The sequence below is a fragment of the Dermacentor albipictus genome, chromosome 10 (assembly GCF_038994185.2).
Source record: "Dermacentor albipictus isolate Rhodes 1998 colony chromosome 10, USDA_Dalb.pri_finalv2, whole genome shotgun sequence".
NCBI classification, from domain to species: domain Eukaryota; kingdom Metazoa; phylum Arthropoda; class Arachnida; order Ixodida; family Ixodidae; genus Dermacentor; species Dermacentor albipictus.
This window is the reverse complement of record NC_091830.1, coordinates 46897286-46969374: the sequence shown is the minus strand read 5'-3', so window position 1 is coordinate 46969374 and position 72089 is coordinate 46897286. Positions and strand designations below refer to the sequence as shown.

Genomic DNA, 72089 nt, shown 5'->3' with positions numbered 1-72089 from the left:
GTGTCGGAAGGATAGTCCGTTCGGTTCGCCTCTGGCCCCCTTTCTTTTACTCGCATTCAATTCGTTATCAACGATCACTATTCGTACGCCACTACTCCGTTCTCATCGGACGAAACCAACTCGTCAGTTCGAGATGGCAAAGAAGATTTCAGTGTCAAAAATACCCTGTTCTTTATTATTTTGACGGGGCGGGGTGGGGGAGGGGGGCGGGCACTACGTCGACGCAGTATGCAACGAAAATTCACCTGAGTGTTTTATCCGATGTTAAATATATCAATTGGGCACCACACTATATGAAACACTACCCGCCGTGGTTGCTCAGTGGCTATGGTGTTGGGCTGCTGAGCACGAGGTCGCGGGATCGAATCCCGGCCACGGCGGCCGCATTTCAATGGGGGCGAAATGCGAAAACACCCGTGTGCTTAGATTTAGGTGCACGTTAAAGAACCCCAGGTGGTCAAAATTTCCGGAGTCCTCCACTACGGTGTGCCTCATAATCAGAAAGTGGTTTTGGCACGTAAAACCCCAAATATTATTATTATTATATGAAACACTATGAAAAATTTGCCACGAAGACGCCCACAAATTGCTCTTAGCGGGCTGTAGGATAAATTTCGCAATGTATGCTGCAAATGAAATAGCGAGCTCATTTTCCTTGTTTAAGAGCCAGTAGGTGGTTCAAAAAGACATACATAAGCGAAATCGGGTCCAAGCAAGAGCAGTTATTGAACTCGAACGCCTGCGGTAAATTGAAGGCGTGAGCTGGAGGAGCGAAACGTGGTTTTACGTGCCCCACAATAAGATTGTGTTGCACGTAAAACTTCAGAATTTCTTAAACTTGATAATATTTCATGGACATGCATACATATCCATGTGATATGATTAATAAAAATCGGGACCCTCCGTTAAACCCCTTTCTTCCCGTTCATAACGTAACGAGGGGTCTCGAATCCGGCAACATTGATGTCTTCAGGCAGCATGTGTGGGTCTATTGACCAGTTGCCTTCACCCAAAACAATCCTGCACTCGTGACGCCTGTGGCAGAAATGATGTTCCATATCTTCTGCAAAGGTTTGTAAGTGGTGGCGCTGGCTAACAATCCCAGTGTTAGTTCTAGTAGTAACACATAAATACCCCAGAAAGTGGAATGGAAAACGGCGCCGCAGTAGCTCAATTGGCAGAGCATCGCACGCATAATGCGAAGTCGTGGGATGGTTCCCCATCTGAGGCTGTTTTCTCATCCAATTTCAATTCGATTACATTATCATTTCTTTAATTCATTTAGTAAGTGCAAGTAATGTCCCCTGTGATGTCCTTGGTGTTCGTATTTGTTTGTTGCCTTCTTATGATATAAGCGTATGTACAAATATATATAATAGATCATTTAATACTGCGAGCGTGATAACCAAGTGATTTTGTGATACAATCATACCCTTCTTCCTCTGAGTTGCTTCATGTTCCGCTTACGGCCACCTGAGTTAAGCCGAAAACATAATGTGCAATTTGATAAAATCTGTCTTTGCTGCCCGATACCCAGATCAAATGTCACCCCAGATGTACCTAGCGGTCGCGTTCTGACTTACGAAGCTTCACCGTGATCGCAATTATGCAGAGGTGTTTCCGTACGGAATGAAAGAAAAGTAAAGGGTCGAACGTCTTCTGTGACACATGAAAATTGCTGGTTTCACGAACTAGACGACGCGACTTGTAGCAACGATATCCAGCTCCTTAATAATTTACAGCCTATGTCCCAGAACCCATCAATCACGATTTTGAGATCCCCGCCGCCATAGCGCGCATCGCTGAAAGAGCTGCAACAAAAATGTTTGCTGTATCTGCAACTTTAGAGAGATATAGAGTATTCCACTCTGTAGTTGCAGTAGAGGACAGATGCTGTTACCTGGTGGTCCCTTGGATTTGCTGCTTGCTTTTGCCCTGGTATACGCCGAGGTCTTCTTGCTTGGGTGAGCTTTGGCGTGATGTCACCGATGACGGTGAGGACGAATAGTCGGAAGTGATATCTTCATATACTGCAAATATAGCAAGGAATAAAAACAAGATATGGAGTTTTATTGCATATGGTTGAACAAGGATGGCAGTATACAAAGTCTTTCAAAGCACAGTGCTCTTAGAAAAAAATGCAGAGTACGCAGCATGAGTCATGTCTCTTATGCGCCTAAGGCATAACGCTTGTCCTATAGGGGCTTCAAATTTTGGCATATTTCAAGCTCTTACCAGGGAGAAACGAACATCTTAGCAAAAGACAAAGCAGGACAGGACTGACAGGACGGACGAACTGCGCAAACGCAACCAGCGGTATAGGGGCTGAAATAGGCAAGTAAACAGGCTTTCTGCGCCATTTGTGGCACCCGACCTCCCCTTGGAGGCTCAAATGCGACCGTCCAGGCTGTCGCCAGGCGGCACAACGCACGCTCAACGTGAACTAAGCCATCTCCCCCGATGCCCTCTCTCGCGTTTGATCGCGGCTCTCCGGGTCGCGGGTGCCTCGCCCTCTCCACCAGTGGTCAACGACCCGCACGCGCAGGCCGGCTTCTCGCCTCTACCTTCCACTGCTGCAGGCGAAGTAGTGTGAGCCATATATCCTAGATGGCGCCCTCCCACAGCCGAGTGCTTGCTGTGGTAAAGCTAGGGAAACTACGGAGCATGTTTTATTAGAATGTGAAGACGTCTACCCAGCGGTCGATTTAGGCACCACTGGCCTCCTTGAAGCCCTTGGGTTCAGAGGGAGCAGTGGTAAAGCAAACATGTCCGCAACAGACATTAGTAAGAGGCGACTGCAGGATTGGTGGAAGAAAAGTAGGGAAACGACAAAAGACGGAGACGTACAAAAGCACAGTTCGCAATAGGGGATCAGAAAATTTGGGCGTGGTAGTTCATAGCGTTTTTTTGTCTTTTCTCATTGTTTCACCAAGGTAGGATATTCGGCAGTATAGTAGCAAGAGCTTGGTGGCGCAACCCACCGCCCCGTTCCAAAGGGGACGCTCATAACATCCATCCATCCGTCCGTGCGTGTTATTCGGCGAGGACGCATGAGTAGCAGCAGCAGCAGCAGGTGGCAAACAATGTCTGGAAACTAGGCACACGGGGGTTCACAAAGAAAGCTTCGCTTTAGGAAGCGACGCGAGCGGAGCGCATGTTATGAATTTATTGAACTTAGAGGGTTAGCTCCAATACCAGAAAATACACCAAACCTGTACCGAAGCGCTGCCGTCTGCATTTCCATGTGTACCGCGGAATGCCCATCCGCAGGTTCGCGTCGGTTAAGAGATTTCTGGAACCTCTGGCAGAAATACGGACAAGGAGTTGGTAGATGCATGCTGCTTTCCTGAACTTCACAAGATAGGTAAGCCTGATTACTTGCACCATCACTAAGCTCGGCCTTTGCACGTTGGTCTGATCAGCCTTTCCCGCTTTCTGCCATATGTAGTGGGCTAAATTCGAGCGGAAGGTTTGTACAGTGATGAGAATGATTTCCATCTTATATCAAATACAGGCAAGAAACTTTGCTTATCACCATTTTTATATATTTTGTCCTGTACGTGCGTCATACTAATTTCAGCCAAAGACATCAGAATTATGAAATTTCGATGTGTTGGAACTTGACCGTATATAAGTAGCTAGAGTGCTAAGTATACAAGAAAAAAGAAAGCTGGGGAAGGGGGGGGGGCGCCCAAAGGTGGCATATATTGTTGACATGTCTTCCTGCGTTTTCTACATCGAAATTTTTATTATAGGGCTAATAAATTGACGTTTCCCCAGTGGCTTTCGGCATTCTGAAAGTGCACTGAACAGAGGTAGTCTCGCGCTAACCTAAATGAACAACGTGTTTGCACCGGAAAGGGATAACTAGATTTACTTGCAAAGAGAAATAGTGCAAAATACGACTCATGATTGTGAAACATGACGAAGCATTGTGCGGCCAATGCTTGGGATAAACTGTGTCACAGAAATTGAAATTAAAATTTAATACTAAATTTGCATTCACTTACAGTTCTACCTAGTCGACGCGGATTTGTGTATTAGCCCTGCGATCGTGCTTTGTTTCCAAAGCTACGTAGTCTGTCGTTCACTCGCTAGGTGTGTTTTATGGCTGAATCACGAGATCGCGTTTGTAACTGCGACCGCCATGGTTATATTAGTTATTGATGGCTAAATTCTGGGGATTTTCTTACTGAAACCACAATACAACTTTGAGCACGCCTTAGTGGTAGTGCCCCGATTTATTGTGACCACTGGGGGTTCTGTAGCATGCGCGAAAGTAACAAATGTTATTTTTGTTTTTGTTTTTTTGCATTTAAGCCCCATGACTTCCAGTGACCAGCGACTTAGAGCTCAACAGCAGAAAGCCATAGATATATTAGGCTACGAGGTCTGGTGCTTCTACGAAAGATACATTGAATCTACACGGTTTCCTTTCCTGCAAATGCTGGAATTATCAAAGCTCATACTAGAAAAAACAACAAAGCTTATAATTGCAGCGTCACCGTGCTATGCGAGCACGCAATCGGGGCGGGAGCCAGCGAACAAAAATGCAACTATTGCAACTGCAACTATTCCAACTGCAACAACAATGCAACTATTGCAGCCGGTGCGCATTACACGAGAAAAGTGAGTACCCCTGCTGACGTCACCGGTGTGTGTGGTCGCCGATGTGTGGTGTGCCCCCACGTGTCATTTTTTTGCGCAGGAAAACATGCCGTATCAGGGGTCAATGGAATAGTTTCCGCAACCACCGCTTTTCGCAATGTGCGCCTGATTCGAAGCACACGGCGTTTTTATACTTTCCCGACATCGGAATACTACAACCCCGGGCTTGGAACCGAACCCCGTTCCTCGTGCTTAGCAGCCCAACGGCATCAGGAATAAATAACCGCAGTGGCTACACACTAAGTCGTTAGTTAATGTACTCCTGGCATCAGTTCTACGTTCGTTCGTCATTCAGGCGCTACTACATTAGTATGTGGAACAAACTAGCCCACTAATACATGCTCAGTACACTTAAGCCTTCGTGCCCGTTCTGCAAATGACGATCGAAGTCGTGGATGTTACGCACTTGATCTGGATTTTTTCCGAACTCCGTCAAGCCAGTCTTCGCTATTACAGGGCGGCAGCAACATGCGTAGCACGGCCTCAAGTCCAAGACAGCTGGATTCTTGGACCTCATCGTCGCTGCCTGTTTGATTTCCTGCAAGAAAAAAGAAAGTTTCTTTTTTTCATTCCTAAATACACATTTGTAGTGCAGCTAGCAACAGGCCTTCAAATAAATATAACACGAATGAGCTCGCGCTCTTATTATTCTGTTGAGAAATACTAATTTGATTGTTTTCCAATAAAAAGTTATGGCGTTTTCCGTGGCAAAACCACGGTCTGATTAAGAGGCACACCGTAGTGGGGGACTCCGGCATAACTTGGACCAGTTGGGGTCCTTTAACGCGCACTTAAACCTATGCACACGGGGGTTTTTCCCATTTCACCCGCATCGAAATGCGACCGCCATGGCCGTGATTCCATCGCGCGACCTCGTGCTTAACAGCCCAACATCATAGCCACTCAGCAAACCACGGCGGGTCTTGCTTGTGAATGCCTAGCATTTCTGGCTAATCACCTATTTTTATGGAAGACGACGTACGGCGACTTCGCAGCTAAGTACTGCGAATACCGTAACTCCCACATATTCCTTTCTATGCCCGATAGACAAATGTTTATGGGCGTCTGAAACACCCATTCGTCAAACCAACCCGTCAAGCCCGTATTCGACAACTAAGCTCATCAGCACGTATGTGGCCCAACACGCTTACTACAATTAAAGGCGATAAACTCTCTCTTACCACTGGAATCGTCACATCGGTCAGGGCTTGCCCCCAGCCATCGCTCTGTTCCATCTTCCTCGGGATTTTCTGACGGAACGGCCGGCTCCATGTAGATACGGGCCCTAGCAAACGCGGCGTCGAGACTAGGGTACGTGCCAACCCGGATGTTCCTAGAAGCGGTTCCCATCACCGCGCCCACGGCAGCATCGACAACAGGCTCAAACTTATCCCCGGTGACGTGAACGGCCAGGAACGGCATCGCGTTCCAGACGTACAAGCAGGCATAATTGTGGTCTCCCTCTGCGGATTTCGGGTCTTCCACCATAATGCACGAGCAGCAGGTGTTCTTCCTGTCCCGGCCTATGGTCCTCGTGTCGCTACCCAACGCGTACGCCACGCTCTGGAACACTCGTATTGCCGACTGATGCTTGGCAAAGTCTCTGTGGAGGTACAGAGACCATCTCCCCAGCGTGTCGTGCGGAATCAGCAAGCCACTCAGTCGCGCCGCTCGCCGTAGTCGCTCCGTCGGTTCGTCAATGGCTCGAAGAGCGTCCCGGATGGCGGTGGCCGCCTGCCATGACGTGGCGCCTTTCAGCCGCGGAAGCCACTCGGCATGTTTCCACTCGATGGAGCCCAATTCCTTTGGTGGCACTTGAAAAACGTAGGAGCTAATGCTGAGCAAGTCCCTTTCCGTCATATCTTAGAAATTCGGCAAAGACTAGAAAACCTTGCTGCGACTGTCGATTGCAGTCGACGGTTGCGATGGCGGCGCGGCGCTAGGCTTCCCCCTCAGTCGCTGTCGTCTTCCGTCAAAATGGCCGAGTCTCGTATTCACTTGAGCAAGCGTGAAAGCATTCTTGATGACAGCGCATGTGCACGTAGCCCGTGTCCAAGTCGAAAACGCTACTGGTCCGAAGTTTAAAAAACACCCTATATTCTGAATAAAATGTGGCAGCTTGACACTACGTATTGCCTTTGTTCACACTTCTATCGGGATGGTTCGAATGGCAAGAGTGGTGTTTACTTAGAAAATGGACAGTTAATCGTGGCTAAGCGCACGAGGTTCCCGTGCTGGGTACATTACCGCGGCCGCGGAGGTAATTTGTAAACATGCCCAAAGTTCGAAAAAAAAACGTGCTGTATCAGATACCCGTGAGCTTGTATACCCAATCAATGGCTTCTGAGTATGCAAGAACCCACCCTTCACACTTTCTTGCCGTAAAAACTTATTGCCTACAAGCGTGGCCTGGTTTGCGCATGACAGCTACAGTCAGCGAAACTGTGAGAAACGAGCCATCTGGTAATTTGGCACCCTCTCAACCAACTGTAGTCTGTGTCATGCGCAGTGCCACACAAGTTCGTGCCGAGAAAAAAAATATGCAGATCCCACGCACTGTGTGAATCGATGTAAGCGAAGCTTTGTCTGTTTACGTTCATTGACGCTATTTCTCGGTGATATATTGACGGCTTACGACAGTCGTGGTGGGATGCGAGATGTTACCTTGCCTGTTCCGCTCGACGCTTTATGCGATCCCTCGTCTCGTCGGCACTAAGTGCACGCTTCGGCGCCATGCTGGGTCGTAGCGTAGTAGCTCCCAAAACTGCCTGCTCTCTCTCTCTATTTCCTCGCTAATATTCTCCCCAGCTCCTCCATCTGCTGTCGTTGCTGTTGCGGATGGGGAAGGAGACAAGCGCGGCCGCTCCTGCACAGCATTTGTGAGGGGTCACGCCTAGTTACCGCGTCCACAGGGCGTTGTGCAGATGCGACGCGGCGTAAATCTTGAGAAAGCTTCGCTTTAAAAGCAGTGCCTCTCCTGCGCGCCAGGTGGCACTGTCAAGTTAGGGCAAGAAGGAAGAGGAAGCACGTGCTTGCTGTGGTAAAGCTAGGGAAATGACGGAGCATGTTTTATTAGAATGTGAAGACGTCTACCCAGTGGTCGATTTAGGCACCACTGGGCTCCTTGAAGCCCTTGGGTTCAGCGGGAGCAGTGGTAAAGCAAACATGTCCGCAATAGGCATTAGTAAGAGGCGATTGGAGGATTGGCGGGAAGAAAAGTAGGGAAACGACAAAAGACGGAGACGTACAAAAGCACAGTTCGCAATAGGGGATCAGAAAATTTGGGCGTGGTAGTACACAGTGTTTTTTTTTCTTTCTTCATTGTTTAACCTAGGTAGGACATTAGCCAGTATAATAGCAAGAGCTTGGTGGCGCAACCCACCACCCCTTTCCAAAGGGGACGCTCATAACATCCATCCATCCATAGAAATGCAGTGACGAACGAGCTCCTTCATCTGCTACGGCCCGGTTAGGCGTCTTCGAAAAATACACGCAGCGTAAATAGAACGCTTGTCTTTTTTCTTTCTTTCGCATTTTCTTTTCTCCAAAGCATTCTTTGCCTCATTCCAGGCATTTCGCAGTAAATATAGTAGGTTCCGGTGTCGCCTCGTTTGGGGTCTCTCTCATCAAAATAAGTACGTGGCCAAACCAACCAACCCTGTTCTTCTTTGCGCAGAAGCCAGATACGCTTGCCACTAGGCTACGCTCGCACGCATATTGTGAACTTCTTTCTCGTAGACAAAACCGCCGTCATATTCCAGTAGTTATGTCATTGCGCTGCTGAACAAAATGTACGCGCGTTCCATCCCGGTCACGGTGTAAGAGCCAATCTATTTAGGTCAGGAGACTTCCCGGCTAGCTTGCGAGACGCGATCGACCAGATAAAGAAGAAATGGCACTCGTCCATCGGTCCGGTGACGGCAGCGGATACCTATCGGCGGGTCAGTGTTACATGGTGCAAGACGACGTACAGAAGCTACATGGAATTTTCGCCATTTTCGTGTGAGCTGCGCAATGGGAAAGGTGCAGCCGAAGGAATTTGTTCAGAGGAGTTAAGAATGGTGGATTAGGCCTTGGACACCCCCTTTTTTTTTTGCGGCAGATTGTCAGAAGATCTTTGTTCCTTCGAGACGTCAGCGACCCTTTATTGAGCACCGTATGCCAAGTAAGCCAGGGGCGCATGTTGCCAGATTTTGTTTTTTCAACCGAAATACTCTCGGCAGGTATTTTTGGTTATTTTAGAGAAGTTTTCGCGAGTATACGATTCTTCGCAACGAGGTTTGCAAAAGAATATGTATCCACAGCCAAAAAGAAAAGGTTGTACAAGGATTTGTGTGACGTTGTTCTGTCGGATCTCATGTACAGAGCCTTTACAGGGGAGGCCCTGGAAGGGACGTGTTAAATATAGTAGAGAAAATGAAGGTTGTGCCAGGGGGTTAAATCTTTCTTTTGATGTTACGCACTTGAACGTTGGCACGAAAAATGTTTTTTCCAGGAAAAGGGCTTATTTCTTCCATGGGGAACTCACTGCCTTATTTGCAAACGACCAGAAACGATAGCTCATGCTTTGCTTCATTGTTGTCAAGTCTACGAACCTCGGTGCGCTTCGTCACCGTGGCTACGGCCTGGCTGTTCCCTTGCCGAGTAGGACTACCAATCACTGCGGAGTACGCGCGCCGCGTAATCCGCTGGGTTCCTTGCACCACCACCAGATGGCGCTCGTCTCCGGGCATCCACGGCAGCGGCGGCGCCAGCCCTGCGGGGGAAACAAAGAAAAGAAACCAGAAAGCTAGTCTTCGCGCATCCGGGGCCACGCGGTAATGAGGAAGTAAACGCTTCTAGCGAGTAGAATCGATTTCAATTTCGCCACGTACGTGCGCGCACGCTGCCTCTAAAACCGTGATGCCTTCAAGGTGTCCGCCTTAGACGCTAGTAGTCAGCAACTCCGCGCAACAAGAGGCTCGGTATAATTAATTTGTGTGCGCCCGCGGTTGTGTGTCCGTGCGCGTATTCGTGTTTCCCCACTTTATGCACTCACACAAAGCTTCGATGTATATAGATTCCAACTCGTTGGACCCGCTGCAGTTCTACGCATGAAGTGCTTTTAGCTGTCGTTGTCGCCGACCTTCAAGTGACGTTGAGCCAAAACCAGGAGCCGTTATCCAGGTGCTCAAACGAGAAAATCCGGGCAAGTTGCCGGACCAAAACGAGAAAGTGCTGTCTCTGGCACCCAGCTCTTTGTACAGGACAATGTTACATACGCTAGCTACTGCCCAAACAAGTTACAAAAATATACTGTTTCCTAATTCTTCTTAACGTTTGTTCACAGTGCCAGTCAAGCTGTAACTTCTAGTACGCTGAAGTTTTATTTGTCATTTCCAATAGTGATGTTCAAAAGGCAGATACCGGGCACCATAAACTTCGTTGTCACGCTTTGGCGCTGAGACAGGGTTGCCTGTGCTCTTTTTAACCCCAGCGTTTCGTGAGTTCTGTGGCGAGGGTTTTGCGTCGCCTCGAGAAATGGCGTCATGAAGCGTGGCACCTCATTAAGGTGTTTCTCTTCTAGCTCTGCAGTGCGCTCTGTTTCCCTGGCGTCTCTCGCTGCATGTCGTGTCGACTTCGGCCGGTTTTCGTTTTTCTAGCAATAATGCAGTAATGCAGTACACAAGTGCAGTAAGTTTTTAGGAACAATAAAATTTTAAGTGAAAAGGTAGGGGGAACTCGAAAGAAACTTCAAATGATGTGCATAATATAACTCCGGTAGTGACACTTTAAGGGGGAGGGGGAGGCTTCGGCATCACCGACGTGGGGGGGGGGGTCTCTGTCCTTCTCGGTAAACTCCGGAGGGGGCTCGGGCCCCGAAGCCCCCCAGCCTCTCCCCCGTAGTCGGCGCGTAAGGTTTCTGGAGAGCGGCTGTGTGTATACACTGGTCTCGGCAGTAAACATCCAGCTAACATTGCTAGTAGTTGGCTGGATGCTCACGAAGTCTGGTGGTGCCCGCTCGTTCTCATCTGATGCAACATCCAGCTGAGGCGCCTTCAATGACACTGGCGACACGGCTCATCACGTCAGCGCCGTCGAGGGCGAGGGTTGCAAGCTGACAAGCTTGCGTGCTGCGTCGAACCAACATATGGCCACCGCGTATGTTTAGAACACCGACCTAGGAGTTTAAACGCTATGCTCAATCTTGCTATCGCGCTCAGTGTGTCGCACTTCTGGTGAAACTGCAACATCTTCTTTTTTTATTACTAAGAACGACTGAGCAATATTTGCGCATCTTCTTCAATATATAAGTAAAATTAATAGTTACAGAGTTCCAATAATTACCCCCTACAATCTTAAACAGGCCTCCGGTCAACAATTCTCCTCGAATAAGCAAAGTCGCGCCAACGGGCATTCCTTCCTCCATGGCGCCGTTGCGTTTCACGAACACTATAGCACGTTTCCACCGCCGAGCCGGGGGGGGGGGGGGGGGGGGGTGGAGTGAGCCTTCAAAATGCGCCCTCGACTTGAATGCCGAGTCAAGTGAACGAGACAAGTGTGTTATACCAGAGCTATCCTTAAATGTGCTTACAAAAAGCCACATTCTTTAAACAGACTTGCGTTTTCCTTAATTTGTCTTCCTTATCAATCATTCATTCATTCATTCATTCATTCATTCATTCATTCATTCATTCATTCATTCATTCATTCATTCATTCATTCATATTTATTTCGGCAATATGGTACATGGGTAGCATGCAGAAAAATGCTGGGAGCACAGTCTAAAGACCACAAAAGGCGTGGTGGGGTCTGTACCCAATAATAGCACTTTCTCAGGGGCAGAAGGAAATGTTCATATGCGACAAGCATACAATAACAAAAAACTATACATGTGAAATACACTGCTAAACGTACTACATGCTCAAATGCACAAATTTGGCTCCGCAATGCTGCCGCTGTGAGCGTTGTACTGATAGATCAAGCGTAATCCGTGTTTGACGTCTGGAAACAATTGCTACCCACCAGCTGAAAGCACTGAGAATGGCGTATGAGCACTGTGTGCGGCTTAGAAAAAAATTGCGGCCGCTTGGTCTGCATCATGCTGCTTGGTTCCAAGCGCCTAATTTGTGATTCCCGTTACGGTTGGGAATCGTGGTGATTTGAGGTGGCAGTGTCCGCACTTCGGGCAATGATATGTATATTACTCAGTACCGTAGGTATATTTTGAGGCGTAGAATAAACAGCACTTTCAGTTTCGGTTTCAGTTTACTATACATTATATACAATGAATGGGCAAAATACACTATATAGACGAGGGTCCCAAAGGCAAAGACTGCAACGCGACCCTCGGTTAATAATAACAATGGAGAGGTGTATCACATACAACATAGAATATTTAAATTAACGAAAACAAATTGTCTGTATAAAAGCCTATAGGGCATAAAAAGCTGTCAATATATACAAATTGCAAATGTAGTGTAATGAATGACGTAAATTTAGTTAAACATACAAAAAGGCCTAAAGGCATGGCTAAGTTCATGAAAGGATGAAGATTTAATGGTGTTTCGTAAACTATTCCACAATTTTATAGCAGCGAATGATGTCATTTTTCCATGGTTAGAATGAATCATAGGCCGTGGAAAATTGACGTTACGTGCAAACCTGGCATTATTATTATTGGTGATGTACCTGGAATGAATGAATTGGTATGAAAGCTGTTTAGTAAGTAATTTATAAAACGTAATTGTGAGATGATAGTTGATCAAGTCCGTTGCAACAAGTATGTTATTTTCACGAAGTAATAGAGTAGCACTCGTGAAAAACCCACTCTTAGTGATAATGCGTATTGCTTGGTTTTGAAAGTGCTCAATAGACGAGATATGACAGTGATATGTGCTTTCTCAGAAAACAATGCCGTAATTAATGCGACTCTGAATGAAAGCAGAGTATAATATTAATAATGCGTCTGTGGAGAAATAAGCTCTTGATTTGATTAATGCTCTAATACCGAAGGTACACTTTTGCTTAATGAAGGCAATGTGTTCAGAAAACTTTCTTAGATTCTAATTTTATGCCCAAAAGTTATACACAGTCGGAGACGGGAATGTGATGACCATTTAGAGTTATCTCAGGCAAGTCAGGTAGTATTCTTTGGCTAGAACGGAAAATCATGAATTCAGTTAATGAAGTACTGATAATTAAATGATTGAAAGAACACCATGCAACAATGTGGTCAAGCTCATTGCTTAGTTTAAGTATTAAGCTTGTTGAAGAACTGTTGCGCAACGAGATAGTAGTATCGTCTGCGTATAGTACACAATGTGCCGATTTAAGACACGTGGGTAAATCATTCACATAAATGATGCCAAGCCTGCGCGAAACTTTTTTTTGGGAATTGCTGCTTGTGGGAAATTCGGCATGGAAATCGGTCATTGTTTCCGCTTTGTATAAACAGAAAGGCAGAAGATAGCGATCGCGCCTGTTTCCAATGATCATTGCAGTATCGCGTAAGAAATCTTTTAGCAGAGGAGAAGCTGTTATAGCATACATGTGGCAGAATGCTAATGATTGAGTACATAGCTCAGGCCGGTTAAATAATTTTCGTTTTCCCTACTTCGTTTAGAATCCCTGGTTCTCAGTTACCTTGTTCAACTAAATCTGAACAAATGGTTCAATTCTCTAAAGACTGGCAGGACAAGAAGCTTGTTCCTTTTTTTATTTATCATAAAGACCTCTAATGTTCTCTTCCGCAGAATGACTTGATAAAATGTGTAGTTGATTGCACTGACAAGTCTGGAGCAGTTAGATTTCAAAACACCGCTGTTTTAACTTGCGGCAAATTTGTATAACTTCTTTTTTGTTGTTGTCGTCGTCATCGTCGTCGTTGTTGTTGTTGTTACCCTGACCTACGCGAGCTGGGATGGAAGTGTTGTTGAACAATAAAGATTACCTAAGCATTGGGTCATATAGTGACCTCTGCTTAAGTGACTTATATCGCGCTAACCGTCAACAGGTTCTCGATGAACGCCGAAAAGATAACCCCCATGTCGTGAAAGTGTTGAGATTTATGGACGATTTTTAAAAATGTTTTGCTTAACGAATCGAGTTGTTTTGACTGGGTGGTTTCAAAAGCCTTCACCTTGTTCACTCAAATGTTGCCCCTTTGGGCGTTGACGCATGAAGTCTCCGTAGGCAATTTTGTAAGGTTTATATATTTGGGTTTGTACTTTTCACCACGAAAGGTTTGTTGGAGTCATCAGCCGAGAGGCGCTAAGGTATTCCTACCACTTTCTTCCGTTTTTTTCAAAACTCGTTAAACGCGCGATAGTAATATCTTCTTTCAATAATTATCTATTGAAGTCACGTGAACACAAGGTGGAAACTAGTTTCAGCAATCAGGCCAAGCGCCTGAGAGATTCTTGTTACCCGTTGCGTCTGCTCACCTCGGTCTCGGAGGGCTTGAGCAGCACCAAAGCGCACCAAGAAGCAGTACCATTGCTAGAGCAAGGAAAGTAGCTGTAGTGTCATACATTCATTGTATTTCGCGTAATCTCTGAAGAATGGCGGGTAAGTAGTGCGTAGGAATAGTTTTTTCCGCCTCCGATCATCTACAGAAGCTATGCGAACAAGTTAATTCAGACAATAACAAGACGAACGCATCGCAAACATATCATAATCTGCAGTTATAACAATGTCTAGGTCATTCTGCTTTCGTGCAAAAGAGCGTATGTTGGTCAAACTGGCAGATGCATCAATCAGAGACTAAAGAAGCATGCATATAACGCCAGTGAAGCAATCTCGGGCCATTTGGGCATTCATTGCCGAAATTTTGGTTTGGCTGCAGTCCCAAGCTTTAAAGTACTGTTGTTTTGTATAAGGTTCATAGTAGAATGACAATGGAAATCGGGGAGGCTTATGATTTATTGCGAAATTAGAAGATACGTAAGCAAGCCTTCAGTGTCGCTAACTGAAAAATAGATGCATTTCTTGGGTATGTCGCAGTAATTATTGCAGGGTACGTCGTGATCATGCCTGTCACATGTGTGCCGTTATTCGATATTTACTAAATTTTCTTTTTTGTCTCTGTTTCCGTCCGTTTGGTGTACATTTATCGTCCGTGCGAAAATAAGGATCTGCATCTGAACGAGCGCTGTCTCCGTATGTCTGTTCTTTTCTACGTCCTCGTTCGGTCGCGCTTACACATTCTATCATAAAATCTTCTACCAAGGCCAGCTAAATCGAAGGAAATTCTCTACGCCCTTCGTAAACTGAGTGTATATCCTTTAATTTCGTGCATTTTGTGGCGTGGCTTGTGTTTGCTGAGGCGCCAATTTACGCATGTCGGCGCGTTCCACTGAGCATTACGCAATAGACTGGATGTTCCGGCATCAGAACGGCAAGTTGGGCCAGTTGTTCGGGAATCATGGTAAGGTTTGTAACAGCGCACCCAAGACAAGGACAACAGAAGGGAAACCAGCGACGAGTCCTCGTTTTGTTCCTTTTGTTGTCCTTGTCTTGGGTGCGCTGTTACAAACCTCACCATAGATGTTCCAGGTTTCGCAATTTCTAAAAACTATTGCGCGTCAAGGCTTTGTAAGGCTACGTGTATTGTTGTTTGTTGAAGTTTTATGCCACAAGTTTTGAGAAAAATGTCATCTGTTCGTCGTGAGACTCTTTGAGCCTTTGTATTGTCTGGAAACGTAAAAAGAAACTTTTAGAGCATTGAAATCACTTAAAGACAGCCTTTTTGCTTCGTAGTAGTAGTTCCATAGTGCACTGATACGGCACGTGACCAGAATTTATCGGGGTCCTACGTTTTCTGTGGTTACAGCATGTGCGAAAGCGTCTTTATTTTATTTCTGCTGCCTTCCTGGTTAAACTAGGCTCACTTGAACTCCACAGAGAATGCACACTGTTCAACGAAATGCAAGGTGGCACAATCTGAATTTCTTGTCAATAAGCGTTTATTGGTGCAACACATAGCAAAGCAGAATAAGGAGTCCTAGAGATAAACACCGTCGCATAACTGCCACCCGTACGGGACAAGAATTGCCACGACACGACGCTGTTACGCATCAAATTTCATTCAGGAATAGTTCAAGACGGCTCAAACGTGTGAAGAATCGAAGTTGTGCCATTTCTCGGCTGGGTGGCAATGTTGCCTGCCTGTGGTCGGTCCGAGGAGGACTGGATGACAAAGTAGACGTAAACGAGCACTGTCACGAAGCAGGCCACCAAGAGTGAGTAGAACGTGAACCTATGGGGAGGCGCGTCGACGAAGTATCCGCGGCTCTCATGGGCGGCCTTTGCTTCGAGGCTTCCCTGGGATGTCCCGTACTGCCCTGCAGATGCGACATGCGTCACGACGCACTTGGTAGAATATTACGTTGAATTGGAAAATAAGCAACGTGCAACAGGGGTAGGAAAATATAAGCGGCTAGAATAGTCGCCCAGGTTTTAAAAATTTCGCTGTAGTTAAGTGGATTGGTACTTCAGTCCCTTTATTCGCGATTCATTGGTTGGGACACGCGATAATTTTTTGCCGATTCCCTCCCCTGGTAGCACAGAATACTATGCGCAATTACATCGGCTACACTGAACCCTCTGCCTATTCGCTGGGGCTCCATTTGTGTTCAGTTGCAACGCACACAATCGTTTTTCTTAAAGCACTACGATATTTGAGGGGTTCTTTGACGTGCTGCATACCTTAATTAAGGGGTGACCAATTTTTTTCGCTTTCTCGTAACATTTCAGTCGATGTTTATCTTCTCTACATGCTACAGGCTAACCCTCGAACCCTTTTTTCTAAACGTAACATAGCCAAACATATGAAAAGCTGATACTTCATTACTGTGTATTTATGCATTTGTGTAGACTCATTATTAAAGCGACAAAGCAACATCCTACCACTTTGACTCGTTAAATTGTGTCTTCAGCGCATCGGAATAAAGTTATGCAACTTTGACATGCTCATCGACACAATCCTTATTCGGGCCTCAAGGACGGTAACACATTATATAAAACAAAAGGGTACACAATTTCGGCAGTAATCTAAATTCAGAGAAAAACTCAGTAGACTAAAACAAAGGCGTTTTTTTAGCCTACGCAAAGTTCCTGTTAGCGAAACGCTGGGCTCCATGGCCAATGAAGTGGGCGTACCTACCAACTGCGAAAGTCCTGCTTGCATTCTGAACGCCATGTGTCATATTTTTTTTTAAAGACAGGATCTACCATGCTAGGTAACGATATGTTGTTGCTCAAGAAATTTCTTTTAGGCTGATGCGCAAAGCATATCAATGCTTAAGTGAGTGATTATTGATAAACCTAAGATAAAAATACGAAATAACCCGTCTTGGTTGCCCGCCGTCTGTGGTGTCTCGCGCCCAAGCTCGAAATCCCATTTTTATTCCTCGCCGTGCAAGCGATATTTCGATGATGGTTAAATCGCTTGCTCACCTAACTTCTGCTGCCCGGATAGGAACCTTAAGGTCAAATGTAACTTAGAGCCCTACAGCTACGGCGTCTGTCGCCTAACACTGTGGTCCTTCCAAACGCAAGAAACATCGTAAATCGCTTATCCCCTCCCCCCTTTAAGAACCCCATTACCTTTCTTTTCGACGCAGGACTGCCTTGTGCTCGTGGCTCGGGCGGTGACGTAATCACTGGAAAGACCGGCTTCTGCTAATGCTGCTTCAGATACCACGTTGCTTTCGTTACACTCTGCGGTATCCATTTCGGCGGCCAGCATCATGTGCGATGTTTTGCTTCTCGAATGAATCTGTTGAACGCCGCGACATCCTGAATCAACATCTCGAGGCAAGTGATCCTTCCTGCTTCTTCGCAGAGCCTCCAGGTACGCCGTTTTACAGGACCGGTTCTCGAGATACTGAAATGTATCATCGTCGGTCGTCGTTGTCGAAGTCTTGATGTCGGAACAATGACACGTAGACAGGAACCTGGTCATCTGGCTTCTTGTCCTTCTTGTTCTTGGAACAATGGAGCTTACCCACTACGGGCGATTGGCCAATAAGCAGTTCCGAGTAACACTTTTTATTTATTTCATCATTCATCATTAGTACAGAAGGAGGTCCCGGAGTTACAAGAACTGTCAGGGGGACCTCCTATTAGTAATTTAACATTGCATGAATTAATACATTTTGGCAACATAGCAACGACAGACATCAGAAAACACGAAGTTAATGAAAAAAAAATAAACAAATACAAAAAGTTGCTTATAATAATTGAAGTTCAAAATACAGCAAATAAAACAGATACAGCGTATGCATAAATAAATATGTGGTAATTGACACGTTAATGAAACACAGGAAATGACACATGTCAAAGAACACGGGGTTATTGCAACAGATAATTAAAAATAAATATATGCTTACAATACGCAAAGTACAAATGTTATATAGGCTATGCGACAAAAAATTTGAAATGTCTAAGAAAGGATTAAAAAAGAAGACAAAGGAAGATATAGAATAACGAATAAATAAAGGCTGTCGATACAATAGGTAAGTACAGAGTCATTGAAAACTGCGAAATATATTTGTACACAATATATACTTATAGTAATGAATCAGTAGCCAGTAGTGTCGTTAGTAAATATTTCTTCGTCTCTCTCCTGAATGTTAATGTTGTGCGGCAGGCTTTAATATGGGGTGGTAGTTTGTTCCAGTATTTAATGGCCGTAAAAAGCGAAGTAAACATTCCATAATTAGTGTTTATTCGAGGGAGTAAAAAATTGTTGTTAGAGGAAAATCTCGTATTGTTAGTGTTGGTAAGAGCAGAGTTATTAAATGTATCTGAAATTATTTCATGATTTAGTGTGCGGTACATTAGTAAAACCAATTTGAGCTGGAGCATGTAACGTAATGGTAGTATTTTTAAGGAACTGAAAATTGATACTGCATGTGACATGTAACTGGAGAAAGTAATGATCCTTAAGGCTTGATTTTGTAAATGCTGTAGATGTATTATGTGCGAGCAATATGTGTTTCCCCAAACTGAGATGCAGTATTGCAAGTGACAGTGAATAAATGCGTAATAAAGTGAAGTTCTAACGTTTTGTGGAAAATACGAGCGCGTTAGGATTAGTACTCTTATTCCAAAGGCAATTTTTTTGAGACCATGTCAGCATGCAAGTTAAATTTAAGTTGGGGATCAAGTTTGACGCCAAGGAAGACAACTTCATGTGCAGGTGAGAGAACATGGGTTTGTAAGACGAGTGGTGGCGCGGGTGCGATGACGCGTTTATGTGTATGAAAAAGCATAAACTGAGTTTTCGAAGGGTTGATGTGAAGTTTGTTACTTGTGCACCACGCAGATAAGTTGCTTAGGTCAGAATTTAGTCGTTTTATTACAGTATTTATGCATTTGCTATGAGTGAATATAGTCGTGTCGTCAGCATATAGAATAGATGAAGTACTGGTTAAACAGTGAGGAAGATCATTAATGTACACCAGGAAAAGTAAAGGGCCTAAAAGTGAGCCTTGTGGGACACCCCTAGTGACTGGTTTAGTACGTGAAAGTGAACCTCCGAAATTTACAACTTGAGTTCTGTTAGTCAAATAACTGTGGATGAGCGTAAGAGCTGGGCCACGAATGCCCAGAGCTTCTAACTTGTAAGAAAGGATGTTATGACAGATGGTGTCGAATGCTTTACTGAAGTCAATGAAAACTGAACCAACAATATGGGAGTTGTCAAGGGCATGTTTTATTTTGTCAGTGAATGATGTTATAGCTGTTTCGGTCGAATAACCTTTGCGAAACCCGTGTTGTTCAGGCGAGAGAAGATTAAATTTGTGAAAATAGTTTGTTAAGCGGGTTACAAGTAGTTTCTCAATGACTTTGCTAAAAAAAGATAGCATACAGATAGGACGGTAGTTTGAAATTAATTCTTTGTTACCTTTTTTTAATATGGGAGTTATTTTACCGTGTTTTAATTCATCGGGGAAAACGCCTGTTATGAACATGCAGTTAACAATTTGCGCTAGTACATCGGCGATATGGGACGATACTAATTTGATTTTAGAAGGGTGTAAATTATCAAGGCCGGGACCTGTAGTTCGTAAACTAGCGATTGAATCAGATACTTCTCTGGGTGATGTAGGGAACAAGTAAAATGAATAAGGGGTTTGCCTGAGTACTGGCTGTGGTATACTGTCTAGTGAATGATCATGTGTAGGACAGAAAAAAGTATTGAATTCATTTGCGATGTCAGTGGCTTCCGTTACTACCCTTGTTCCTGTATTAAGTTGGTTCAGTGCGTGGTTTGGTGAAGACAGATGAAGAAATGACCTAATGGTATCCCAGGTTTTGCGGGTGCTATTTGTGTGTTTAACAACCATTGTCTCGAAGTAGGAACGCTTGGCTTCTTTCAAGAGTCTGGTAAGTGTGTTAGAATAAGTTATGTACCGCGACTTTAAAGTTACATTAAAAGGTTGGCGTTTTAATTTTTTGTGGAGGTTGTCACGTTTTTTAATACTTTTTAAGAGGGATCCTGTTATCCATGGGTTTCTAGGGGCGGAGAACCAGTGAGTATGTTGTGTTATGTTAGTACACTCCGAGTACACGCTTTTAACTTTGTTGTTAAATTGTTCGAATGCTAGAATTGGGTCTGTTATAGAAAGAATCGGGTTCCAGTCGATTTCAGCAATTTGACTAATGAACTTAGTGGTGTGAAAGTTTGCCGTTTTTATGTTTCGTTGGTACGGTGTGTTAATAGACTTTAATAGAACGAATATGGGATAGTGGTCTGTTATGGGAACAGTGACTACGCCAGCACAATGCTCTAGGTGTAAGTTAGATAATACATGATCTATTAAAGTGTGAGATCCGGACGGAGGACATCTTGTGGGTACGGTTATTAATGAATCTAGGCCATATCCCGCATAGCAGTTGGTATAATTAGAGCAATGACTATCATTGGGGTTAGTAATATCTATGTTTATGTCACCGAGGATGACAACATTTTTGTTTTCGTTTGCAATGATGTTCAAGATAGCATCTAGTTGAGAACAAAAGTTTGCAGAGCAAGATGATGGAGAACGGTATACTGATCCAATTATTGTGTTTCGACTGTTAGCTGAAAGAAAAGTTTTATCGAATTCCAAAAATACAGATTCAACGTTAGGGCAAGAGAAAGATAGATCATGGCGACGGTGATATGGATGGTTATCTTGGACAAGAATTGCTGAACCACCATACCGAGCATTTTTACGGACACATACTTCCATTGTGTAACCGCGTATACCAAATAGCTTGCTATCAGCGTTTGTCAGCCATACTTCTGACAGGCAAATGATAGTGAAAGGGTTATTTAGATTAGAAAAGAAATCTATCATGTTATCATAGTTCTTTGAGAGGCTACGTATGTTGAAGTGTATCAGGGATTTATGGGTGAGCCTGCTGTTATTTAGTGAACGTTTTAGTTCTTCTGAAGAAAAATACATTGTTTGGAATATTTATTTGATTAGATGTAGAAACGGAAGGCTTGGACAGCTACGAGGCGATTAGCGAAAGGTCGCGTGTGCTAGAAATAACGTACACGCGGCCTCCTTCTGTCTTTCGTGCTTTGATGCGGCAGTTGTCCGTCCATAGGAATTTCCAGTTGTGCTGCTTTTTTAGTTCGAGGGCTTGAGCAAACAGACGTTTGTTGTCTTGTGTTAAGTGGTCGTTAATGAAGACCTTCGCCTCTGCAGATGGAGGGAAGCCGAGAGTAGTAGTGTTTAGTCGTGCTTTTCTGGCCTTATTTATGAAATCAGTCTTCTTAGTGCGGGAACAGAAGCGTGCAATGATGTGTTTATCCTTCTTCGCAGGGACGCGGTGAACAATGTCAATGTCAGATGGTGCCACAGGGCAGCCAATCTTGTCGCCGATTTTTTGGAGAACAGCGACACAATTCTCGCCCTGTGTGGACGGCACACCCCGGATCTCGACATTGTTTGTACGAGAATACTGCTCGAGGTCCGCTACCCTTCTAGCCAGCTTTTCATTTTCCTTTGCGAGCGTTTTGTTCTCTGCATTCACAGCGTCACATTTTCCCCTTGATTCTTCGTACAGGTGGTTCATCATGCGCAAACTTTCACGCATTTCTGCGATTTCTTTCCGAAGGGCGTCAACATCGCGAGCAAGTTCTGCATTACTAGGCATTGCTAAAAAAAACCACGGGAGTAACTTTGGCAGCAGCAGGCGTGACAAAAGTTAAGAACAGAATAAAAAGTACAAAAGCGTATAAAAGCGAAGACTAACCTGCGTAGCCAAAAAAGTACTGCTTAGTGGTGTGTCCTTCTTGCCACGGCTGCTGCTGCCAAGTGAAGCGCAGGACGAAACGGATCCCTTTTTTATAGTGCTGGCGGCGCCACGGAGCGGTCCAGTTCAGTGGTAGCGTTGCGAGGTGTCACCAGGTGGCCACGGTGATATCGACTGGCGGGGATGGCAGGCGTGAAGTCCACGTGCCAAGATAGCCGTATGCTTGTCAGCACAACGGCGGTTGAAGTCAGCGCTTGCCGATTACTGTGCTCCGATCTGCGTAGCCAAAAAAGTACTGCACTTAAACCATATGATGTCTTAGTTTAAGATTCTGACTTGAAGTATAAATTGGGAGTATGCATAGCTGCCATTTGAACCGCGAAATGTTGAACACATTGAATAGCTTACAGATTGTTCGGAAGCTTTGTGACGTTTCTATCTTCTTTAAGTTCAAAAGAGGGAACCGAATGCCACGGATACTTACTTTGTCGATATTTACCCTCCGAATTTTAAAGGATTAAATGGCTCAAGTGGTAAAGGTTCAACATAGCCATCGTTACACAATATATACATGGATCGATTTACCTACAGTTCTAGAGAGCTAGACCTGTTTTTGTTGCTGGTACACTAATTACCTACGAAATACTACAAGGATTCGCTTTGCAGCTTTCAGCAAACAAGAAACTGCCGGTTTATTGCTAGGGGCAGTGTGCTTCCGCAAAACACTTCATTACAATCGAGCAATGATTCTTACTGTGCATCTTGTAATACTGGGGTTAGGGGGTTACTGCGTTAGAAACACACGGACGTACAACACAAGTAAAAGTGGACAGGACGCGCTCAGACTCACATGTGTATTTTATTCCGTGAAAGATTATATATATATATATATATATATATATATATATATATATATATATATATATATATATATATATATATATATATATATATATATAAATATATATATATACATACAATGATCAAACTGCCGTAATCATGCCGATAGGCCATTGATAGTCACTGCCGTCAAAATCTTGAGAACAGAAATTGCCTCTCCTAACCCTCGTATTATTAGATAGACTTCCACCAACTAGCCGAAATTGCCGCTCTAATGATGCTTAAGTCGGATTGAGAAGTACAACACACATTTAATATGTCAAAGATTTCTCGCATTTCATAAACATAGTTCTCAATTGCCGACCACGTCGAAAACATTTGCCATGCGTAAGGTGACCAATATTTGCTTGGATCGTCTGCCTCAAGGTCAAGTTTAGTACCGCTGAACAACCACCATAATCCACATTTTCGTTGATAGATGCCTCATCTAGGAACTATTACTTCCGTTTATGTCTTTCTCTACAGAATTGAAGAAATAGGCCATTTTACCGGAAATAAATACCAAGAAAATACAGATAGCCTATGTTGCTATTAATGGGAAATATACGATCACGCCGTAAAACATGTGATAGAGTTCTTGCTCCTTTATCGGTATATGAATTGTTCTTTCGTACCTTGCTTTTGTTTCCTGATTTTTCAATTGCGTAGAGTGTTAAGACAAACTTTCTTTCCATGAAACTCAAAAATATTCCTAAAATAAGCAGTGCGTATGATATTCAGGATATTTTTTTCTGTTCCGATAGAATATGGTTATCTTTGTTTGTAATTTATGTTTAAGCTTATGAAACAGCTGCATAATAGCTCCCTAATACTTCCAAAATTACAGTGGCACTCTCAGCACTTGTGTCTGTATCCAAAGCCTTCCTCAAAAGTACTTATATAGGCAGAAGCTTTAGTGAAGAGCGAATGCGCCCGATGCAAGTGCAATACGTTGTCATTCATGGAGTTTTGAATGTGTTCTTGGGGAGGCTGCCGGGACCGGCAAAGCTAATGCGCAATGGCAATGTACTGCAGCATGCAAACAACATGAACGCTGATGTCACCAAAGACGACAAAATCGTCAATGTAAAAGGCTTCTCACCTATCATAAACATAGGGATGCCTGTAGGAAACGCTTGCCTACAGTGGTAGGAGCATTCTTGCATGCGTACAGTTAGTGAGACGGCCAATGACCACAACGCCGTTTGATATTTTCCAGTCTTTATGTTATGTAGGCTTTGAACTTGAAGCAGTGCTCGCGCTGCTCCGCGCTCAACGACGCCATATTCAGTCTACCTCTGCGAGGCCGGCTTGAGCCGGACACTCTAGGGGCTTGGTGCTCTTTATGCATGCGCTTGTTATTTGCACATGTTTTCTGTGAGCGTCTTGTGCTCCCAAGTAGGTCCATTTCATGCATCGCCAATCTCTTACGGAGAAGCATGCTAGGCGTGTGGTAAGACAGACATTTCCTGCAGTCATCAATGAATGTCCCTCGACCTTTAAGTGTGTTTAGGTAGTAACACGTTGCTTTAAACTGTTGCCCCTACTTCGCGTTCATGCGGAAGTTGGCTGCCTGGGCGTGTCGCCAGGGGCGACATAGTCGCTGAGGCCTCCACCACAAAGCCGCTGCCATCACCAGCTTTGTGGTGATGACACCAGCAGGGTGCCTGCTGGTGTCATCAGGCTTTAAATTTCCCGTGTCATTCTATGAAGCCTGTTCACCGAGAGCGGTATCTCCGCTCGAGCTCGATACCTGCATGGTGTGGGGCTGGGCCGCGCCTTCATAGCCGGGAACTGGTGCATGACCCCAAGTCGTCTTTCACGTACGTCCCTTGAGCTGTCCGGGAGACTCCTTCGCAAGGCACATTGGTAGCGTACTCTCCCGCATCACCGCAGGTTTACGATGTCATGACGTTATCTGTGCTGTCTTACTCTTCTTTTCCTTTACGAGTGGCATAACTACAAGCTTGACGGCTGATCAAAGTGATCAACGTGCTCAAAAGGTGACGATGAATGATGATATCGGGTTCTCATTAACCGAATTACAAGCTCATTCGTCCATTTATTTTAACTGTACTGCGCCAGAATACAGATACACAAATGCAGGAGAAGTAACGAGAGACAAGATCGGCTCGCAGTTGCGACCATAAGTAACAAAACAAGCACGCTATAATAAACTAGAATCAAACACGGGAAAGTGTACGAAGTGATAACTGTGGGCATTTGGTTTTACGTTTTCATAACTTCAGAAGCCATCATGCGCAAGCTCTCAACTGCAACTGGGACACGTACTGTGGTTCTCTAAATATCTCGCTAATTCCATGTTCCGTCAACTAATAGAGACAATATGTATCGCTGTTCAGGTATCGCACACACCGAATTCCAGCTACCCTGCCTGCATCTCAGCTGGCGACATCAGCAACATGAACATGGTCAGCTGATATTGCAGCCTTGTTAGGACCACCAACTTGGAAGCGGAACTGCTTTATGTCATAAAGACCAGCTCGGAGCGAGAACGTTCCGATTAGCTAAATGAAGACACAGAGCACCGCCAAAGAATATGAAGGTCAGTTTGTGCGAAGCTGTGAGTTGTGACTGCATCGCTGCCGTAACATCAAGAAATTGACTCTGAAGAAGGTCACGCGATGTACCACCGGTGACTGCCGACGATGGCGTCCAAAGTAACGCAAGATTGGATTAGAGAAATTGAAAGTGAGCAATAGTGGTCCAGTTGATCGCTAAAATAAAAGAAAAACACGAACCACACAGCGATGTTCTGATACACATCATGTGATATGCCTGACGATAAAGTCATCCTATGTATATGCGATGAACATGTGCATGCTTAAGTCAAGCTCAAAATAAATGCGTGAGTGTTAATGGAAAGGACGGAACGACAATGCACGACGAGGAAAACGTTTATTGGCTATCTAAGTCTATAGAAGAAACGTGGCTTGAAAGACTTGGAAACGTATTATACTGTGCATTCACGAAAGATGCTTCACATAAAATCGATTTCAGATCGTGCAGGATCCACATAATTTCATCTGTTATTTTGTTTCGTTATTTAGCTGCATATAGTTTGAGAGACACCACTGGCCTGCTAAATGCAGTCTCTTATAATTGTCGGACGGTTCAAACAATTATCAGCGATAGGTTCATATAGAAGAATATATGTATCCTGGTATACATGTACTTATAGCGGCATTTTTTTCGCTCTAATCTACTGTGTGCACGTTACACCAGTGTTCTCAAATGTAATCGCGTTCTGTATGAGAATGGCTTGCATTTTATATTTGGCTTACGTGGAGGCGGTCGCGCGCACGTATGCGTGCGCTGAACACTGCTACTCACAGTAGTGCCGCAACAACAGCGTTGACGAAACGATCCCGTGACACCTCGAGCAAGTGCGTCGGCGCCCTTCGCGCACATCCTGCCACAAAGCCGCGCAACAACCATCGGAAGCACCACTCTAAGCCACGGCCATCGGTGCACATTCGTCGACCCCATCGTCTCCGCACCCATTCCGCCTGGACTGTATCGTGAATACACACCCGTGCCCACCACGTACGTAGACTGTAAACAAATATTCGTGCCCAACTGCACATATCTACCAACGCTGCATATAAGAACACTTGCCAGGACATCGTTTCTCGCGCAACCACTCTTTTTCCCTGTATTTAAATTGCCAAGCTTCTTTTTTTTTTCTACCGTCTTTCATTTTCGCGTACCTCGCTCACGCTCTTTCCTAGCACTCTCCGTTATGCGGCAGTGCCACTACCACCAGTTCGAGCCGGAACGCCAGGAATGTGCGGAGAACCGAGTGAACTACGAATGTTTGCGGCCGCAACCCAGGAACCGTGTCTTTCCTGTCTCCTCAGTGTCCGTGCCCTGCCGCAGAACCCCTGAACAAAGGGAGGCGGTCTGACCGAGCTCCGCAAGTGCGTTTCCATGCTTGCTTTTCATTCGCACTGTCGAGCCACGCATTGTGATCCTCCACGCTGTCCGTTTGTTCTTTCGCCTGCGAAATATCTGTCAACGTCTGCGCATTGAATTATGAAAACGCACAAAACGGAGGCACTGCGCTTTTATGGCGCGCAAGTAGTCGGTAAAACCAAGCTTGGAAATATGGTTCGAGAGCGTGCGCTTGCCTGCACTTGTCTGGTCTCGTTCGTTATACTAACTCACGCCTTCATACATCAAATGCGCGTTAGCAACCGTCAAAGTGAGTACATTCATTCATTCTTCTTCCTGGAAGATAAGAATTTATGGCATCGAGAGTCTCGCAATTTTTATCAGCCTATTCATGAAAGCAGGACAGATAAGCTACCGCCTCGTCACAATCTTTGTCACTCTAAACAGGGGCCTCGTCGCCACCGGTCCACCCTATAAGTAAGCATTCGCTTAGGTACAATTCGTAACCCTGACGAATGATTACGTGGAAGCGAGATGCACTGCCAACTATTACAATCAGGGTCTCGAACCGAATCATTAACACTTCGGTTCAGTTGATTATGTTCACTACCACTTCGGAGAATTATAAGTCTATAAAGGTTCGCGAACCTGCTCGGCGAAGACGATTTTATCGTGCCCCATGGGGACATGCTGCATAGTACTACAGCCTTGTCGGCAAGCACAAATTTCACCAAGAGGAGCAGGATTTGCGAATGAAACACACAGGTATGGAGAAATTTTCATGGACGTAATTAGCATAAACAAATAATGAGCGAGAATCCCTGCATCACCGTATGGTGTGCGTTGCTTGCACACTTGTTACTTTGACAAAAGCAAAGACAGTTAATTTTCGCTTTGCTTCCGGTTTTCACTACAGGACCGAGGGTAGGCAAATTGTGGCATGTAATATATGCTGTCGGAGACAGCACGAATTCAGATTGCATATATAAAAACAACTTCAAGCTTCCAATTGTTAGCAATGAAGGAAGCCAGCATTCGACAGTTCGCTCAGTTTGCTGTTTCTTTAGAAGGAGGTCAGGACATTGATTGCGTCAGCGATGAATATGGAGGGTTTGTGCTGAACCATACGTCGTCCTTTGCTTTGTACGTTGCAGCTTATCTTGCGCTTGCAAAGGGCGGACAAAAATTCAAAAACATAGGTCGGCAAAGTAGACGCTACACACTCAAGCTAGCTCATAAATTATATTCTATGCTTAGAGCTTATTAAGGCTCCTAATCACCAAAATTCTATTCAGCCGGGATAACTGGGACTCATACTCACCAGAATTCCACTCAGCTGGGTCACTCGGATTCAGATTTACCGAAATTTCACTAAGCTGGGGTGACTCGGACTCAGCGTCACCAAAATTCTATTCAGGCAGGCTCACTCGTACTCACAGTTTTACCCATCCGTGCTCACGCAGACTCAGCCACTACATTCATACTCAGGCAGGTGTGCTTGGCCAACAGACCCTCACAAACTCAGACATTCTAGTGAATTAAGCACATCGCCGTTTAAAAGATCTTTACGCGAGGTTAATATATCGCCCATGCAAAGGGATTTAGGAAAGGACATTTAGGAAAAAAGTATGCACAAATGGTTGTGGTTATGGTGCAGCAGCAGCGAGGCTACCATGGCATGCTTAGCCAGCAATTGTTCTGCTTTGGCATCTCATATGTTTGAGCATTGAAGCAACTTACTTCCTGTACATCACCATGACTTCTGAAAAGAAATATGCATTACGCTCGATGTTAGCGATGCTGCAGATATTTCCACTAAGCATAGATGAAACAGGCTAGAGGGCTCTTTCTCTCATATGTAAAATTTTATTTTTGTGTCAGGATACATGCAGGCATGCCCACGTACGTGCTCACGTGTTTTTTAATAGTTCACAATAGAACACCGACCTTTCTTTCTGGCACTGTGCGACATTAAAGCTTGTCTCGTTAACAAAAGTGGACGCTGCTAAAATTGTGCACACAAGAAACTTGACATAAGGTAATGCCACTTTTGTCTACAATTCATGATTGCAACGCAGAAAGCCCAGCTCACCGTTTCGTTTTTTTATTATTATTTCTTTACTTTTGTGAGTGGGAAGGCATTGTGCTAGGCGCCGACAATTTCGTTGTGATCATCCTGATCAGGTCCTGAAGTCCTGATCGCTCAATACAATCGATTGTAGTTTTGACTATAACACTACGTAGCGCAATCGTAGCTGCGCAGTTCCCACACTGGCGCTGGTGATAGCCATATTTACTCTCAATCGCGCTGCTCGAAAACACCAAACACGGAGGAAGGAAAACTACTAGTAGTGAGACTCACGTGACCATCTTTAAGCACTGACATGAAAATATAAAGGAAAGGCTCTCGGGAAATGGGCCCCTGGGAACACATTATCGATCCCTCTTGGACTTCATTAGATCAGCAAATCTTTTTTAATTCATTTAATCATCCTTATTCACCCCCGTCGCATACCCCTGTGTGCCCTGAGGCATTTACCCTCGCATTAAAAAAAATCGCGACTGAAGAAATCGCATTCAGCGGCCAACATTATCGCAACTGCCGATGTGCTCGCTCGCTTCACGCGTGTATTCAAACTGACGTAGAACCTCGGATGCCATTTCCTGTCTCGTAAAGGTTCCCTGTCACACGTAAGCTGGAAAAGCGATACATTCATAAAACGTTATCATAACATTGATCAACAATGGTACATATAACTTGCACTCGATATATAATAATAATATTTTGGGTTTTACATGCCAAAACCACTTTCTGATTATGAGGCACGCCGTAGTGGAGGACTCCGGAAATTTTGACCACCTGGGGTTCTTTAACGTGCACCTAAATCTAAGCACACGGGTGTTTTCGCATTTCGCCCCCATCGAAATGCGGCCGCCGTGGCCGGGATTCGATCCCGCGACCTCGTGCTCAGCAGCCCAACACCATAGCCACTGAGCAACCACGGCGTGTTGCACTCGATATATCGAGCAGACGAAAATACAATAGAGTATAATTTTCATTTATTTTCGTGCCACATGTTTGTGATTTTCTTCTAAACAGCGCCCATTTCTCCGTAGGTTGCAACTGCCAATTTAGAAATGGAACTTATCCTAGGGGTATGTACTTTTATTTTTTTTATATTCCTTGGTGCACACCAGATACCCATATTTCGCTTGTTTTCTACGTGAGAGGAAACATTGACCCTAAAATATTTTAGTCACGTGCTTGCCTTTAAAAAAATACACAGTTGCAACGAAGTAGGATAAACGTCATCGCTGACCCCATGTCTTTCCCAGAACTTCCGTAATCTTTGTGGCTTCAAAAGGCGGAATGACCGCGTTCTTTTTTTTTCTTGTCTTGTTTATTAGTTTCACACTTATAATGCAGCGCAGCGTAAATCAATTGTTTGTTTGTGTTCGGCAGCGCATCAGCACCCACTACATGTGTTGACGAGAACGTGATTACGATAAAAGATCCACAGAGTGAGGTAAAAGAACTTGCTGGCTGAAAAATTCGTTCACTAAATGCAAATTTAGCTGTGAAAAACCTAACGACTGACCGCGCCGTGACAAACTACACAAAATGTCCATGCTCCTGTTTTAGAGAATTCCACAAAATGACCCAACAGGCATTCTAATGTTCACAAAATGTTGTAGCTCACACAAAAGTCTCGTTGAACCTCCGAAGCACTTAAATTAGCGTTGTTTGCATTAGTGACGCACTTTGAGAAGAGGGTTTTACATTTCGCTGAGGTAAAAAGGCTGCCTGTTTAAATAAAATAAAGCTTAAAGGAGTTATTATTATTATTATTATTATTATTATTATTATTATTATTATTATTATTATTATTATTATTATTATATTAAAATACATGTATTATTCAACATGACAACACATATCTGATATACAGAATGGAACATGAAAGGCACATATTAGCTGCAGCCACCGAAAGGAGCACTTGCCAGTCTATTTTAACTGCAGATATGGCATATCTTTCCACTAGGTGACATGTGATCGCGTATCGGCTTCCTTTGCGTAGCTAATACGAGGCTCCAACAATGTGTATCTTTTCGACGCTTCTGCGCGTTCACAGCCCTATACAGGCTGTCCCAGATAACGTTAGCCAAGCTGTTCAATAAAAAATGATTAACAAAACATAGTGAAAGAAACAACTGTGAGACCTACTGTGTTTGATCGACTGAACTTTGAAGACAGAACACCGCAGGTTTTTTAATTGTATATTGTGCCGTGTTTTTTTTTATCTCTATTTTCGTTGAACAGCTGGCTAACGTTATCAGGGACACTTAGTTTGTAACTTGCATGCCAGTAAATAAACGTCAACTGCTAGTACAGCGGCGACCTTTTCTGTCTCCTGCTTAATCCTTTTATTTTCAGTTCAGACGTTCAATCGTGTCTTATGTGTGAACCAACTAGCTCGGTTAAAAACTATTTTGACCATTGCTTACGCTTCATTGTACAATGAGCCATGGAGAAATTGGTGAAGCGCGTGACCCTCAGTTTAGATGTCGAAGGTCAACAAGGTTGCTCGCCGCAACCATATTGCTTGGCACGTTGAAAGCATTTCGGTTCATTACTTTGTCCAATAGACATTACATCCTTAGTTCCTTTCCGGTCCTATAGAAATCGATCAATTTGATCGGTAATTTTTATACCCTTTGTTAAACAATTTTTCATATGATTCTTCTCGTGTCAACGCAGTGCACAGTCTGTAAAGAAGATCGAACCTAGACTATTAGCCGCATTTTACAACTTTTGGCAGGCTTGAGACTCTGGAAAAAACAAAATTTTGGCTGGAAGTGTTGTGAAATCTCACCTTCAATGCTCCTAGCACTTTCTCAATAAAACGAAGTTCAGTTTATATTTTGGTCGACTCGGTTACAGGATCTTAAACAACAGCAGTATAAAAGAAAGAAAAGCTTCTGTCGGGTTGTATAATTTTTCGATCCGACGCCTTGACTGTTTTCACGATGTTTCAAACAATTGTAGATGCTGATTGGTACGTTTCTTTTTGGCATCTTGTTCACCAATATCAAGCGCAACATTTCAACTCTTATATTTTAAGCACCCCCCCCCCCGTGCAAGTGGTCTTATTCATTACTGTACAATATTGCAGAAAAGGTAACATTCCTGCACCAATACTTTACAGAAACTTAACACAGTTCGTGGAGGCTCCAGTGCCAGTTGCACGCACTCTACACTATTTGGCTTGCACAGAATAGCTAATTGAACTCAATATAACCATCACTTCGAGAGCCTAAAGAATGCCGACAACAACGCTCCCTGCACTATAGCAACCTACTAGTTTTCACCTTTGCGAAGCTACCATTTTCCGCGTAGAATAGGCACCACTATGGCTGGTACTGATGCCAATAAATCTGCATAACATTTTTTCCTGTGGTCACACTTATAGAAGTTGGTAACTAGGAGCGAGGCGAATATTTTGTATATTTCAGATTTTTCTATATGAGCACTTACAATAAACATGGCGAATTTTTACTTTCAATACTATTTCTTTAAGTGCTTCTTTATTGTGTCACTAAAACTTATCAAAATCTTTCGGAGCAATTATCACTGATTTACATCCTATAAAAGAAACCCGTCATCGGGTTATAAGTTAATGTGTCACAGATACGTTGCGACTAGTACGTCTCGAAATAATACCATTAAACATAATATCACCGAAAATGAGCACATTTTGAGTGGTAGAGAAACAGTTAACAGGCGCTTTGACGGTTATGTTCATTGACACCCACCCTCCGTCACTACACCACATGTAATCTTCGCATACCGTTAAAGATATGCAACCTCTATTGTGAATTTTAAAATTCTGTAAGGAACTGCATACATGTCATAACCTTTTCAGCAATGCAGATGATATATTGAAAAATGTGATAGGTAGCTATTACGTTTTTTGGCAATTGTAAGAAGCACAAGGAAACGTCAAATCGGAGGGCGCCACAGATCACGGAAAGAACTAAGGCAATAGCTAAAAGGTAATTTTCATTAGCGGGAATCTTTGATCGGACACGTGCTACATGCCCGTGCATGTATGGTGGTGTCTTAAAGTCATCTGAGACCCACTGAAACGGTCTCAAAAAGTTTAAGGGCGAATCTTTAGGCTTACCTAGAAACTGGCGACTCAAGCTCTCAAGCTCCTAAATTACGCTGATAAAATAAAGAAATCCCTGCGTCCGTTGATGTACTAACGAAATGTTACTCCACAAAATTCAAAATAGTCACGTTAGCGTTGTATTCAGATCGGGACAGACTCCGCAGCGGCAGCGAACGAAAAATCACGAGATCACGTGATTTGGCGGTCACTGCCTGTCGTTTTATTTTCTCCGTGTGCATTCTCTTCGTTTATGTTTTTCAGGGACAAACGAAATGTAAGACATCCTCCTCAGCCAATCGACGATAATGTGTTTTCCTGCGCAGACTGCAGCTGCCCGTGGAACTTGCACTTTGGAGACGTGATGGAGAACATGTATCACTACGACCCGCTAACGCGAACGTGTATCATGCCAGCCAGGGAGCTGAACTGCAACGCATTCGAGTCGCAAACCGTGTGCGAGCGGAAGTGCAACGTGACTACGCGCTCACCGCGGCAAAAGCACAAAAGCCGTAAAAGCCGTAACCGAAATCGATCTACCCAATGAAGGAACACAATTTCTGAGCGGAGGCGGTGCTGTTCAGACAATTACAAACTGGTTCTTTACCCACCCCAGTGTTAATGACTCATCTATACCCTAAATTATATGTGAGTGACGTGTGCCGCGTGTGCCAGCTGGAGAGGGCCACCCTGACGCACATCCTATGGGATTGCACCAAGTTCCCCAGTGAGGCTTCGACAAGTACAACGATTCCGCCGCGACCCGCGGCTGCGGCGGAATGCTACGACCACGAAAGCCAAACCTGGGCCGTCCAGCAGGTCTCGGCGGCTCTTGAAAGACAAAGGCCGAGCGAAACCGACGGAACGTTGCCCCCCAGGGCGACCGACCGCGGGAGTAACACGCGCTGGAGTTGAGTGGAGACCACCCGCTGAGAAGACGTCAGGGCCCGCGTCACGGCACCATTTAGTCATCGTGTCGTTCTGCAGGCTACTACATGAAGTTGTCTCTCTCTCTCTCTCTCTCTCTCTCTCTCTCTCTCTCTCTCTCTCTCTCTCTCTCTCTCACGGCGCCTAACGAATACCTCGAACATATCTGACTTTCGGGACTGTCTATTGGGGTGGTTTACGTTCCACTGCAATTAAGGCACATGAAGGCAATTTGTTAATGGATACAAACAAAAAGTGGGGAAGTATGGGCCCTCGTACTTGTCCACCTTTATTGATTCTACTGATTTGATTCGTTACTGATTCTGACTTCCATGCTGATTTGACTGAAGATGTATGCCAAACATAGCCTTATGTCTGAAATGATTCCGAATCAAAACGGTGCCCAAACCATTTCTTTTTCAGTGAGCAGCAAAACATTGTATACTTCCCCTGCTACTAGTAATCACCACGCGAACCCAAGGCTTACTTAGTGGTTAAAGCCAGCAGGTAGTGATCGCACACCAGCTAAATCAGACTACCATAATCTATCCTCATGATCTTCATTCATTTTGCTACTCTAGTGGACTTCTTTTTGTGATGAAGAGCAGGAATATTGACTACGCTGACTCAGCCCGAGCTTTGTGTCTACCTTCCTATATGTGCCACATCTTGCATATCTATTAAAGCGAAGTTGTTTGTGCGATTAGATGAACTCGAAAACTTTGTGAGCTTGTTTCCTTGTTGTCCTAGGAGAACTGTGTTATTCATGGTGTTTATATTTATAGTGAAGGTGAAAAAAACCTTACGGGATGCGCAGGAAATTTTTCAACTGCGTAGATTGTTTAGGGGTTAAATTGAGGTCATAAACACTTGTATTTTTTTTTACCTTCCGGGGAGCATTACATAAAATGCTTACAAATTTTACCCACTTTTCCGCCAGAGCGATATGTGGTATCAATTTCATATTGGCACTCTATGGGGTTATGGGTGATGTACACCAAAATTTTAAGGTGTGTAGGGTAATTACACTTCTTGTGTAACATTACTTGTAGAAGCGCCTCGGAAGTTTAGAAGCGTGTATTACGAACTGCGAAGAAATTTTGTATAAAGCTGTGAAAATAAAACCTGCCCAATGTTAACGTTCTGAGTGTCTTACGTGTGATGTGTAGCAAAGGCTTCAATAAGATAATTTCTTTACAGCCCTTGCAAAGAATCCTTAAGCAAGTTACCGAGTGCCTTGTGTGACCGTTGTGACTTTTATTTCTCAGTAGGCTCAAAATACGCAGCGTCCCACAGAGGCAAACAAGCGCATGCATTAATTATTTGCAACCATTTGTGTTTCTTGACAAAATAAAATATAACGATTACTTTTTTTTATTCGGTAACCCTTACCTAATTCAATTACGTTGTTCAGTAACCCATTACATGTTTTCAGTTGTATTCTTTTAGAAAAAACAAGCTATCACAGGGTGCGCAGCCTTGAGCCCATAAACCTGACGGGAGCAAGTTTCCAAAGGGACGAAAAAATGTTAATGCCTCCATGGGTTATCCCCATCCCAAAATCAGCCTCCTGCAATTACATCTCTATCACCTGAACGTGGCAGGATCGCAGATTACCACACGCCTCTTGGAAGACCGCCGTCAAAGCTTTTCGCTTATAATGAATTTCTGTCTCTCTCTTTCTCCCCCCCCCCCCCTGGGAGCGCTTTTTTGACAGCCTTCATGGGGGGTAGGAGCTGTTGTTAAATTCTTCTTCGCCCAGTTGACCAACAACGAGATCAACGGCAAACTTGTATAGCCAGAGTATAAAAGCAGCAGGAAGTATCTGTGGCTCGAGGGGCCCGACATAGCGATTACCTTCCCTATTCCCTGGGTATTTTTTAATATATTAGGGGAAGAAGAATCGACTGGGCCAAGTGGCCCACACTTCTATTCCTCGTTGTTGAAAGACACACTTAACCGAGCTATTCAAGCTCGGTTGCTGCTCTCGCCGCACAGTGGCGACATCCTTCGCATTACTATCGAAGACAAGCCGCCTTGGCGAAACGCTGACTGCACGTTGAGGCTTTGATTTTACGACCAATATTGATCGCCTTACATGCAATAGGATCCAACCAAAACAGTTTGAAGCCGATAGGTGTTTGGCCTGGTGCAGAAACTTAAGAACAAGCACGCGAAACTCAACTGCGAACCCATGGAATAAGACTATGCCTTTCTTGTGGACTGAACTCCTGGTGGTGCGATTGCCTGCATTCCGCCTGTGGGTTTGCTTCAGCAGTCTCGTGCCGACGCAATACACTGCTTGTCCTTTCCACTGAACTTACTGCGCACCAAAAAAAAACACAATGCCTGCATGTCCTAATTGTCCAGCTCGTGTTCTGGGCACTGATAGTTTCTTGTGGCCCTTACGCATCCTATCAAAGCAGTGTTCGAAGCGAAATAGACAAGTCTACCGGTTTGAGATCCGACCTGACGTATTTCCTGAGGAGTAACTGCATAAAAGTTTTTTTTTAACTGCCGTTAGGAGCACGCGCGCGCGCGTGTGTGTGTGTGTGTGTGTGTGTGTGTGTGTGTGTGTGTGTGTGTGTGTGTGTATGTGTGTGTGTGTGTGTGTGTGTGTGTGTGTGTGCATGCGTGCGTGCGTGCGTGCGTGCGTGCGTGCGTGTGTGTGTGTGTGTGTGTGTGCACGCGCGCGCGCTCTCGTATACATGACCATTTTGTATATACACATCTCCTGCACATCACTTCAAAATTGTGTAAAGTGCGCTGTGACATCACCATTGTCCATAACCATTGTGTACGATAAGCCGCTCCGTCTATGTATGCGCTGTAAGTGACGATTTACTCCATCTCCGCTTACCGCCTCATGGTTCCTGTGCACCGTCCTCCTCCACTTTCCTTCTCGCGTTCTGTTCGCCATCGCTGCCTTTCATCCCGCGCTGCACTCCACGTCCGCTCTTTCATCCTTTCATCCTTCGCTGTGCTCTTTCTCTCGGTTACGCCAAGGGACGCCGGCGTTCAACGCAGAAACGAGCGCCTAAGAGCTGCGCTATAAAACTCGAGCCATACGCGAGCATCCTTCGTACAATATCAGGCAACACTGGACGCTGCACCGTAAATGCTTTGCTACGCATGTATACGGCTCTCTGCGACTTCCACCTAAAATCAGCCTTCCTACGCTACGGGGAATTTACCAAACATAAAAGCACTCACTTGTACGCAAGCAAAAGCCCTGAGGATGTGCCTCGACCAATCGATAAATGCATCAAGTGTAGAAACCCTTGCAGAAAACCGACGCCAATCGGTTCGAGTGCTTCTGCAGCCGGAGTTTCTTCGAGTCCATATGCGTCTCGGTGCCAGGATTCCGGGTCATCCGCATGCTTCAAACAGAGGTCCTGTCACGCGTAGCTTTCTCCCGGCGAATTATCAAAGCGTTTTCACGCCGACGGTGTCTTCCGTGGAAATTTCTTTTGTGGTCAGCTGTCACTTTCGTGTCTGGGTTCAAAATAAATACACCCGGTCCAGTACTGCGATGTTTTGCTCTGGAGCATATTAACACCAGCTACAGGGCCCACATTCATATTTACAATGATGGCTCCGTTACGCCTACGCTATCCGCCATTGGTGCTTGGATTCCATCTGGGAGTGTTACCATCTCTGCCACTCTCAGTCACCGCACTTCACCTACAGCCACTGAACTAGCAGCACTGCGGGGAGCTTTTGTTTACGTAATAGACCTGACAGCTTAGTCTTGGGTCATCTTCGTCTACTCAAGAACGACCCCGCAGTCGCGGTTGTTGCGACGTACGCAGGAATAACTCGTCATGGACATCACACGCCTATGCAATAATGCCTGCAAATTGCATTCACAGTGTTGTACTGCGGTGGCTACCAGCCCAGGGCGGAATGCAAGAAGACATCCAGGATGACCATGGTATTGAAGCTGGTCACGACACTTCGAGAGACATGGTGGTCCAGATAGCTTTCTCAAAAATAGAAGCGGCGCCACTGTTATAGCACACGCTTGGCGTTTCCAGTGATCAGATGCACGGCACAATTATAGGCCCTTCTCAAATATCTCTACAGTCTATATATATATATATATATATATATATATATATATATATATATATATATATATATATATATATATATATATATATATATATATATATATATATATACGTGTGCGTGTGTGTGTGTGTTACTGTATGTGCTGTATCAGTGTATGCATCATATTCCAGGACATCAATTAAAAATTGTTCCTAACTGCTTCGACTGTAATAAACCAAAACTCCTGCAGTTTAACTAAATGAGCGGCGTATCAGTAGTTTGCTGCTAATTTCCCTTCTGCACAACAGCTCGGTTAGCTTTAAAAAGTGCGAGTTAGGTTGACGTTAGGTTGACTGACGCTGCATGGCTTTTTCGAAAAGTGCAACTCGCTACTCCCACTGACCTTTGAGTGTCTCAATGAAAAATTGTATGCAGTCACTTCCCTCATAAAGTGTATCGTAGTATACTGAAAAGATTTTGCGCCAAAAAAACAACACACACAAGGAGGTCCTAACTGTGTCAGAAGGTCCAAAAAGAAGGTCCAAGAAGGTCCTAACTGTGTTAGTGATACATCGGTTTTTCTTTACGAGGCTGAGCTGAAGTTTCTATCACGCCTACTTTGATAAAACTTTGCACTCCATGTTGCCTTGTACGCATGCGCGGCGTTTTGGAGGGCTATATATGTCGAGTGCTTTCACCCTCATGAAACAGTTGAAGTAGCGCCCGCGGTGTCGTCGTCTTTCTTGTGTGTGTTGTTTTTTTTTTTTGGCGCAAAATCTTTTCAGTATGCAAGATCACCAACTAGCCCAGCAGTTAACTCTTCTAAAATGTATCGTAGTACGACAGGCAAAGTGGCACAGCGGAGGCCATACACAAAACGCTTGGGCACACTGATCGCCAGAGCCTCAAACACCAATGGAAGCTACGCCTCTGTGCACGTGCATGTTTTGGGCGTGCACTCGCAAGAGCAAGTTTTGCCGACTAGTCATCGCTCCGGCATGCAAATGTGCTTGCTCATTGTGAACTGAAGGCGTATATCTAAGTGCAGGAAATAGGAATAGCGTATCAGAGATCTTGAGAACTTTTTTTTTTTGCTCGCGATCAAATATACATCGAATCCAGGAAGCGTTTCAACAACGAAAACCATTTGTCTAGTGGTTCGACGCTTATCGCCACCTTAGTAGTCATTCCCTAAACAATTCTCGCGTGAAGTGTTGAAGCCTTTAGATAGAAGGAAGCACCAAACAAATGGAATAAACGTACCTCGTTTTTGCTAACGAGTGTTTTCGCTCCCTTCGCAAAGTCGGACGTCCATATCTCATTGTCATGCAATTCCACATCTGACAATGTATTGTTTAATTGTGGTCAGTGGGCTCAGACTGTGGCATAACAATCTGTTATCCTGCCACATCGGCAGGCTATGCGGACAGAAAAATGAGGATTTTTCGCGCAGTATATAGACTCGATACTGTCTACAGAAGGCGAGCCCAAATGTGATCAACAAAACATGTAAACGCTTTTTTTGTTTTTTGTTTTTTTTTTTTTACTTTTATCGCAACAGTGCTCTCTGCTGGCTCCTGCGACAATGTGTTCTAGGCACGTGCGTCGCGCAATCATCATCACGTGAATTTCCTGGCATTCACGATTGCGATAATTCCCTTGTTTATCCTACCCCTTAGCTAGGACAGTAGGGATAAAAAGGCCTGCTTTAATAAAGCAATTGTGCTCTTGATGACGTATGCCTGTTGCAGTTTGAAATTCAGGTATTAACTGTTATATCAGCGAGTATTTCAGTTGAAAACAAGGCCGGCAGCCTGGCCACCTGTAAGGGTAGTAAAGATAGTAGTGCTTGGAAAATTATTTAGCGGTGTAACCTCACAAGAACGTATTGATCAAGATTGCATGATCCCATAGAGCCCAGCAGCCAAATTGACCGTAGCGCACCAAACGGCTGGCTTCAAAACCTGAACCATACTTTCGATTTTGAGCGCGCGAATTTTGAACCCGAGCTGGTACGCGTTACGCCGGGTGCGCAGATCGGCGCGGCAGTTGTTTTCGCTCCTACTGCTCAACCGCGCGCTGTCTTGGTGAGTAATCGTTTTTTTCGATTATTTCGTAGTATAAATAAGACTGCCAGCGATCTTTACAAGCCTCCACTGATTATGTCCTCCTTGAGGCGTGTAATTTGATAAAGTAGGCGCAAAACGCCTTGTGAAGTGAGCAAATGTTAATTTTGCTCAATAAAAGTGCTCGTCCTTGGCTTTTGATGCATTCATCGAATGCTGTGGCACCAGGTAAGCAACAGTACTTCCCGTACGAAGCTCCACAGGACTACACCAACTCGAAAAAGCTCATTATCAAGCACGTATCATTTTGGTACTTACCCCTTATAAAGGCGAAACACACGAAAGTGGTGTGGTAAAAAAGCGATGCTTGTCTCTCACCCAGTGATATATGAAGGAAGTAAACAAATTGTGAGATGTACCGGAACGGCACAGTGGGTAATGAGGAACCTGGTAACGGATGCCTGTATATTTATTTTAAACAGCTGGAGGTCTCTATCGCGCAATTGTTCTACGGTGCACGAGCATTCTTTTGCATTCCAACCCGTTGTAATGCGGTAGTCACAGCACCGCATCAAACCCGCGAGTTATAGTCAGCCACGCACGAGTCACCTGTTAAACAAAATACGATAAGCTGCTCACTAATGATAACAGATGCCATGATGTACGATACAATCGCCAGATACGCATACTATTAACATGTATAGTACAAGGTAGTGTAGCACACACTGGACGGGAACACTTAAACACAATGTTTTTCCTATTTTTGCAGAACTCTTTTAAAGTACACATTTCCCTGTAAAAGGTTCATAATCAGAAGCAGGTCCCCATGATAAGTTAAGAGTCGGGCTTAAATTACATCCACCAAAATATCGGCAGTTTTGTCACAAGGGCGAAGCCTTGAAAGCGATATGAAGGTTTACCGTTGCTCTGAAGCTCTTGGGAAGGTGTCGAATAATAGGCGGACGCGATTCGTTGGTGCTGCGGAGCACGTGAGGTAAACTGCGGCTGCGCACAAGGGAACAGCACCCTGACAGCTTATTAGGCGTATCGCGACACCACGGACGCATTCTCGGACGGTATCACTTTCGGTGCGCGCTTATTGGCTGGTCGAGCCCTACGTCACGCGGAAGCGGTGGCATCACCGAAACTCCCCGAGAACACGTCCACCTCGCGTGACGAGGTGGTGATGAGCCTCGCTGTCCTGCCATCACATTTCGATGGTGCACGAGACGAGACCTGAGGGTGAAATTGGCGGAGGCTTAACTTGGCTAAGCCTAGTGGATTGCAAAAGCAATCTTCTGTTCAGGTTGTAGAGTTCCATACTGCTCATCGAACGTGTAGATGCAGTCTCGTCGCCATTTAAAGCATCCACAAGGCTTGCTGTCGAACGATCAGGTGTCGCCAAAGTCACGTCAGCATTGAGAGCATGCATGATACTTGTAGATGCACCCAGATCAAGAGATGTTGAACGCATTCGCCTGGCTGCATAATATGCACGCTGTTTAGCTAAACGTTGCTGCCACTCTTCATCCGTTTCTTCCGCACGCCGCCGCTTCTTAGCTGCAGCACATCGTTGCAGCTTCACCTTATACACATCATCCGACATACCGTGGAGGATTCGCTGGGACGACTGCGACGACGCGACGAGACGAGTTGGGGGGCCGCTTTTCCACAGCTGGCATGACGTCACGTAGAGCGAGCGCCTCCCCCACGGCAGCGGCGCGCAGCTGCAGCATGGAGGATTCGCTGGGACGATCGCGACGAGCCGAGTTGGGGACCCGCTTTTCCACAGCTGGTATGACGTCACACATAGATGACGCTAAAGGTCACTGGTGGATTCTCCGGGACGACGGCCAAGAGCGGAAACCTCGAGCAGTATTGCTTTCGCAATAGAAAACCACCGCCATTGGTAGCTTCTAGCTTCGAAAGCACTGCGTGCCTCACAGGGTGCTTTGCACACAGCTTCTCACCATAAGCGCCGATGCTTCTGGACAGAACGATCATTCCAGTAGCGGAAGCCGCAATGTTGCCTTGGCAACGCAGCAGAGCCGATTGAGCGGGACGGGGCGGATCGCCTTCTTGGTTCTGTCGTCTTTTTTTGTGTGTGTGTGCCAAGCGCACTCCGCGTTCCTGTAGTAAGGCATGATCCGCACAGCCATCATCCGCCCCGTACAGTCAGGACACCGGCGTCCATGACGACATGGCGTTTCCCTGCCCAGCTTCCCTTGAATAAAAGCGGGATGTCGGCATCCCCTTTTCGAAGGCGAAAGCCGCAACAAAACGTTCTCTCCGCAGATGACCTGTGGAACAAGGTGATCTGTAGGGAAACAAATAACAACATACCTGGCCAGTACTTAGTACTTCCATCCAGGTCTCGTGTACTAATGTATGTTAAGACGTTCTGCGGTTTCCACTTATTCAGTGCACCGTACAATCTTATTCAGTTGTCGAATATTAGTGATTCGCGCGGCAATCTATTGCGAAAACTGACTGCTAAGTGACGCTGAAGGGATGAGAGTCGCGGAGCCCAGTGCCGTTTCCCAATTCCTTACCGGCAAGCTCCGGAAGGTCAAAAAGGCTCCAAGCGCGCTTCCAAGGTGTATTTTCTTTCTCTTTTACTAGTCATTAAACTGAGATGTTCTTTCTCTTACCTTCACCATCATGATTCAGTCTGCTATAATGTGCACATAATTACGACATGTAGAGATACATTTGTTGCATTTGCTAATGCAGGAGCCAGTAATCTTTCAGTCAGTGCTTTCTGATCACATCGGCTCTCTGCACTATGTATTCTGGCCTTACATCCCACGAATCGCTATATTGAAATACACGATAGTGATAGTGATAGTACATTGGTTGAGGGCCTTCTCTATCATCTTCATAGGCTACATGCCAGTGGGAATTCTTGAGAGATGGCTTCTGTTGAAAAAATTAGGTGAGTTTATTGCCTTATATGCCATCACAACCTAAGGTTTTGCTTCTCCGTGTGGCCAATGCCTGTGAACAAAGCGGTGGGACAACTCTCTATGCTACTGCATATATTGATCTGGAAACAGTAGCATACATAATTTACTTTTATATCCTTATTTTACTCAGGCAATAGATCTTTGAGACCTTGCACGAAAGTAAATAGTTGACTACTAGTTGACCGCAGGAACGAGAAGGCTACGCCCCCCCCCCCTCCCCGCCAAATTCCACGAAATCGCGCATGCGCCAGATGCCACTCCCGGGCAGCAGAACAATAAGCGCTCCAAAACGAAAAAAGGCTTAGTTTCAGTCCAACTGCCAATTGACACTCACAGCAGAAACGCTAGTACCGGTAATACAGCACGCATACGAGATGAGGGCTACGTCCAGCTCCCCTCGGCCGTCCAAACACACGCACAGTGAGCCGCAAAAGTTTCCAGGATACGGTTCACCCTGCAAATGTGAATTCCTGCACTGTCAAAGCATGGCACTTCTAATTTAATGAATGACTGTGTAGGTGGCGAAGGCTACTACAGGCTGGAACATTTTAATTCGGAGCCGCGTGACCACACTTGGCGAGAATTTAGCTTCTCGGCAGATCCCGAGTCCCGTAAACGTTTCGCGGTTGACGGAATTCTGTAAGTACGTGCAAACGTCTGTTGCACAGAGGCTCACTTTATGCATATGACGTTTCAAGGACAGGTTCAACTCTACGTTTGATGCATAGCACACCGAGCAAGAGCACTAGTACTCGTACTAGCACTCACATTACACAAATTACTATACATTTGTGTACACATACCTATAAGCAACAAGCATGTATAACGCTAACGACATATCTTGTTGATGTCGTTAACATTGTCGTGAAAACCTCTATTTAATTTGGATCACAAAGAAAGGACTCTTTTACCGTATCATTAAAATCACATGACTGCCTCATGTTTCTGGAAAGTGAGCTCACACCTTTAGAACCTAAGCGTCGCTGGCCGTATGGTCACAGTCTTTGTGACACATCAGTACCAGAGATTTCTTGTGAGAAGCTGAGTGGCTCTTAGTAGTAGATAGTGGTAGATAGTAGAAAAAATGTCCTGTTGCATCTAGTTATCGAAGGTAAGAGTAAGCAACGCGGTAATCTGCCTAAGTGGGATAATAGCAGGACTTCACAGGAAAAAAAATATTCTTGATGATGTGATAACACTTTCGTAATTGATTATCCTCAATGATCTCTGCTGAAGCCGTACATAAAAAGGACTGTAAGTATGCTTTGTAAGTAAATTTCCAGGCTTCAATGCAATAAGCTAAGTGAGAGTGAACGACAAAAATATATAAGATTCTCAACGCTTCCAAATCGGATTGACTCCGAGCCTTCGTCAGATAGGAGCATGAGGAAGAGAGCCTGCCATATAGCCTGTCGATATGAAGCTTCCAGTTAACAGCTTAATTAGCGCAGCAAGTGACGTTAGCACAGGAAGCATAAACACGCCGATTGCCACTTTCGCAGTCATGATCACACAGGCGTCTGAACACCAGTCAGACTTCTGAGGCCGAGTATAACAGTAAGACAGAACTGTGTAATCTCATTTTAATTCGTGTGCAGGTATTCACGGTTCGCGAATACCTTATTACCTACAACTTTCCTTCCTATTAGGTCTGTTTACCAACCCGCTCGTAATAAAGCACGTACTAGAAACGGTTAAGTCCAATTGGCCAACTCTCACTATGTGTGCCGCGAATAACATCATTGGAATTCATGAAGCACGAAGTATGGAATGACTTGCCACTTCTCATAAATTCTGCTGAAAACTTTAGAACGTGACAAATACCAATTAGCTGCAGAAGATAACGTGCGCCCCATATTTAATTTATTTCTGTTGCGTAAGCAATGCAAACATTTATGCAATGCAAATACGAACATTACACCATGTAATGTTCGTATTTGCTTTTTACGTTGTTTTGTCGTATAATTTGTGTGTTGAGGCATACTATATTACACTATACGTGCTTTCTTTGTGTCTGACATGCAAAAGCAGTTGTATTTGATATATCATTAGCCTCTTAGATATGGGCCTAACTATTTTTGTATTAACGTATCCAGTTCAGTAGAAGGAAAGGTATAGATGTGCTGAGCAATCGAATAAGTACATCTGTGGAGCCCCTTCAGCATAACTATGATCATGAAGTAGTCACCAGTTGACTTCAATGCAGTCACTCCAAATTGTTGAGCATCATTTCATGTTTAGTATTTATTTCAGTAACACAGTCAGTGGAATTAGCCGGGCCGCCGGCGAAGCTTATATTGCAGTGGCGTGCACTTTTGTGCGCATTCGCTCAGGCTGATGTAGCAGTTGCACTCTTCGCATGGTCCTCTCCAGCCAAATGCCTCGCACCGCCCGACAATAGAATTGTAGAAGAAAAGTCTCCGTGAGGACGAAGAGCATGGTGCACGCGTAGTAGGCTTCCAACAATCTGCGTAAAAGCACGACCAAAATCTTCAGGACAGAGATGATTATTTTTTTACCCACTTCTCCCGTTCTGGCCAATTTCATTTTTTTTTTCAATATTCGAGAAGATGTCGGAGCATCACAAGGTATTTCATTGCTGCAATGGCCACCACCCTTGCTTGTAGTTTACGCATCGGGTACCAATTGTGAAAAACAGTTGAGAAAATGTGCTGTGTAGTGTCAACCAAAAAATGGCTGCATCCTTTCTTCTACAATGACAAGGCTTTGTTCCGAAAGCACTCTAGCACGAAAAGCAGAAAGCTCGCGCATTCTCATGTAACGTGTGAGCGAATTTGTCTTTTCACTGGCCGTGACACCCATTAACGAATGTTCGCGGAAGTTCGCGTAAACTCTTTTTTTTTTTTTGTCCTAGCACCCGTGAACGCTATTTTGTTATTCTGTTTCCCTAGTTGCCTATCCAGCTCCCTGCATCATTAATTTTAAAGCGAAGCTTCCTTTGTGAAGCGCCCTGCGCCTCTCTTTCTGACCGTGGCTGCTGCCTGCAACTGCTGCTCGTGCGTTCTCGCCGAATACCTCAGACTCGGACAGACGGAAGGACGGACCGATGGACAGATGAACAGATGGACGGATGGATTGATGGGATGGGATGGGATGGATGGACAGACGGACGGACGGACCGATGGATGCACCGAAGGGTCGACTTGTTAGATAAGGAAATGGCTTGTTTGGTTGGTTACAAATTTGATGAGGTGGCGCCACTGTGCGTGGCCTAAATAGGTGGGCATTTCCTAAAAATCAAATTGTTAACGCATTGTGGTGTCGTCTCCCTTTTGTCCTTGTTCGCTGGCGCTAAGTATGCTTTCCAAGTCAGTTTACCAACATGCCCAACAAATGGCGATGCATTAACCACATCACGAAAGCTTTGTCTGACATAGATTCCAACATGTACGTGTATAGAGAGAGCGAAAAAAAAACTTGTTCTTGAAAGGAACTCTCGTCAGCCGTTTAATTATTATCATCTTTGTGCGTCCACAATTTTTCAATTTGAATTTCGTTCTGTCGTGTGCGTCTGGTTCTCGTTCTCGTCTATCTACCATGAGCAGATCAAAGAAACCGCGCACCAATGTCCGTTTAAAATTTGCCACTTGAGAACATGCCGATATGGGGTAGAAGTAATAAAGGTTGAAGCTTGCCTCGCTAAGTTAAGCTGCCCAGAAAACGAAAGCAGATCATACAGGGCTAACAAATAGAAAGTTTTATTTTGTTGGCAGCAGTAAAGAACATTACAACCATCTCATCAAACTTCAAACAGAAACATTCGCCTATGGTTCTACAGCTCGGTTAATTTATAATCATCACAAAGCCGCACGGATAACTTTTGAAGTACAAAAGTCTTCCTTATTCTGTGATGGGCGTGTGACGTCATACCCCCGATGACAACTCAGTAGAATATTGTTTACTGGGAGATACTGACATATTGTACAGCAACCTTTCTAACCTTCTAGAAACATCAAAGGTTGGTACCATGTAGGTAATACGAAGCCAGAAAAAATTCAGTAATATAGCAGACCTCTTGGGTAGGTGCAATCCCGAGGCCCTGTAAAATAAGTGTATGCATAAAAACAAAGTCAATTTTTGTTACATCGCAACTTTGCGCACTGCATTCTGTAACAAAAAAACCACACATGCGCTGAGAAGCTGGCAACTGTCGATAATTAGCATTCGACATTGCATATATGATAATTGAGCGCGGAATAACTTATGAAAGTTGCTTATTTAGAGTGTAAGAGGCTTGTGTAAATACAGGGACGGATTATCTTAAAGTTTGGTATTTATTACACATGTAACCTGCCGAAGAGAAAACAACTGACAAGTTGTTTTTCTTCTAAACTCTACAATGCAGCTGCATATTCTTGTCATACGTTTCTTGGCCAATAACCACAAGCACTATAGCGATGATTTCATTGCAGTACAACGCCCCTCCCCCCTCCCGCTCCTCCTCTGACAGGTTCTCTAGTTTCCTGCTTGTCCTTTGATTCCAAGACGAGTAATGTGGACCGGTCCCAGCGGAAATTTGTAATTCCAAACTCGAGAGACCCGCACATGATGAAACCAAAACTGGGCCGGTACCGGAGACTCTTTATTCAATGGTGGGGACTTAGTGGGTCCACCCGCACACCAGCGTACGATTCATGACGTAACTAGGGTTTTAATGTGCCTCGAAGCGTGAGCCTATCCTGCACGCAGTGCATTCGCGAGTATCGTGATAATGCTATCGCGTCACAGTCGTTCAGTTATAATACATAAGACTAGCCTTTATGCTTTCTTCCTCGGGGTTTGGCGTCGGTGTCTCACCGAGCAGATGCAGCGGTGCGTCTTTCACACAACTGTTACGAGGAAACGGTCAAGCCCGAGGAACATTAACGGGACAGATGACATTCACAGAACACGAGCCTCAAAGACTTCATGGTCACACACCGTAGTGGGGGACTCCGGATTAATTTCGGCCACCTGGGGCTCTTTAACGTGCACCCAAATCACGGTACAAGGGTGTCTTTTTTTTGGGGGGGGGCATCTCGCCCACATCGAGATACGGCCGCCGCGGCCAAGACTTGATCCCGCGCCTTCGGGATTAGCAGCACAAAACAAAAGCCACCATACGCCATCACGGCGGATGCGAGTAAGGTTGATTAAACGCGTGTCCCTGCGAGCGTCTGAAGCAATGAACATGCATTCCTACGCTTAATACTTCTATGTACATGCATCTTTGGTCGCAATGCATCCATCACCACTCGCAACATGACGCATTCGGCTTCAAGTCATCACTGCACCCAAGTCGAACATCACGAGGTATCGTGAACTTATGTTTGTTTAGGCAAATGAATGTTAACGATTTCTTACGTTTGAAATAAAACAAAGTTGTACGAGTCAAAGGTATTGTTGCACTACATTTAAGTGAAACGGTTCTAGGAGGATTGGCTTAACGCAGGTGTTAGGTGAATCAAATCTCCTAACTATTTACTTCAACATACTCGTGCACGTTTTCTCGTTGTTAATACAAGAACTAACACTGTTCACTTAGAATTTACTTTCCTAAAATGGCTAATCATTCCATTACTTTTGTTTCACTCAAAATAGTCGTGCTATTCTCACTAAAGTGGGCGAGACAGGTTGTATCTCTAAATTTGAGAGCGGAATCACGGTGAATTACCTATATTAGCGAAAACCATGTTCTCAACGTTGCCAACTTTCACTGCAGGCTTCTCTTTTCTTATTTTCGGAGTTCCATCTATAAGCGAAGTCTTATTTCGGCAACACCTAAGTACTTCACTCTACGCCCAAGTACTTCGCCTACTCTACGCCTAGGCCTAAGTACCGCACTCTACGATTGGTGTTCGCCTATCCGTTTCACTACTATTTACACAAAATTTTGCCCTTACTGCAGCGCGGTCCAGACGAAGCAACAGCAAGAAAAACAGCAAGGACTGCACCAACAAGCAGAACGTTCATGTTCTTCTGCGCAGGAGGTGAAACAGCTATAAATGCACAAAACGCAATAGGTATTTTTTTTTTTTGCTCAGGTCCTGAGCTAGGCCTGCAGACATGCATTCGCAGGGCAGCTGTTGTAAGACAATTGCTTACGCACGGTACACGTCGCGCGAGTGTCATGTTCGTTTCATACCATACACCGGATACTGTAAGCTAGCCTAGTGGCACACCTTTCGTGCAGACAATTGCTGCTACCGAACGCGTGAGCACAAGTTCTTCACGCCGCCTCAGTATTGTTACTTATTCATCGCATTTGCGAGACATCCAGCCAGCTGTTGTTCTGCCCGAAGGTTGCACACGGCAGTTCCAAGGAGCTCCGCAGAACACGTTTTAAACGCGACCTGGTGAAAAGGTGGCACTCACGATTGCGAAATCGAAAAAAAAAATGCAGGATGCCGAAATTGTGTAAGATGACGTCGTTGAACTTGGCTGCGTAATGCCACGTTTGATCTGCGCTCACTGGATACTAATATGGGGATCGTGAGTCTCGGATGTCCCACTATATACAGCGGCCCCTCGCCTCATTGATGGCGTACCGCACCGTAACAGAGAACAGGCCAAGCCTGGGGGTGATTAGGCTGTCCAGTGCCGTCTGGCATGGCAGCAGCGAGAGGGAGTGTCTGAACACGGAGCTCCGGGTTTGTAAATGCATGTAACGCCTCCACCAAGGGTGATAATAGCTTTCGGTCAGATGGAGTCCTCGACGAACAGCGCCCTTGCAGGAGCTCACAAAACCTCAGGTGATGCAGGCGCACAGCGACAGCTAAATTGTCACCGTCTTACACAGAGCAATGCACACATTCTTTGAACAAACTAACTACACTTGCAAAATGTCTACGCATGCAAAATGTATAGTGTATCACTCTTAATCCATTTTTACCAGCCGTGGTAGATTAGTGGTTACGGCGTTGCGCCCCTGAAATAAAATTCACGGGCTCAATCTTGACCGCGGCCACATTCCGATAGGGGGCGAAATGCGCAAGCGCCCGATTACTTATATTTAGGTGCGGGTTAAAGAAGCCCAGCATGTCAAAATTGCTTTGTTGTACCCCACCACCTCGTGCCTCTCAATCATGCCTTGGTTTCAGCATGTAAAGGGCCCGAACGCTTTTCTTTATTCGTCCTCATTATACAATGCACCCATTACATTTGCATTCGTTTTCTTTTTTCGTTGTCACTGTTCATATATCTCTACAAATTCATGCGGCGCCCCAGAGAATGCCTCGTGGAGGGGGCAGACACTCAAGTCCATCCTCATTCTTAGTTAAGGCTACCAAGCGTCCCCTCCCACAATTTAGCGAGGCAGTTACCTCCTATTAGGTAAATGTCCCCTGTTCCGACTATTGCTTTTTCTTCATACTGGATAATATTAAACACACCAGACTTTCATTCTTAATGCCCGAGAGCTCGTTTGCGCATTATTCTTTTTGTGCGTGTGTGCGATGATTGCATTTTATTGGCGCAAGGGCATCTAAGGACAAAGAGCGCCAGAACATGTCTTGATATAGCAAGATTATGAATTTAAGACTATGATTTAAAATACAGGCTGTGTTTAGAGGGCTACGCGTAAGCTAGATCGATAGATATTAGTGCACCAATTCTTAAATATTTACTAAAATAAATATAGAGCCTTAAATGCATTAGCTACAGGCACGCCTGTCTTAGATCTTGTTCCAGCGTTCATTTTTTGTAAATGAATGAATACGAAGTAAAGATTGATTGATTGATTGATTGATTGATTGATTGATTGATTGATTGACTGATTGATTGATTGATTGATTGATTGATTGATTGATTGATTGATTGATTGATTGATTGATTGATTGATTGATTGATTGATTGATTGATTGATTGATTGATTGATTGATTGATTGATTGATTGATTGATTGATTGATTGATTGATTGATCGATAGCCCGAGACCCTTGCTGTACAATTCTTGCTTACGCAAGCAGTGTGCGGCCCCAAATCAAAACATCACTTAGGCAGCACAAGGTACCTGCACAGTCTTTTAAAAGAGATGACATTATATGCTGAACAGCGGAAGGCGCAGATGCCAATGCGAAACACAAACGCTTGAAGCGAAAGAGACCGTCATGAGGGATGAAAGTAGTAAGCTCACGGCTTTTCTCGGACAATAAAACATGATGATAAGCGGAGTGTAAGTCAAACTTACTGAACACAGTAGCACCAGCGAGTCGATGCAACAGTTCGTCAGCCCACGGTAGGCGAAAGCAGTCTATGACGATAGCCATGTTCGGTTCTCTAAGATCGACGCGAAGTCGAATAGAATTGTACTTCCAAACTAAGACAAGCGGAGAAATCCACTCGGACGCTGACACTCGTTTGTTGATATCAGCTGATTCCAGCTGTTGCAGTTCGGCGGAGACTTCTTCACGGAGAAACCGAGATACAGGACACACTTTCGCCGAGACTGGTTGCACTGAAGCTCGAAGATGAGCGTCTTGGATGAAGCCTTTTACAAGTCCCGATTGTCCTGAGAACGGCAGGGCTAACTCCGAGGGAGCGTTGTGCGGAAGAGACGGAAGCTGAACGCTTGAGTCAGCTGGAACTCCTGGTGGCATGTAGCGGAAACAAAGCTGCGTACGAGCAGGGTCTGTCGATGCGGTCGGTTCCCCGAACGGCAAACTGAAGCGTAATGTCCCACTTTTCTGGACGCACGGCCGGAAACGTGCTACGCTGGACAGCCTGGATCGGATGCGATGTGGTGAGGTGAAACACATCGGTAGCAATGGCCCGTGATGTCCCCATTGACATTGCGGTGTTCTGGCCGGGCGCCATGTTGGCCGGCTACCCTATGTCGTGACTTTCCGCCATGCCGCCGAGCTCCATCTTCAAGCCGCCGGATCAAGGCAGAAGGGTGGCGGGAACAGCCATCTTGCACGCCCGGGCACAACAAGTGATGACTGGCGACGCCATCTTGGCGTTGCATCAAGACGCGCTGAACAGACGACCTTTTGAAGACTTATTTGAAGACTGGAAGACCATACAGCAAGTTTTTGTGACCTTGCTGTATGGATCGTCCGATTTCTTGGGGCCTCTTGAGCGTGATGGACGATCCTTCGTAGAGTATAACCTGTCTCGTATTCTTGTTGATGCGGCGCCTTGAAGTTCTTGGTCCCGAAGGGACTCGTCATGCCAAGCGCTGAACGCAAGAGCAGGCGCTAGCCTTTGTAGCGCGGTGACGAAGTCCTCAAAGGTTTCCCTAGTTAGTTGCTTCCTGTCCCGGAAAACAATGCAGTGCACCAGGGCATTGGTACTTTCTTCGTAGTGCTGGTCGAAGATGCGAAGGATGTCTTCGAACGTAGTAGCCATCTGGTCCGTTTGCGACGCGAGGTCGTAGTAGAGTCGCTGCCCATCGAAGCCTAAGTTACTCTGTAAAATAGCTTTCTTCCTATCGTCTTGTAGTGCCTCGCCTCCAGTTGCATCGAGAAACGCGCAAAGGTACCGTTTCCGCGTGAGCCACAGTACCGCAGAAGTACCGGGAAGCGCCAGCAAAGGCGGCATGGGGGGCACGAACGCCATGCTGGGCACCGAGAACAAAGGGGTAGTAGTTCCGGTTCACGGAGGAGACGTAGTTGCGGCGTCTTGCATGCCGAAAGCAGGTGTAAGAGCAGAAGTAGTACGGCAAGACAACGTAGAAAGCACAATAATGGTTTACCTCGTCGCCAGTTTATTGTAGCCTCGACGGGGAAGCCGGTCGGAGGATCTGCGGCTCGAAGCATAAACGGCCGGGGAGCGCAGCGCCGCTAGAAAAAACTGCACTGCTTCAGTCGGGGACCAGATCAAGAATTATTTTATTTCCGAGAGGGGAAACGCTGCAGGACACTTAATGCGTTTGGCGCTGAGTGGTACGCTGACGTAAACGACCCAAAACCGAAACCAGAAGCCAACACAGGATACCCCGAGGTCGCCATCGCACTCGCGTTCACAGACCCGACCACCATCCACGTCTTCAGCAATTCACGCTGGGCCGTCAAAGCCTTCCTCTCAGAAAGGAGCCTCTCTCAGCTGCTATAATTATTGTAAATATTCTGTAAATACAAGTCTGACGGTTCTTAACCCCGTAAAAATATCTACAACAAGGACAGATAAAACATTTGCTAAGTTTTGTTTCACCCTTAGAAGACCACAAATATTTAAAATCGCAGACTATATCCATGGGACTAGCAAAAAATGGGCTCCAATCCACGCTGTGAAGGTGATTGGCCAGAGAAGCTGTGGTATCACGTGATCGGATGGACCAATGTGACGTCGCCCTAAACTGGGTCCTGCCGAGCCTGAACACGACGCCGTTGTACATATTGACGTTACCGTTCGTTTCGTCGCTCATCGTGTTCATGTTGCTCTTTGGGAGTCGTAATTATGCGTCGTCGTTCCATAGCTCCATCAAAACTAAAATGAAAACAGTTGCTAGGTTCTTCTTTTTCACATAAAAGTGCAGTTACGTCACTCCCTGCTTAGTATACTGCAGTTGACGCTCCCCGGCAACTGCAGCTCATGCAACCGTAATCTTTACCGCGAAACGTTTGCGGCGAACGCTATGCTGCTGATGATGATGATGGCGTTGCCTTTTTCAATGGCACAAACGCACTGTGTGGATAGGCCCCAAACCGGGTGGTAAAATTGTTCAGAAAAATACAGGAATATAAATTAATTATGGAGGATGAGAAAGAAGCCGAAATCAAATAAAATTAAGTTAGAAAAGTAAGGTTAGTCTTGCATATAATAAAGAAGAGTGACATGAACTCAACATTAATGGTGCGTAACATAAGGGTAAACGTTAAAATGGGCACGCTAGATTTTGAATAATTACATTAATATTATTTTAACCGAGAATTTAGGTTATTGCTACTTGAATTTTCTAAATGAATTATTAATTGACGGAGATATAAATCAATCATGGAACATAGCAAATGTTAACAAGGCCATCTTTTTGTGACGCAAAGGAAACTATAATGGCTCGGCAAGCGTTCCTGTGGCAGTATACTAATACGTTTCCTCCAAGTGGCGCAGATTTACCACACGAGACATAAAATACGCTTTGTTTAACAAAACACTCCGAGTTCAAAGATTATAGCCGCCTACACCTCGGACATTTCCTTGCATGTTCAGGTGCCTTTGCTTGGGAACGAGAGCCACAGTGTGCAGGTCCTTGCTGTGGGCACGTGGCATCGTTTTCGTTGAAGAAGAAGAAACGCCGCCCCGAGCACCGCACCAACGATCGCGAAGTTCCACTGACGCTACCTGCCGATGCCCCTATGGAACAACCGGCAAGTAACCGAGACGTCTTCCGCAATGCGCGCCCCGCGTCTAAGAACCGACCTCGCCATTTGCAAGTCGTCACCGGCGAGGCGCCAAATAAGCCATCGACAGCGACCCAGCAGCGCCCGGCCACGTTATCTTCTTCGCCGCCACCAGTGCGAGAGATTCTGCTGGTGCTCACGCCTCCAGCCCCTGCGAACCCCACCGAGAGTAACCGTCCAGCCACAATACCGCCAGCCGACCACCAGTTCCAGCTACAACGTAGCCGGCTAGAAGAGACACCGCAAGACGAAAGACTATGCATCCAGCTCTGGGCGCTCTGGGCAGCCCTGACATTTCCCCTCATTTTCTCCATGTGGCTGTTCCTGGTGCCGTTCCTGGTCAACAGCAACACAACACTGCTGCCCGCTGAACCGCCTTTCGGGGGCGGTTCAATGCCCGTTACAATGCCCGTTACAATGCCCGCAACCATTCCGGCAGCCTGCCTGAAGCCCCTGACGATACCCGCGGTAATAGAGCCGATAAGGGTAAACACCAACCCGTCCCTTGGCCCCTCAACACAATCACCGAGGCCTTTCTTCTGCCTTTTCAACAACACCGCAGTCGACTTCAGCCGCAATTACAGCACGACCGGTACCAAATTCGACTTCACGTTCGAGACGCTGCCCTTCGATCTATGCCACTACGTCATCTATTGGTCCGTGGGCATCGATAACGGAAACATCACCAGCCGGCTGCCCAGCTTCGACCAGCGGCATGGCATCCACCAGCTGAGGAACATCGTCGACAACCTCGGGTACTCCAACGTCAAGATCCTACTGGCACTGGGAGGATACCCGGAGGACGGGCCGCACTTCTCCAAGCTTGGCCAAGACCCCGTCACCCTCAACAGACTAACGGCGAACGTGGTGGACGCCATGCGCACTTTTCGCCTCGACGGCGTGGCCGTGCACTGGGTCGACCCTGGGGCCAGTTGCAGGGGTCCGGACGACCAGGGAGCCGTGGCCGTGCTGTTGCGCATGCTTCGGCAAGTCTTCGACAACAACGGCATGGCACAGGCCCTCGTTACTGCAATGCTGAACGGGAGCGATTCCGTGGAACGCCTCATGTACACTTCCAAGGACGTAGTCAACTATTTCCTTCTCACCGATCACCGCCACTATCCAAACGCGTCGAGCAGCTCCCCCGAACTATGTTCCACTTTCACTGACAACATAGTGCTGACGCTGCGTCATTTCGTTAACAGCGTGCGAGGGCTGCGGCCTGAGAAGATATGCGTCGCCGAACCCACGGCCACTCTCGCGTACGACGGTTACCTCGACAAGACCACGGACACGTTCATCCAGTCGCAGGCGGGCAAGTCACGCTGGGCCCCGATCTACGAAGCGTGCGGCAAGACCCGCTTCTGCAGGAAGGAGGGAGACTCGCAGTCGTGCGTCGTGCACTACGCCAACTGGGCCGTCCGCCCAAACCTCTTGAAGATCTACAACGCCACCATGTACTTAAACGCCCTCGCCTCCACGTTGCTCGATCGATTCAAAAAGCGCTCGCACCCACCGACAAACGACGAGCCGTGCACCTTCGCCACATTTATCGAGTACGACAACTACGCCGGACAGTGTGGCAGTGGCTACAGTCCTCATCTACTTCTGCGCCAGCTGTACTTCGGTACTTTGGGCAGGAACATACATAACGGGTCCATCCAAGACGCCGCGCCGAACTGCTGACGGATGCGCGGTTCACATTTTCTTTTGTTTTTTCGTCGCGCATCTAGTCAATACAGAGGTGTCACTGACACCTGATTATAATTAAAAAGAGCGAGCCCACTTGCGGACGTTTTTCGCCTGTCTCTTAAACACTACAGGACTGAGAATTAAGCTCAACTGCGAGAACTCTCATCTGTTCCGTTCATATCGTTTACCAGCCATATGCGTATCGTATGGCTGCTGTTCGCCATGTTAAAAGCAAACGCTACTAATCCACCTTGTAACGCTCAAAAGAACGTGTTGTTGTGTTTGATTTTGTCGACCCAATTTTATTGCGGGTCTAGAACAACATCTAGAAATGATACTCCATCAGAGCAGCTAATAAAGCGTGGATCTGCATAATCATGAGCACTACGAAATATTTATGTTGCATTACAAAGCTGCACAAGAAACATTGCAGATGCCGATAATCACACGTAATAAAACTGACAACATTGCCCACAACAGTGCTTATCTTCAACTTATGCAGCGCAGAATCACATGCTGTGCTTCCGCACCGCAAAGCTGACGCTGTTGATATCAGAGAAGTTAAATATTTCTGCACTGCGCTGTTCGATTCCCATTCCGAAACGAGAACTCCAGATCAGGCAGGTGCACAGTGGGAGACGCCTGCGCAGCGTCAGGACCAGGACGAAGACCACCTACGATGTTCGTCGATAAAATAAGTGTGATAGGTTGTGCCGTTAATTCGATATTCATCATCATCACCAATAATTGCGATGACAGGTGTATGCACAGATAAGTACGGGATATAGTAAGCCCAGTCAAACATTTCATATCACTTGTGTCGCAGTGGCACATGTCCGCTCCTACGGCTTGGCCGAGAACCGGCACAAACACGGCGGCACATTGTAAGCACTCAAAGCATGGGCTAGTCAGTGTGCGTTGCTTGCCTGTGTCACGGAACCACAGAAAGAAAACGAAGAAGGGGAGAATATACGCTGTCAACGCAAACGTCAATTCTCTGCATGAACGGAATGCACAATAGGACAAATGATAATTTGAGGTGATGCTATTCATTTCAAAAGCAAAATTAGATTTTGTGCGACAGTATTGATGGATTACTAAAACTTGTTTCTGGTCTAGATTCGGCGTGCTGAGTCCCGTCTGAAAAATGTGAAAGCTCGCAGCCCTCCGGGAGTCAAGGGGAGCACGACGTCGAGATTCGGTGATGGCTCGCGTCTATACGCAAGTGAATAAGAAAAAAATCGCAGCTTCGCCATCAAGGGCGAAACAATGACTGTGATAGCAACACGCTAGAATATTACCCGAAGTAAGGCTCGTAGCTTTAATGGCCGTATGAATTGCAATAAACGCAAGCCGACCAAGTAAACACGTGTGGTTGTGCGTGCATGGGTACAGATGAACAGAGAGAACTGGACAAGTGCGAGAAGCGTCAATTAGAACTGCAGGAATATGTCGGCGTTGTTGCTTTTTGCGTCGGCCTCGTTTCCCGTACACTGAGGCACGCTCACGGCGTCCAGGATTTGCGTCCGCTTCCCGCTCAAGAACTGCAGTGTCTTGTCGACATCATCGCTTAGCCTCGGCTTCCTTGAACTTGCTTTACATAGAGACCTTAGGCCTACTCAGGCTGCCTCGATGTCCTCCTTGCCTGCAGCTCAGTACAGAGCGCAGACAACCACTTCGTCTGCTACGCCGTTGGGCGCGCTAATGTCGGACGCCGCCACAGTAGATGCCTTTGACGGGCGCCTTAGGGACACGTTGCCAGCGCTCGCGTGTGACCGCCATTCGTGGGCCCAACGCCGCTACAGACGCGGCAGTTGTCGCCACCCTGTACGGAGCGACGGGGAAAGGGGACACCAGGGCACTCTATACTCCGTTTCATTCATCAGGTGCGACGCTGTGGAAGCGTTGCTTCAGCGCGATTTGCGTTTCGGCGGATCTCCTCGGCCGGCGTTCTGACGACACGCGCGGACATGTTTGCGATATGAGCAGCCAATGGTCGCCGAAACATTGGCTCTCGACTCGCTTTAAGAAAAAAAAAGAAAATGATGTGTGGCCGATTTATGAATCAAGCCTATACCGTTTAATATTGCTACGGAATAGTATTACCGATGACGAAGAGGCGAGCAGTACGAAGACGACGACAACGATTAGAGGCTAGCGCGGGCTGTTACTCTTGGCCAAGTGCGGCGTATTACGTTGTAAATATACTTGTATATAGCTTTTCATTTGCGTCTTCTTACGTAACATATCTGGTGGAGGTGGACGTTCCCTGTACCTCGTCACGGAGCTTCGCAGTGGACGGTACGTCGAGCCTAGCTTCATGGTTCCCGGCGATGACAATTCGACTCAGCCGCCTCCGACCCCTCCTGCCACTTCGACGACCTACATCTCTCTCCCTGCTCCTCGTGATCCTGGCGTATTCTCGGGCAAAGATGGGGACGACGTCGACGACTGGATCAGCCTGTACGAACACGTCAGCCGCAATAACCGGTGGGACCCTACTATCATGCTCGCCAACGTCGTCTTTTACCTCGGTGGCACACCTCGAGTTTGGTTTCGGACGCACGAAGAGGAGCTCACCAGTTGGGATTCGTTCAAGCAAAAGCTCCGAGACTTGTTCGGCAACCCCTACGGTCACAAACTTGCCGCGCAGAAGGCGCTTTCCGGCCGTGTGCAGACGTCCACAGAGCCCTATGTCACGTACATTCAGGACGTCCTGGCTCTGTGCCGCAAAGTTGATGCACACATGCCCGAGTCAGACAAGGTATCCCACATCCTCAAAGGCATTGCCGATGACGCCTTCAACTTGCTCGTGTTCAACAACGTCGCGACGGTGGATGCTGTTATCAAAGAGTGCCGCCGCCTGGAACTCGCTAAAAGCAGACGTATCGATCAGCAGTTTGCCCGTTTGCCCAACACCCCAGCGACTTCTTCCTGTGCCGACGCTCCTCGTACCAACAACACCGGCGATATTACCAAGATCGTTCGGCGTGAGATTGAGGCCGCCTATCCGGCTGCCTTCGACTCCAGCCCCACCAACGCACCGGCAGTCACGGTTTCCCTGATCCAGGCAGTTGTCCGCCAGGAGTTCGAAAACATGGGCCTTCACACCATCTGCTCGGCCCATCACCCTGATACCCGCCCGGCTTCTTCGATTCCGCCCCGTCCCGCATCGTCTTACCCACCACGTTTCCGCAACCCAGCTGAATGGCGCACTGCTGACGACAAGCCCATTTGTTTTCACTGCCGTCGCATCGGGCACATTTCTCGGCACTGTCGAAGTCGCTGGACTTCCCCGACCCGGTCTGCTTATACTGCCTATTCTCGACCCTCGGGTGGCCCTTCTCGTCCTTATGCCGCACGCTCCGATAATGCCGCCACTGACTCTCCTGCGCCGAACCGCCCCTATTCTCGTTCACCTTCGCCCCAAGGACGACAATCTCGCTCTCCCCAGCCCCGTCGCTCCTTTTCGCCGACTCCCTTCGGACGCCGCTCCCAGCCGGAAAACTGAATGATGCAGCGCCTCGAGGTGACGCTGCATTGCTCCCTACGCCGCCAAATACTCCACTGACTTTGCCCACGCATCTGAACCTTCTTGACGTGCAAGTCGACGGTGTTCCTGTATCTGCTCTTATAGACACTGGGGCGCATTTGTCGGTTATGAGCGCGGCCTTTCGTACCCGCCTGAAAAAAATAATCACGCCCGCCACGACGCTTGTCCGTGTCGCCGATGGCGGAACAGCCCCCGTAATTGGTATGTGTGCCGCCCGCGTCTCCTTCGCCGATCGCTCAACAGTCGTGCTATTCACGGTCATCGCCCACTGTCCCCATGACATCATCCTCGGCTTAGACTTCCTCTCCGCACATTCTGCTCTAATTGATTGTTCCGCCAGTACTCTCCGCCTTGACCTGCCTGTTCTGGATCCCGCTGAACCACACCCCAGTCGCCTCAGTTCCGTCGCCTTTGTTCGCTTGCCACCTACGGCACTGACTTACGTTGACCTAGTGTCATCCCCACCAGTGCCCGACGGTCACTATATCGCGGCTCCTATACAAGACGTCCTCCTTACACACGGGATCACGGTGCCTCATACCGTTTTATCTATTACGGCTAATTGCGTCTGCCTGCCCGTGGTCAATTTTGGCTTGACGACACAAGTGCTGCCACGCGGGATGTCTCTGGCCCAGCTTTGCTCATTCGAAGATCACTCAATAGCATCTATTGAGGTAGACAGCCATTCAGCCGATCCTCCTCTACCATCTCAGTCGACAACTTGCACCATCGCCGACTTACAGAAAATGATTGCGCCCGACATGCCGTCCGAGCACGCTCGTGAGCTATACCGCGTTCTGTTTTCCTACAACGATATTTTTGACTTTCACGATCGTCCTTTGGCCCAAACTACAACTGTTAAACATCGCATTAATACCGGCGATGCCCCTCCTATTCATCGCCGCCCGTATCGAGTGTCACCGGTTGAGCGTCAAGTTATTCACGCTGAAGTTCGCAAAATGTTTGCCAATAACATCATAGAACCGTCATGTAGTCCATGGGCGTCACCGGTTGTACTGGTAAAAAAGAAGGATGGCTCATGGCGCTTTTGCGTGGATTATCGGCACCTTAACAGGGTTACCAAAAAGGACGTGTATCCCCTACCTCGGATCGATGACGCCCTTGACTGCCTCCATGGTGCTCGCTACTTCTCTTCTATTGACCTCCGCTCCGGCTACTGGCAGATTGCTGTGGACGATGTCGACCGCGAGAAGACTGCTTTTGTAACTCCGGACGGTCTTTATCAATTCAAAGTGATGCCGTTTGGTCTATGTAACGCTCCTGCCACTTTTGAACGCATGATGGACTCCCTTCTTCACGGTTTCAAATGGTCCACATGCCTGTGCTACTTGGACGACGTCATAGTATTCTCCCCAACGTTCGCTACGCACCTCGAGCGCCTGTCGGCAGTCCTGGACGTTTTTCGTCGCGCCGGTCTGCAACTGAACGCATCGAAGTGCCAATTCGGCCGTCGCCAGATTACCGTCCTTGGGCATCTCGTTGACGCGAACGGAGTGCAACCGGACCCAGGCAAGATCCATGCTGTTACGCACTTTCCTGTTCCGAAGTGTGTCAAGGATGTGCGCAGCTTCATCGGCCTTTGTTCCTACTTCCGCCGTTTCGTGAAAAATTTCGCGGCCATCGCACGACCACTAACCGAGCTTTTGAAAAAAGACGCCCCTTTCCAGTGGGGCGATAACGAGGCCTCTGCATTCTCGCATCTAATCGACGTTCTCACAACGCCTCCCGTTCTGGCCCATTTCGATCCTTCTGCGCCTACCGAAGTTCGTACTGATGCCAGCGGTCACGGAATTGGCGCAGTACTGGCACAACGCCAGCGCGGCAACGACCGTGTTATCGCTTACGCCAGCAGGCTCCTCTCACCCGCGGAGCGCAACTATTCCATCACTGAGCGTGAGTGTCTGGCCCTAGTTTGGGCGGTTGCGAAGTTCCGCCCATACTTATATGGCCGACCCTTTTCCGTTATCACCGACCATCACGCGCTTTGTTGGTTATGCTCATTGAAAGACCCTTCAGGAAGACTTGGTCGCTGGGCCTTACGCCTCCAAGAATATTCGTTCTCTGTCACCTACAAATCTGGCCGACTACACAAGGACGCTGACTGCCTGTCTCGCTACCCGGTAGACGAGCCTGACGACGCCGACAGTAGTACCGCCGACGGCATTTTCTCTGTGTCTGCCTTCGCTAACATCGCCGATGAGCAGTACCGAGACCTATCGCTGCGAGTACTCATCGAGCGTCTGCGCTCTACACCTACCGACGCATCCGTTCGCCGATATGTCCTCCAGGGCGGCATTCTGTACCGAAGGAACTTCCTTCCTCACGGATCTGATCTTCTTCTTGTCGTGCCAAAACATCTACGACAGACTGTGCTCTTTGAGATGCATGACGCACCTACTGCAGGACATCTTGGCGTAACCCGCACGTACGACCGCGTCCGCCGCCGCTTCTATTGGCCTGGCCTCGCTCGCTCCGTCCGACAGTATGTTGCTGCCTGCGATACCTGCCAGCGTCGGAAAACACCTCAGGTGCTACCTGCCGGTCATCTCCAGCCGATCACTGTCCCTGTGGAACCGTTCTTTCGTGTTGGATTAGACCTCCTCGGTCCCTTTCCCACGTCATCCTCTGGGAACAAATGGGTAGCCGTCGCAACTGATTACGCCACCCGATACGCTATCACGCGGGCTCTCCCTACCAGTTGCGCCACTGACGTCGCGGACTTTCTCTTGCGTGACATTATCTTACTTCATGGCGCCCCGCGACAGCTGCTCACTGACCGTGGTCGTAACTTTCTCTCGAAAGTTATCGCCGACATTGTACGTTCCTGCTCCACTCAACACAAGCTGACTACCTCATACCATCCTCAAACCAATGGCCTGACAGAGCGGTTAAACCGTACTCTTACCGATATGCTGTCAAAGTACGTTTCCAAGGACCACCGCGATTGGGACATTGCCCTTCCTTACGTCACATTCGCTTATAATTCTTCCCGGCACGACACCGCCGGATTTTCTCCCTTTTATCTGCTCTACGGTCGCGAACCGACCTTTCCCCTTGACACGGCACTTCCCCCTGCTTCGATCTCAACAAGCGAGTATGCGCGCGACGCCATCGCTCTCGCCGACCATGCACGCCAGCTTGCCCGTGCTCGACTGACGGACTCGCAAACCACTCAGCAGCGTCAGTACAACGCCCGCCACCGTGACGTACAGTTTTCGCCTGGTGCGCTCGTGCTCCTCTGGTCGCCCTCCCGTCACGTCGGACTTTCAGAGAAGCTCCTTTCGCGCTACACAGGGCCCTACCGCGTGCTGCGCCAGGTGACGCCTGTGACGTACGAAATTGCCCCTGTGAGCTCAACCTCGTCATCTACTGTGGCACCTAGTGATGTTGTGCACGTCAGTAGGCTCAAGGCCTACTACACTGTTTCCAAGTCCGGCCTTTAGTCGCTCCGGGACGGCGCTTTTGCCGCCGGGGGTAGTGCTACGGAATAGTATTACCGATGACGAAGAGGCGAGCAATACGAAGACGACGACAACGATTAGAGGCTAGCGCGGGCTGTTACTCTTGGCCAAGTGCGGCGTATTACGTTGTAAATATACTTGTATATAGCTTTTCATTTGCGTCTTCTTACGTAACAATATTGCTACGGGGTATATTCCCACTAACGAAGAGCCGAGCGGGAAGAAGACGAAGACGACGATTGGAGGCTAGCGCGGGCTGTTGCCTCTTGGTCAACTCCGGCGTATTGCCTTGTAAATATACTTGTAAATAGCTTTTCGTCGGTGTCTTCCTACGTAACATATTTGGTGGAGGTGGACGTTCCCTGTACCTCGTCACGGAGCTTCGCAGTGGACGGTACGTCGAGCCTACCTTCATGGCTCCCGGCGACGCCAACCCGACTCCACCGGCTCCGACACCTGCTGCCACTTCGACGACCTACATCACCCTCTCCGCCCCCCGTGATCCTGGCGTATTCTCGGCACAAGATGGGGAAGACGTCGAGGACTGGATCAGCCTTTATGAACACGTCAGCCGCAATAACCGGTGGGACCCAACTATCATGCTCGCCAACGTCGTGTTTTACCTCGGTGGCACACCTCGAGTTTGGTATCGGACGCACGAAGATGAGCTGACCAGTTGGGATTCGCTTAAGCAAAAGCTTCGAGACTTGTTCGGCAACCCCTACGGTCACCAACTTGCCGCGCAGAAGGCGCTTTCCGGTCGTGTGCAGACGTCAACGGAGCCCTACGTCACGTACATCCAGGACGTCTTGGCTCTATGCCGCAAAGTTGACGCACACATGACTGAGTCCGACAAGGTCTCCCACATCCTCAAAGGCATTGCCGATGACGCTTTCAACTTGCTCGTATTTAACAACGTCGCGACGGTGGATGCAGTTATAAAAGAGTGCCGCCGCCTGGAATTCGCTAAAAGCCGACGTATCGACCAACAGTTTGCCCGTCTGCCCAACACCCCAGCGACATCTTCCTGTGCCGACACTCCTCATCCCAACAACACTGGCGATGTTACCAGGATTGTCCGGCGTGAGATCGAGGCCGCCTATCCGGCTGCGTTCGACTCCAGCCCCTCCAATGCACCTGCTGTCACTGTTTCCCTGATCCAGGCAGTTGTCCGCCAGGAGTTCGCCAACATGGGTATTCACACCATCTGCTCGGCCCATCGCCCTGATCCCCTCCCGGCATCTTCGATTCCACCCCGTCCCGCACCTTCTTACCCACCACGTTTCCGCAACCCCTCTGAATGGCGCACTGCAGACGACAAGCCAATTTGTTTTCACTGCCATAGAATTGGGCACATTTCTCGCCACTGCCGCAGTCGCTGGAGTTCCCTGAACCAGTCTACATATACTGCCTACTCTCGCCCCCCGAATGGCCTTTCTCGTCCCTATGCTGCCCGCTCAGATAATGCCGCCACCGATTCTCCTGCGCCGAACCGCCCCTATTCTCGTTCGCCTTCGCTCCAACGACGACAATCTCGCTCTCCCCAGCCCCGTCGCTCCTATTCGCCGACTCCCTTCGGACGCCGCTCCCAGCCGGAAAACTAGACGATGCAGCGCCTCGAGGTGACGCTGAATTGCTCCCTACGCCGCCAAATCCTCTCCTGACGTTGCCCACTCATCTGAACCTTCTTGACGTGCAAGTCGACGGTGTTCCTGTATCAGCTCTCATAGACACTGGGGCGCATTTGTCGGTAATGAGCGCGGATCTTCGTACCCGGCTGAGGAAAATAATCACGCCCGCCACGACGCCTGTTGTCCGTGTCGCCGATGGCGGAACAGCCCCCGTAATTGGTATGTGTGCCGCCCGCGTCTCCTTCGCCGATCGCTCCACTACTGTGCTATTCACAGTCATCGCTCACTGTCCCCACGACATCATCCTCGGCCTCGACTTCCTCTCCGCACATTCTGCTCTCATCGATTGCTCCGCCGGTACTCTCCGCCTCGACCTGCCTGTTCTGGATGCCGCTGAACAACCCCTTCCTCGCCTCAGTTCCGTCGACTTCGTTCGCTTGCCACCTTCGGCACTGACTTACGTTGACTTCGTGTCATCCCCACCAGTGCCCGACGGTCACTACATCGCGGCTCCTATGCAAGACGTCCTCCTTACACACGGGATCACACTACCTCATACTATTTTATCTATTACGGCGAATTGCGTCTGCCTGCCAGTGGTCAATTTTGCCTTGACGACACAAGTGCTGCCACGCGGGATGTCTCTGGCCCAACTTTGCTCATTCGAGGATCACTCCGTAGCATCGATTTCAGTAGACGACAATTCAACCAATCCTCCTCTACCATCGCAGTCGGCAGCTTGTACCATCGCCAACTTCCAGAAAATGATTGCACCCGACTTGCCGTCCGAGCACGCTCGTGCGCTCTACCGCGTTCTGACTTCCTACCAAGATATTTTTTACTTTAACGATCGTCCTTTGGCCCAAACAACAGCTGTTAAACATCGCATTAATACCGGAAATGCCCCTCCTATTCATCGCCGCCCGTATCGAGTATCACCGGCTGAGCGTCAAGTTATTCACACCGAAGTTCGCAAAATGCTTGCCAAGAACATTATTGAACCGTCCTGTAGTCCATGGGCATCACCGGTTGTGCTGGTAAAAAAGAAGGATGGCTCATGGCGCTTTTGCGTGGATTATCGGCACCTTAACAGGGTTACCAAAAAGGACGTGTATCCCCTACCTCGGATTGACGACGCCCTTGACTGCCTCCACGGTGCTCGCTATTTCTCCTCTATTGACCTTCGCTCCGGCTATTGGCAGATTGCCGTGGACGATTTCGACCGCGAGAAGACTGCCTTTGTAACACCCGACGGTCTTTATCAATTCAAGGTGATGCCGTTCGACCTATGTAACGCTCCTGCCACTTTTGAACGCATGATGGACTCCCTTCTTCACGGTTTCAAATGGTCCACGTGCCTGTGCTACTTGGACGACGTTATAGTTTTCTCCCCAACATTCGCTACGCACCTCGAGCGCCTCTCAGCAGTCCTGGACGTTTTTCGGCGAGCCGGTCTGCAACTCAACGCATCGAAGTGCCAATTCGGCCGTCGCCAGATTACCGTCCTTGGACATCTCGTTGACGCGAACGGAGTGCAACCGGACCCAGGCAAGATCCATGCTGTTACGCACTTCCCTGTTCCGAAGTGTGTCAAGGATGTGCGCAGCTTCATCGGCCTTTGCTCGTACTTCCGCCGTTTCGTCAAAAATTTTGCGGCCATAGCACGACCTCTAACCGAGCTTTTGAAAAAAGACGCCCCTTTCCAGTGGGGCGATAACGAGGCCTCGGCATTCTCGCTTCTCATCGATCTTCTCACAACGCCTCCCGTTCTGGCCCATTTCGATCCTTCTGCGCCTACCGAAGTCCGTACTGATGCCAGCGGTCACGGAATTGGCGCAGTACTGGCACAACGCCAGCGTGGCCACGACCGTGTTATCGCTTACGCCAGCAGGCTCCTCTCGCCCGCGGAGCGCAACTATTCCATCACTGAGCGTGAGTGTCTGGCCCTAGTTTGGGCGGTTGCGAAGTTCCGCCCATACTTATATGGCCGACCCTTTTCCGTTATCACAGACCATCACGCGCTTTGTTGGTTATGCTCATTGAAAGACCCTTCAGGAAGACTTGGTCGCTGGGCCTTACGCCTCCAAGAATATTCGTTCTCTGTCATCTACAAATCTGGCCGACTACACAAGGACGCTGACTGCCTGTCTCGCTACCCGGTAGACGAACCTGACGACGCCGACAGTAGTACCGCCGACGGCATTTTTTCTGTGTCTGCCTTCGATAACATCGCCGATGAGCAGTACCGGGACCTATCGCTGCGAGTACTCATCGAGCGTCTGCGCTCTACACCTACCGACGCATCCGTTCGCCGATATGTCCTCCAGGGCGGCATTCTATACCGACGGAGCTTCCTCCCTGATGGCCCTGATCTTCTTCTTGTCGTGCCAAAACATCTACGACAGACTGTGCTCTTTCAGATGCATGACGCACCCACTGCAGGACATCTTGGCGTAACCCGCACGTACGACCGCGTCCGCCGCCGCTTCTATTGGCCTGGTCTTGCTCGCTCTGTCCGACGCTATGTTGCTGCGTGTGATCCCTGCCAGCGTCGGAAAACGCCTCAGGTGCTACCTTCCGGTCATCTCCAGCCGATCACCGTCCCTGTGGAACCGTTTTTTCGTGTTGGATTAGACCTCCTCGGTCCCTTTCCCACGTCATCCTCTGAGAACAAATGGGTCGCCGTCGCAACTGATTACGCCACCCGATACGCTATCACGCGGGCTCTACCTACCAGTTGCGCCACTGACGTCGCGGACTTTCTCTTGCGTGACATTATCTTAGTGCATGGCGCCCCGCGACAGCTGCTTACTGACCGTGGTCGTAACTTCCTCTCGAAAGTTATCGCCGACATTGTGCGTTCCTGCTCTATTCAACACAAGCTGACTACCTCATACCATCCTCAAACCAATGGCCTGACCGAGCGCTTAAACCGTACTCTTACCGACATGCTGTCCAAGTACGTTTCGAAGGACCACCAAGACTGGGACGTTGCCCTTCCTTACGTCACCTTTGCTTACAATTCTTCCCGGCACGACACCGCCGGATTTTCTCCATTTTATCTACTCTACGGTCGCGAACCGACCTTGCCCCTTGACACGGTACTTCCTCCTGCTGCGACCTCAACAACCGAGTATGCGCGCGACGCCATCGCCCTCGCCGATCATGCACGCCAGCTTGCCCGTGCTCGACTGACCGACTCGCAAACCACGCAGCAGCGTCAGTACAACGCCCGCCACCGTGACGTACAGTTTTCGCCTGGTGCACTCGTGCTCCTGTGGTCGCCCTGTCGTCGCGTTGGACTTTCCGAAAAGCTCCTTTCGCGATACACAGGACCCTACCGCGTGCTGCGCCAGGTGACGCCTGTCACTTATGAAATTGCTCCTGTGAGCTCAACCTCCTCATCTACTCTGGCGTCTAGTGATGTCGTGCACGTCAGTAGGCTCAAGCGCTACTACACTGCTTCAGAGTCCAGCCTTTAGTCGCTCCGGGACGGCGCTTTTGCCGCCGGGGGTAGTGCTACGGGGTATATTCCCACTAACGAAGAGCCGAGCGGGAAGAAGACGAAGACGACGATTGGAGGCTAGCGCGGGCTGTTGCCTCTTGGTCAACTCCGGCGTATTGCCTTGTAAATATACTTGTAAATAGCTTTTCGTCGGTGTCTTCCTACGTAACAATATAATATAATATTTGGGGTTTTACGTGCCAAAACCACTTTCTGATTATGAGGCACGCCGTAGTGTAGGACTCCGGAAATTTTGACCACTTGGGGTTCTTTAACGTGCGCCTAAATCTAAGCACACGGGTGTTTTCGCATTTCGCGTTCATCGAAATGCGGCCGCCGTGGCCGGGATTCGATCCCGCGACCTCGTGCTCAGCAGCCCAACACCATAGCCACGGAGCAACCACTGCAGGTCCTATACCGTTTAGTACAGCAGCCGAGTGCTCTAACAATAAGGCCACGATCGCTTTTTTTGTCTTACATGTTATTTATTGCATCATATATATGCGAGAAACGTTCTATACGCGACAAACAGTTGCCCTCTGTCTTGTAAAAACGGCAATAAAGAAATGCAGAGAAAGCAATTATATGTATGTATATATATATATATATATATATATATATATATATATATATATATATATATATATATATATATATTAGTCACTTGGCAGTGATGGTGAAAAAACCAGCCAAACTGGGAAAGATTAACCTAGTGTGTTATTAGTCGAGCTTGTGCCCTCAAAAACAGTCTACACTCAATGAACGGCGACAGCTGCTATAACAGTCGGCGATCGTCGAAAATCTGATCAACGGGTCAAGCGCGTCGACTCTTATACATCAATCGTCGAATGTTGCAGACGAATAGCTGGTACCCGCAAGTCTTCCACAAATTTCTACACTATTCGCGTCGCGCACACATGCAGTTAAGTTACACAAGGTTCGGTGACAGAGAGCGGATGGAACCATCGATAACACTCCAGAAACTTCCGATACATGCAGCCGCGTCCTGCGCTGCGCGATATAAAGTACGAGTTAAAATACACTCATTTATTTACAGGTATCCATCTTGATCACTTCTTTTTCTTCCACCCTGCTGTTCTTGTCTCTTCTGTCTTCTTCTTCTTCGCCGGAACATCACATCCTCCCGGACTTCGGTTTTCATCCCTCCTGGGATGATAGGGTATGACATTTCCCACTGTTGCTATTTCAGTTTTTCCTTCCGGTCCCAAATAGTGTAGCGATTTCAAGATTCCTTGTTGCTTGACGGTCTTTATCACTGTGTAGGGCCCAGAAAATTTGGACTTCGGTCCATCTAAACTCCTCCGGACTAAAACTGTATCTCCAGGCTCTATTACAGGCATCTTTGAGCTATGTCGCAGATCGAAGTGTCTCTTCATTGTTGATCTGTAGCGTGAAAGCTCCTCTTCTGTTTTGCGCCTTTCCTGCAGATCTACTTTCCCAACGATTCCAAGATCGTAGTCGGCCGGTAGCCAATTTGCTTCGCCTGATGCAGCAAAGTTAGGCGTGCATCCTACTCCCATGGTATGAGAATGATTGTGGTGCCTGACTGCTGCTTCCAAGGCACACTTCCATCCTCCATGGAAATCATGGTAAATTGCGATGAATGTTTTCAAATCCTGAATGAGCCTCTCAGCTTGGCCGTTTCCTTCTGGATGGTAGGGTGTGGCAAATCTCAGGGCAATTCCTCTATCACGGGCCCATTCTTGAAGCTTCTTACTGCGGAAAGCTGGCCCGTTGTCGGAGACCACTACCTTGGTGTTCTTGAACATATTCCGCTCCAGTAACGTCAAAACAGAATTGGCGTCTTCCTTTCCTGGCTTTGCAGCAGCCATGCGTGTGCATTCATCTATTGCGACAAGGAATGCCTGAGTCTTACTGACTCCCTCTCCTCGCTTTTTTAGTTCGGCAAAATCTAGATGAATTACTTCAAATGGGACTTGGGAATGATGAGCGATGACCATTTGATTCCCTCTTGGACGATACTTGGCCTTGTTAATTTGGCACTGGTGACATGTTTGCACGTAGTTCTTGATATCTTCCTTCATATTTTTCCAGCTGAATCGACTTTTTATCTTCCAATAAGTTTTCCAGAATCCATCATGCCCTCCTGACTCTGGGCTGTCATGGTACAGCTTCAAAACCTTTTTCACCAAAGTTCCTGGCACACAAAATTTGCCATTATTGCAAGTCAGATCTTCGGTGCCTTCCCACAAGCTGCAAAAATGTTCATGATCAGATGTTCTCACTTCTGTGATGTGAAGCCTGGAAAGTGCATCTGCGTCAGGAAGCTTATCACCAGGTCGATGGCTTACATCGAAAGTGAACTGTTGTATTTCACTGATCCAACGCGCCACTCTGCCCTTGGGCTGGGTTAATCCCAAGAGGTAGGTTAACGCTCGGTTGTCAGTGAAAAGCCGGGAATGACGACCCTCTATGTAGCTTCTGAAATACCGGAGTGCCATCACAACAGCCAGAGCCTCTTTTTCTGTGGTCGTGTAATGTTCTTGAGCTTTTGAGAACGTAGAAGAATAATAGCCAATCACCTTGAGCTGGCGTCCTTGCTGTTCCGTTGTGTCTCGTTGATATAGAACGGCCCCTGTACCATATTGCGAAGCGTCCGTACACAGCTCGAAAGGCTTGTTGAAGTCAGGTAGCACAAGCACAGGATCCGACGATATAGCTTCAACAAGGTACTCGTACGCTTTCTCGCACTCTTCACTCCAGATAAATGGCACATCCTTTTGCGTCAGCTTGGTGAGGCATCTTGTCTTTGCAGCGTAATCCTTAATGAACGCACGAAAATGACCGGCGAGTCCGAGGAAAACACGGAGTGAGTGTAGGTCATATGGCTTGACGAGCTTCTTCATCCTTTGTATAGACTCCTCTTTGGTTGTTTTAGTTTTGCCGTCAAAAACTCTTCCTAGAAAGACAACATTTGTCTGAAAAAATTCACTCTTGTTCTTGTTAATCTTTAACTTTGACTTGCTGAGGGCTTCTAACACGCACGAGAGGTGTTTTTCATGTTCTTCTCTTGTACGTGAGTATATGATGATGTCGTCAATGTATACGTTACAAAACTTTCCCAGGAACTCATCAAGAATGCCATTCATCATTTTCTGAAACCAAGCTCCAGAATTCTTCCAACCGAATGGTAAGCGGTTGTACTCGTACACATCGAAAGGTGTTACAAAAGCAGTGTACTGCTTGTAATCTTCTTGTAGTGGCACCTGCCAGTATCCTTTACAGAGGTCGATCCGAGAGAAAACATTTGATCTACCAGTTTCATTGATGATCTCGTCTATTCGGGGCATGGGAAAAGGAAACAAATCAGTCTGGCCGTTGATCTGCCGGTAATCTGTGCAAAGGCGAAATGAGCCATCGTCTTTCGGTACTATGGTGACTGGTGACGCGAAAGTGGATGTTGATGGCCTTATAATACCGGCATTTAGCATTTGCTGCAGTTCGGCCTTTAGCCAGGTCTTTTTCTCGAGGGAAAGACTGTACGGCTTTTTACGCACTACTGTGACGTCACGAAGCTTAAACGGTACCTCGAAGACATCTGCTGCTGGCGGGTACGTCTCAACACAAATAAGTTCGGGAAAATTTGTCAGTATCTCATCAGCATTTGTAACTCTTCGATGCGAATTTTCAATTCCACGCAAGTTAGGCTTAAATGATCCGTCAATAGTCCCTTCGTCTCTCCAAGAAATATTCATCTTCAATCGCTTCATATCAGGCCGAGATAAAAGAAACAGGAAATCAACACCCTGCATGACAACGGCATCTACTTTTAGGTGATGTCCACCAAATTCAAGCTCTACTTCTGCCCAGTGTTGCAACCTTCTAGTTTTTCCATCATAGCTTTGAACACTAACTATTCTTCCTTCATAAACCTTGCTCGGTTGGATGATTTCCTGATTTACCAGGCTTACAGATGCTCCAGTATCAACCAGGGAGTCCAGACATTTTCCATTTACCATCATTT

At 46.9% G+C, this 72089-nt stretch overlaps 2 protein-coding genes and 1 long non-coding RNA gene across 6 annotated transcripts in view; 1 reads left to right on the top strand and 2 right to left on the bottom strand.

Annotated features, from left to right (window-relative positions):
• The window catches only part of LOC139050883 (uncharacterized), a 22068-nt gene extending 15068 nt beyond the window's left edge, over positions 1–7000 (bottom strand). Inside the window, exons 1-3 of one of the 2 annotated variants that reach the window (XM_070527693.1) lie at positions 5850–7000; positions 5075–5206; positions 1901–2030 (exon numbers count right to left, since the gene is read on the bottom strand). In XM_070527693.1, the coding sequence (XP_070383794.1) occupies positions 1901–2030; positions 5075–5206; positions 5850–6528 (941 nt within the window). In that variant the 5' untranslated portion in view covers positions 6529–7000. The remainder of the gene's footprint in view (positions 1–1900; positions 2031–5074; positions 5207–5849) is intronic. The other variant, XM_070527692.1, reaches the window with a different exon arrangement.
• A 19863-nt stretch (positions 7001–26863) lies between these two features.
• On the top strand, positions 26864–56368 carry LOC139050882 (uncharacterized). 3 transcript variants are annotated; one of them, XR_011509110.1, is made up of 3 exons: positions 26864–27010; positions 29818–29856; positions 33197–34941. XR_011509110.1 is itself a non-coding variant. In XM_070527691.1 (3 exons), exons 1-3 carry the CDS (start codon positions 26914–26916, stop codon positions 55904–55906), a joined length of 2013 nt encoding a protein of 670 aa, XP_070383792.1. In that variant the 5' UTR covers positions 26864–26913; the 3' UTR covers positions 55907–56368. The 3 variants fall into 3 exon arrangements, 1 of the variants encoding a protein (XP_070383792.1); XR_011509111.1 differs by having other exon boundaries at positions 33135–34941; XM_070527691.1 differs by lacking the exon at positions 33197–34941 and adding an exon at positions 54030–56368.
• Positions 45112–48883, bottom strand: LOC139050886 (uncharacterized). Its single transcript, XR_011509113.1, has 3 exons — positions 48786–48883; positions 46916–46942; positions 45112–45349 (listed from the first exon to the last, which is right to left on the bottom strand). It is a non-coding gene; the product is annotated as an uncharacterized lncRNA (long non-coding RNA).
• Positions 56369–72089: the final 15721 nt, after the last annotated feature.

Excerpts from the sequence above, each read along its gene's own strand:
- LOC139050882 (XM_070527691.1), top strand. The coding sequence starts at position 26,914 with ATGGTTCGAGAGCGTGCGCTTGCCTGCACTTGTCTGGTCTCGTTCGTT. Across the intron at positions 27,011-29,817 it reads GCGCGTTAGCAACCGTCAAA|GTTGCAACTGCCAATTTAGA; the intron begins GTGAGTACATTC and ends ATTTCTCCGTAG. Across the intron at positions 29,857-54,029 it reads AAATGGAACTTATCCTAGGG|GTGCCTTTGCTTGGGAACGA; the intron begins GTATGTACTTTT and ends TTGCATGTTCAG.